This window comes from Parambassis ranga, chromosome 8 (genome assembly GCF_900634625.1).
Source record: "Parambassis ranga chromosome 8, fParRan2.1, whole genome shotgun sequence".
In the NCBI taxonomy this organism is placed as follows: Eukaryota; Metazoa; Chordata; class Actinopteri; family Ambassidae; genus Parambassis; species Parambassis ranga.
Genome location: NC_041029.1, coordinates 4698481 through 4769328, shown reverse-complemented (window position 1 = coordinate 4769328; position 70848 = coordinate 4698481). Strand labels below are relative to the sequence as shown.

Genomic DNA, 70848 nt, shown 5'->3' with positions numbered 1-70848 from the left:
TCCCAGAGTGTTTTCTGTGTCTTGCTGCTGCTCTGTCAGCTCTTTTTCAGCCTCCTGTGGGCCCCATGGCGTGTTTCTGCTCCTTCTCATATGGCAGATTCTCTGTGTGCACTGAAAAGCTGTGCGTTTAAATACTTGGGGTTCTTTTGTAGAATCTGAAGGGGGAGTTTTGTGGCTTTAAATAGCATTTAGCTGCAAAACAACAGTACTGAGTGACAGAATCAGGGATGGAAATACCTAGGATGTTTGTAGTGGAGTAGTGGAGTGAGAGCATTTAGCTACAGTGGGAGTCAAAACATGACTTTACAGAGTCGATCTACTACTCCACTAGTGAGGCGATGCAATTATGAGTGATGTCAACACAGCATGGTGAACTTCACTGCACAAACCTGTATTGCCTTGGCACAAAATTGAGATAAGCCGGTCTGGCTAGAAATCTGTTGCTGAGCCACATGTCTGTGAAAACAAAGATGCGACAATCTGTGAACTCAGTCTGCCAGAGTCAAATGTAGTCAAATTTAATGTCTAGGGAGGTAGCGTTGGAGAGCAGGATGGCTGAGGGTGGTTTGTTGCATGACATCTGTGTGACCCATGGATTCCAGTATATCTTGTATCTGATCTGTCAGATGCTGTAGCCCATCTAGTGGTACAGAGTGGTATTACATCAGGCAAAGCATTACATCAGACATACAAACCTTTTATTTACTATTACCTGATAAACCCAGATCCAAAAACAACAGCTCAATTTAGATGCTGTTGCAAGTGATGGTCGGGGTTTCAGACAGGTAAGGGAGGATGCTGATGGACAGGAGATGACAGAACGTTCATTCTTCCTGTGATCATCATCATCATGGTGCGGTTAGCGTCAGAAGATGCGAGAGTCAAGTCTGGTCAAACGTCTTCCTCTACATTATAACTGAAATTAAGCGTAAAGACAACACTGGTCCTCTTGTTAAGGCTGTGCATAGAGTAGATCTGGACTGTGAGCACTTCATCTCTTGAAGTGAAAGAGCTTTTTACACAGGTGGGCTGAATCGTTCATTCATAGGTCAGTGCAGACCGATTTTATTGACTTCCTGCTTTGATGCAAGAATAAATCTTTAGAGTGTGTGTAAATTGATCCATTTTCGCATTCAGGTGTGAGGGGATGTGTTGATCAAATTGCAGGTGTGCCAATTAAGTTTCTCCTGGAAGCCCAATATTGTGGATTTACTGCTGAAATAATCTGTTCAGAAGTTACAGCTAATCCTAATGGTTCTCAGTCAGAAAGTACAAAATCATTTGTACCATAGATAGTGATCAGACAGTATGTTAATACAGCTGTGATCAATGGGCTTCAGACAGTAGGGACTGACTACGCTGATCAATGTCAGCAAGACACAGAGTGGAATCTGTGGAAATAATCTGTCATGTCACGGTGAGGTAGATTACAGATTGTTATCTCCGTGTTCATCGGAGACTGGGTCCACATGAATGTGAGACAGTTGGTCATTGTTTCCTTTAGGGAGGAGTGGCCATAGTGGGATCACTGTAGCTCATGTCATCTCCATTCATCACCATGAATAATCCTTAAAAACAAAACACACACACACATTTTATACACATGCACCTGTGTGGCCTGTTATTGAAGGCCGTGTTAACACTGTATTAATTCACACAGAGCATGCACAGATAATCAGAGGTGCTGCATTAAACTGTTATCTTATTATTAATGTCAAGATGGAGCGATGAAATTGGGAAGAACAGACACATAAACATCACCCGGACTGTGAAGAACAGAAGAGGAAGTGTGGGCTGCTTTGCTGCTTTAATAACCAGATGAAAAAGCAGGATGATGCAGCAGCACTCTGAGCGGCCCAGAGCAGATTTATATAGATGAAGAGGCCAAAGTTTCTTCCTTAATGATGATGTGCTGGTCTGAACTGATGTACAGGCCCAGATTATGGCTCAGTGGAGTTTTGAATCCACACACACACACACACACACCAATTTATGTTATGTAGTTATATAGTCGTGTTGGTATGGACAGTGGGCGGAAGAGGGGAGGAATAAGTTGCTCCATAGTCCCATGGGGGGGGGGGGGGGGGACTACTCTATAAAGGAACTAGTGTATTTACTAAATATCACTATCCTCACATATTGTTGGCCTGACCACCTGTTGTGTGTTTCAGACAGACTGAGGGACTGTGTGATTCATCTGGATCACAGCATGTGCTGTCTTTGCCTTAAAACAGAGTTCTGTTAGTAGTAAGAGGGGATGTGTTGTCACACACAGTGATAGTACTCCTCTGTTCATCATGTTTAGCCTGGTGAGAGCACTGTCAGCTGATGTGATTCAGCAGGGGGAGACTTTACAGAGGAGACAGGCCTGACAGTGCCTAAAATACACTCAGTCTAATTACTGAGGAGTTTTTTTTTTTTTTAAACGAGGGCATTCCCAAAAGTGATTATACAGCAGGTGACATGTCTGCTAATGTGCCGGGTTTTAGGTAAGAGAAAATGGAGAATTTAGTCAGTGCTAGTGGATGAACAATGCAGAACATACAATTCAACAATCATATTAACTGTATACTGTTGCACAGTGTGTGCCGTGGGCGGTGCTTCCAGAACAGAACAGATCAGAACAGACATCAGGCACTGCATGAACAAATGCTTTGTATTGATCTGTTTATTTTTGTTTGGACTGTGGTACCAGGGCTGATTACACACATTACTAATTAAGAGTTAATTCACAGCTTTTCCTTGAATAAATAAAGGACTTCTGCAGGAGGTTTTAAACATTTATTTGGGAGCAACTGCCGGACACACTACCACCAAAGTGGCATTTCTGTTTTCAGTCTTTGTACATACATACTATGTATAATCCAAATCATGGCTGCCTACTGCATGTGGAAAACGTACATGTTGTTGTCTCCTGATTTCTTCTTGCTTTCCTCACTTACAAGCTGCATCTTGTAGTTGGGAAGTGTAAAAGCAATCTTCATAATTCTGTTGGGCAACACCAGCTTATAAAATAAAGGTGATATTCTGTGATGGTGAGTATAATACTCCAGAAAGCATTTGATTGTGTAAATATAAACACAACATGCAGTCGATTGTTAGGCTTAGAAGATGATGAGTGTCTCTGTCACAGTCAGAAGGCTGTGTTGGTCTGTTTGGGTCTTTATGTGTGGGCTGCTTTGGCTTCCTCCATCAGTCCACAGACTTGTGCATTATAATCGACTGTAGGTGTAAATGTAAGCATGATAATTATGTGTCGACCGATCCTACCTGGGATGAGCTCCAGCTTTTGTTTGTTGGTGTAAGTACAGTTGGTGTAAGTGCTGGATAAACATATGGAGGACAGGATAGATCGCAAGAATGTCGGCACAATGGCCAGAGCAGACCTGTCTAACTCCTGTGTGTGCTTCCTGTGTCAGATTATATGTTATGTATTATGTAATGGATGAACCCTGTTACAGCAGTCGGTCCTCATCACCACGCAGAGGAGCTGACAACAAATACTTTAAAATGAGTGTTTTCATATATGGTATTGGGAAAAAAAGCAGCTTGTTGTTATTGTATAGCTGGGACAGGAGCTGGTGGAGCGGTACAGGGAGGCGGTGCTGTGCGTGAAGCCCTACAGTCAGCATGTTACATAAGTGAGTGGTTTGAGCCTGTGAGCTGTCCTGCTGCCTCTGATACAGTGAGGTCACAGAGAACAGGCTAAATGAGGCCGGCATTCATTTACACTATGTTGTGTTTTCACCCGGATTCTGTGTTCAGCTGTGTTGAATGGAAGGAACAAAAGAGAGGCAGCCTATTCAAGCAGCACGCTCACGATAGTTTGGATTCGGTTGTACACGCTCGTTTTCAGTCAAATGCCAAACGTTCCCTCTAAGAAGGGTCATGGGATGCGTATGTGTTTAATGTTGTGATCAATGGAATAGGCCTATTTTTAAAATTATTCAACACCCCCTCTGGTTTTGTCAGTTGCTTTGTGTGTGTCTGATGTGCTAAAGTGTGTCAGTGCTGAATTTAATGCACCCTGTGTAAACAACTGTTGCCAAACATGTCTGATAGATGGAGATCAGGGAAAGTTTGACCCACTCTACAGAACTGTGGATGTAGTATAGCCACGTCGGAGTGTCCGCAAGCATTAAATTCTCTCTTTTAGTCCAGTCAAAATGCATTTAAATGATATATACTGTATTGTTAAACACAAGAAGAAGACTTCTTGTGTTTGACATTTGGTCATATTTGCCACATAAATCTTGCTCGGCAGTTGATGGGATCAACCAACTCACACAAATTGATATTGGACAAATGAGCATCTTGTGAAAAAGTAATGGTAGTTGAGGATGTATTTAATGTGTAACAACAACCTGCGTTTGTGCACATACATGGAAGCATATCTGAGATGTTGCACCTTCCAGAAGTGACAGGCATACATGAACATAGTCCAGTTCCCTGGATTTACTGGACTCAATTCCTTGTGTTCTTTGTCCCCAGGTTCCCAATGTTGAACATGTCCACCCCCAGAGAGCTGAAGTCTCCCTGTGTGACTCGCAACGGTATGGTGAAGCTGCCCCCAAGCCAGCCCAATGGCCTGGGCAGTGCGAGTATCACCAAGGGGACACCTGCTGCCAAGAACCGCCTATGCCAGTCCTCCTCTGTACCCTCCATCCTGCCTCCTCCACCGTCCTCTCTCCCCTACCACCACCACCACCTCCTAGATGGCCCCGGGATGCCTCACGCTGCAGGCCCGCTCCTGGCCTCTGACCTGGAGCCTGGAAAGCCTCTGGTGGGACTGAAGCCGTCCCTTCGCCAGCTTCCCCCTCTCACGCTACCCAAACCCATGCTGCTGGAGCGTCAGCTTGTCCTGGACGAGAAGCTGCTCAACCGACTATTCTGGTACTTCACCACGGCTGAAAAATGTGTGCTGGCGCAGGTATGCAAGACATGGCGCAAGGTGCTGTACCAGCCCAAGTTCTGGGAGGGTGTGACACCTATCTTGCATGCAAAGGAGCTATATACCATACTGCCCAATGGGGAGAAGGAGTTTGTCAGCCTGCAGGCCTTTGCCCTGCGCGGCTTCCAGGCTTTCTGCCTAGTGGGAGTGTCCGACCTCGACATTTGTGAGTTCATTGACAACTACCCGCTGTCGAAGAAGGGTGTTCGCTCAGTCAGCCTCAAGAGGTCCACCATCACAGACGCTGGCTTGGAGGTAAGTCTGGATGGGTTTGGGTTTCATTAATGCTACGTAACACAAAATGAAAAAGTAATGGAGATTATTAAACATTGAAAAACCTGTGGGAGTGGTGAAGGAACTAGTGCAAGGAAAATACCTTTAATTCTCTGTATCAGTCTATCCACCCACCAGATGTCCATAGTGTGTCTTTCTTTGCCCAGGCCTTGTTCAGATTTAAACATCCACATCACAAAAACACAGGTGAAGCACAGTCAGGAGCTTAGCACACCAATTCACAATGATACTCTGAAGCCATGTTAGCCAATTAGAAGCCTGGAACGCTGCATGTATAAAGTCTTGTTAGCATGTTGAGCATCACCACACACTGACCTCTTAAGACAAACATACACATTTCCATGTATACACTACAAAGCGTGTGCCGAGTGCAAAAGGGAACGCCAACTTTTTTCACTTGTTGGACATCAAGCAGCATAAAAGTGTGTGTGTGTGTGTGTTTTTCTTTCCATCTGTTGGTATAATCCCTGCTGTCACATTATATTGTGAGGAACAAAAAGGCATAATGCTTGGAGAGAGCCTCTTAGATGGCTCTTCATACCTGCTATGCTAGGCTGCTATTCTGGGATGAGTGGACGGTTGCCATGGAGAATGCTGGAATTGTTAGCTGCATGATCTATATATGGACCTTCCTGTTTTGAGGTGCTGATTTGTGTGTTACCATTTAGTCACACATTACAAAAGGAGGGAATAGGATGGGGAGAAAAAACAAACAGAGGTGAAATAATCCAAATCAGACCCAGTGTTTTAAGATGCTTCCATACGTCTGTCTGTGTTCAAGCACCTAGCAATGTTATCATCTGATTAAATGGCTGTTATCAGCTGCTATCACTCCCATACAGCACAACTAATTGAGGACTCCTTTATCTACCACCTATTTCAGTAGATTCATTATCACACACTCGTTATCATCTTTATTATTTGTCCAACATTCATAGTCCAACACTATCAACCAGTAGGTTTACTAGGTGCCTAGTCTGCCGGTTATCATCCCACTAAATGGCTAACATCTACACATATCTCTAGCAGGTCAGCTGCATATTCACCCAAATGTTGTCATCTCAATTAATGACTTTAGTTCATTGTGATCACTCAGATACATATAGTTATACGCACCAACCAGCAGGTGTAGTAGGTGCATTATCACTCATTAATAATGGGACCGTTAACAAGCTTTCTATAGTTGAAAAACAATGTTTTTCATCCTAATGTGTGGGTATGACACACACTTGTGTGGGTGATGAGTGGTAACATGCACTTATTTACATGACCACAAGAGGTCACCATCAACATTTGGGTTCTGTTTATCATCCATCACAACAGATGATAACACACCCTGTAGCCTTCTAGTATATAGTAGAGGACCTACTAGCTGTAATTATGGCACTCATAACATTGATAAGAGCAATTGCAGGTAACTGGCTGTAGGTTTGCTGTGACAAAGCATTCGTTTGTTTACATTTCTTCTGTTTTGTTCATATATTTTGTACCTACACCTACTACATCAGTGGATTAAACTGGCGTCTGTTGTGTTGCAGGTTATGTTGGAGCAAATGCAAGGCCTGATGCACCTTGAACTCTCAGGCTGCAATGACTTCACAGAGGCCGGCCTGTGGTCCAGCCTCAATGCCCGGCTAACTTCCCTCAGCGTCAGTGACTGCATCAATGTGGCAGATGACGCCATCGCTGCTATTTCACAGCTCCTGCCCAACCTATCAGAGTTGAGCCTGCAGGCGTACCACGTCACTGACACCGCCATGGCCTACTTTACAGCCAAGCAGGTAGGCTGCCATAGCAAGAGATACTGTCCACCTTCAGCAATAAAAAAAAAAAAGCAGAACCATTTCCTTTTATTCACTTATATAACCACAAAACCGAACTCCATCTGCAGGGCTACACCACCCACACTCTGCGGCTTCACTCCTGCTGGGAGATCACCAATCACGGCGTGGTAAACATGGTGCACAGCCTTCCCAACCTGACTGCCCTCAGCCTCTCTGGCTGCTCCAAGATCACTGATGACGGCGTGGAACTGGTTGCTGAGAACCTGCGTAAGCTCCGCAGTCTGGACCTGTCCTGGTGCCCTCGGATCACTGACATGGCCCTGGAGTACATCGCCTGTGACCTGCATAAACTGGAAGAACTAGTGCTGGACAGGTCGGTGCTGTGTGAACTCACAAAACGTGATGTGCCTACATAACATCATGGTTTTATCCATTTGGATACAGAAATGTTTTGTGTAATTGCATCACATTGTTTTTTGTTTTTTTAAATCAACTTTTAGGTGTGTGCGGATCACAGACACTGGGTTGGGCTACTTATCCACCATGTCATCATTAAGAAGTCTGTATCTGCGCTGGTGCTGTCAGGTAACTGTCTACACTGGATATTCATGATAAATGTATTTAGCTGCCATCTTCCACCTCTGATGATCGATAGTACAACTCTGATGTCCTGAATAAGCCAGGTAAAAGTGAAGATGTCAGTGAATATGATTTCTGATACGTAACTGAAAATCTGTGTATGTGTGTTGCAGGTGCAAGATTTTGGACTGCAGCATTTGTTTGGAATGAGATGTCTTCGCCTGCTGTCCCTCGCAGGTCTGTTTTAGACACACAGATATGGGTTTCAGATATATCTGTAGACCTCATTTAGTCACACTGTGATGGATTACATAAAAGCATATGCTCGATCTAAATTCAGGTTGTAGTTCAACAGAGCACCTGATGGTCAAACAGCTGCCTAGTAGCATTTCTGCAGTTTTATTTATTATTTTTCCTTTACTGTGCTTATTAAGGTCGTTAGAAATTATTAATATAGTGTGATTCTTCTTAGGATTGTTAGAAAAGTCGCTCATTTGCTGAGAAGACTGAGCTAACAGACAAAGCGGAAACCAGTCAATATTTGAATGATGTGTAACCAGTTGTTTTCATCCAATACCATGACCAACAACACTTAATGTGAACAATCCTTCAAAAATACAACCTTTTTAATGTGCAAACATGTCATGTTCAGGAGCTGGGATAAGCGGGGTTTTTCAGGGGAAAAAAGACAAAAACTGCCTTTTTGGGTCTAAATATATGTACAGTTACAGTATATGTAGCAAAGTAATTAGCTGACTGATTAAAAATAAAATATGCTACTTGCAACTGATACACCTTTAATCCCATATGTGGAAGCAGCAGTTTTAGCCCGTGCTGACTGTCGTCTTCCTGCTGTGCTCCCACAGGCTGCCCCCTGCTGACCACCACTGGTCTGTCAGGCCTCATCCAGCTGCATGAGCTGGAGGAGCTGGAGCTGACCAACTGCCCTGGAGCCACCGCAGAGCTCTTCAAATACTACTCCCAGCACCTGCCCCACTGCATGGTCATAGAATAAGACCGCCGATCCAGTCCACACACGACTGATAGACCACCATACTTCAACCTTCCTCCTCTTCAACCTCTTCCTCACTCTTTTCTTAAATGCTACCCAGGATAACCAAACTGCTCCTCCTATGCCACCCTGCTCCTCATCACCCGAACCTCCCTCCATACCTGATCCCGTCTTCTTCCACAACCCCATTGAGTAGACTGACCCACAGGCGGACAGAGAGGCGGGGAGGCAGACGATGGTACGTGCCAGACCCAGAGGATGTCGGGATGGCGTTTGAGCTTCGTGGATGAAGATGCTGGAGTGAAGAGCTTGGTGTGACGTCTTGTCCGACAGCAAGTTTCTAATTTCACAATCAACAAAAAGGCTTTTGCTTACAGAAGAAAGCTTCTCTAAAGACATTGGTGATGGTTTTTTATTTAACTGAAGGGATACAGGAGTGAGTGACGTCCAGATCCACGTGCAGCATGGAGGAAAAATAAAGACTTTTATGTTTTAGCTGTTGGAACTCACACATGCGCTCATACACTGCAAACCAACATACTGTATATGATAACTGAAGCTACTCTCAACCACGAGTACTGACATTTCTGATTGACTTCCATCACTCCGTGTAATATAATATCGCTCCATTTTTATTTGATTTTTTTTCTCAGAAGGTATCAAAGGTTCAGTTCTCTCTCTCCATTACAGAGAAAGACACCACGTGCCAGCTGGAGGACTACAGGCGCAGTTCAGGATGTGAATCATACAACATCTCTCTCTCTCTTTTTTCCTCCCTTCATCTGTGTACGAACCGTGCGACTCACAAATCTTCCCGTCTTTTCGGGGACAACAACACCACCGCCGCCTCCGCCCCCACCTTTTGCCATGTCCGTGTCTTATCAGAATCCCCTCCACCCAACCCCCACCTCTCCAAAAAGAAAGAACAATAGGAAGAAGAAAATATGAAAAACTGTTTACATCGGCGTTTTTTTGGGGGGGAGTTGCACGTTCGATTGACTTTTGTTTGGTCTTTGTACACATACTTTAATTTACAGATGTGGATGAGGAGGTGTTGTAAATGTTTTTGTAGAGACAGTGCAATGTGATGACTTCATTGGAGAGAGGGCAGCATGTCTGCTACAGAGAGGATAAAATGTTTTATTTCTTAATAGAACCATGAATCACAAACTAATTTATTATTGGGTGACATGAAAGGACTCGATCATTCTGGACTCCCAACTAAATACCAAGCACTGAGGATCTTTTGTCCTTACTGTGGGAGGCTCAGGAGATTTATTTAGAAAGTTTTCATTTCTATCCTTTGTTTTATTTTTTAGTGATGAGGTTTAGTATTTGGATTTGCTCTTGTGTGGCTGTGAAGCTGCTAAAGCCAGGTTCATTCACAGACAGTGATTTCAGTATTTAATAAGAGAGAAACTCTAAAGTGTCCAGGTGTCTCTTTTCTAAAAAAAAAGAAAATGTTTAGTTTGTGTGAATTTGACCAATTTTCCTTCAAACCCACACTCAGAAAGTATAATTTAACATTGTGAAACACATGATAATGACACTTCAAATAAGGTCCTTAGGTTGGAAAGAGGCATTGTTTGTCCTTTAATATCGTCTCTTTCTATTTTTAGTTTCTAACTTAATTAAAGAACAGGTGGATTTGATGTTTCAGGGTCTGCTGTCTGTGCCTACACACACAAAATAGTTAAAAACAGTGTGCAGAAATAAACTTTAGACATACACAACATGATAAAAGTGAGGCACAGATTAACCAATGAGAGTGCTTAACACTCTAAACCTATTGCTAACCCTATAAAAAAATGACTGACTCTGGGTAAGCAGGAAAAATGGTGAAGTTTCACATAAACCAAAGAACTTTAAAGTCAAAAGTTGTTTTTTTTTTCTCCCTGCTATCCTGATATCATAATAGATGAGCCCAACGGTCCTGCTTTTTTGCCTTGTGTGTCCTCAGATGTGCTGACTGCCAACTGAAGGGACTGGATTAGTGTCAGCCAGTATTAGGTTGTGCCAAATGCATCCGCAGCAGCAGCAGCAGCAGCAGCACACAGTGTGTCTGGCTGCTGACCGCTGACTACAGTGAAACAGACTGTGTGGACTGTGTGGCAGACCATGCTTTTTTTTATTTTTATTTTTTTTCATTTTTTTAGTTGGTCTGCGTTTTTTCGTCTCACGGCGGCTCATTTTTTGACGTTCGGCATCTCTTCAGTGTACATAAATATATCTATTTATTCATGTATTTATTTATTTAAATTAATTTGTGTCTTATTTAAGGATTTATTTATTGAAGAGACGCTCTTCAACAGATTTTTGTTTTGTTTTATTTTTGGAACTTGCTTGAAATTTGGGCTTAAACGAGCTTCTTCATTGATTGCTGTTTCTATTATTATGTTATGTGACATTTCAGCCCCCCCCCCCCCCCCCCCCTCCCCAGTACACTTTTAACATACACTCTTTAGACACTTTAGAGTGAACCGTTAACATCATTAACAGTGACTTAAAAGTTTTTAAATCTTCATAACACACGAAAGTATATTTTCCTCTGTGCAACTCTGTGTCAACTTTGTATTGCTGTTCGGTCCCTTCTGTACGAAAGAAAAAGGGGCACAAACAGTGGTGACGTTCTATTTACTGTCATTGTCCTGAATGTGGCAGCAAAATACAGAGTATGATATACATAAAGGCATTCGTCATGGTCTGTCATGGTTAAACAATGTTTACACTGTTTAATAGCATCACAAAGAGCGACATCTACTTGAGAGAATGAGAATTGGGGATTCTATGGAAGTCTATTACTGTCGAAAATACTGAAGCTAAAACAAATGTGAAATAAGAGGTAGTCGTTGGCAACATGGTGCACTTTTCATTTTTGTCTTTCTCACAAATCCCATTGTGCGTTTGTAAATGCAGATAACTGAAGATCTTGACCTCGTTTTACATTTATTTAAAATGTGACATCAGGATCCTATGGAAGTAGATCAGTGCCAAAAAATGGGTCCTAAAAATGTCTGACGTCTGACTTTTTCTGCCACAATTTTGGCTTTTTTCCCATACAATCCTAACAGTAAGACATCTTGAGATAAAAAAAACTATTTTCCAAGAGTTCAAATCGAGGCACCTGGACTCAAGGATTGTTTTGTGAAGATGTTTTATTCACTCCCCCTGGTGGCTGTATGATGACCTCTACGCTTCCTTAGTTCTGCTCCTGTTTTGGTTGGGAGCTGAGTTTTCATGTGTTCAGGACCTCTGTGGGTGGATCTTGCAGGAACTCACATGACTAAGATCCCTGTTGTTGGTTAATTGTCAGTTAACGACCCCCATTCAAACCCTAACGATGGGCCGTCATCTAGTCCTGAACAGGGACCATTAACCAACAACAGGGATCTTAGTCATGTGAGGTCCTGAACACATAAAAACTCAGATTCCCAACCAGAACAGTAGCAGAACTGAAGAAGCCACTTCACGGGGGAGTGGGGAAAACATCTTCCAAAAACAATCCTTGAGTCCAGTTGCCTTGATTTAAACTCTTGGAAATGACCTGGATGAATGAGAGCATCCACAGATAAAAAATAATAATAATTAAAATTCTGGCTTTGTTCTTGAAACTTTACATAATTCTGGATTTAAAGCTAAACTCAACTCAGGTCTGTTAACTTTAATACAGTTGAAGCCTCCATTCATTCACTCGCTCTGCTTGTTTCCATCTTTGTTTTCTTTCTGTATTTTTTGCATTGAATGAACTTCCAAAGGATTCAAGTGTTTTATGGTGAACTCTGACAGACAAACTAACAAACCTGTCCAAGGTTCATTATGATGATAATATAAAGGCCATTTTATAAGATAAATCATATCTATTACTGTCTGCGCTCTTTGGTCTACAGCTGTCACCGTTGGGTTGTACAGCTGGTGAAACTTTTTGTGTTTTAACCCATTGATGCCTGAACTGATCTCACATTGACCGAGGGCCATCTTGCAATGATGGCCAGCAGCTTTTGTACCTGTTCCCACAGATGATCGTTTAAAGAAAGAAACAACATTCTGACTACACTCCACACCCAACACCTCAGGCCTGGTTAAGAAGGTGGTTTCTGGAAAATGAACTGATGGCGTCTATTTTCAGCGGCGAGGTGAAAGATGGATGCACTCATTTTTTTGTATTACTACTTTCCCTGCAGCTCTCAAGCAAATAAATTGTAATGTTGTCAATAACAGTTAACATTAGCTGCACGTCGGCTGACAGGTTGTATCGTGTGATAATATATTTAAAAAACGTCCACTTGGTGATTTTTCTGGGGCTCATTCCTCACCACAGATATGAGACTACATGGTGAACGGGAAGAGAGGGCGGGAAGCTGCACGTGTGTGTAGAAGTGACGGCTGCCAACACATGCAGTGTGTTTTTTATCAGAACTGTAGACACCACTTAATGCAAAATGGTTATACTTTATGTTTTAAATTTCAGTTTTATTGCTGAAATCCCAAAGTGAAGTCAATAAAATCTGAATTTGCAACATGGAATATATTTTTAAGTTTTCTTTTTTTTGTTTTGTAATGTTGTTTTTGATACTAGTAACCTGTTGCCTGTAACCTGTAAAAGGTCAACACAGAATTCAAAAAACATTTACACGGCTAATTGGCAAGACAAGTAAGACCCCGGTGACACTAGGGAAATAAATCCGGCTTGAGCGGGATTCGGGACGCATCTGGATATATATCCGGATAGTTTTTTTTCCGAGTCCGAACAACGCGAATCTGGATATATCTGGATAGATCTCAATCCACCTCTCTTCAGGCTCAGGTCTGAACGCAAATGTGGCTAGTGAATCCGATGTGATACTTCACGGGGACAGTGTCAGGGTCGCGTACAAAAGCTGCATGTAAACAACCGTCGAACTACGACAGCTTTGCTCCGAGTTTATTTTCCACAGGGCTACAAAGGAATAAACTGCTTTTTGAACCGGAAAAAAATGAAAGAACGAGCGACACAGGACAAAAACAACGCACGACGCATGTGCACACGCGGTCCTAGTTCAGCCTGAACAGACCCTGTACATTACGAGGCGCCACCAAATGGATTGGAGGACAACAAACAAGCCAGGTTAAGCCAGATTGAGCGTGGACACGCGTGTGTGATAGCCAGATTTGAAAATAGGTCTAAACATACCCAGCTTACAGGCTATCCAGATACAATCGTACTCTAGCTGGATTGACTTTTTCCAGTGTGACCAGGGCCTAACTCATATTAACTTTGACCCTCTCTGTGCTTCATTTCTTTTATCTGGGATAACAGACGAGCTGTTGTTACTTTGTTCCGTCGTCTTCCTTCGTGGTGTCTTGCCGGCTCTTGCTGCTGCTGCAGAGAACTGATTTTGTAGGACTGATTATGCACTGGGAGTAAAAATCTAAGCAAAAAAAAAGAGGAGGTGCAACACTCTGTGTGCAAAGAGTTCAAGAGTTTAAGAATAATGTTGTGTTATCATCTATTGTTGAAAGTCTTTATAATCAAGCTGCATCCTGGGAAGGAAAGGGTTGAGTAAGCACACAGTGCGACACATATACGTGTGTGAAACGAGGGTGCAGCACTGATGCTGATGTGCATGTTTGTTGTGTTGCTATAACAACCATTCTGTGTAAATAAAAGGCACAGAGACACGTCTCAGTAAAAAAAATTTAAAATGACATCGGATCATGCAAAGTCTGTGACATCTTTAGAAACAATAGTGAGCATATTACTTGTCCTGTTAATGACGTAACACAGCACATTTTTTTTCTTGTACAAAATGAATGCTCATTTTGTCCACTAGGTGTCGCACTGAGCAACATTTTAGATAACTAATCTGCTCAACTGGTGGCATATCATATACACAAAAACAAGTAACAAGAAAACATTTGTCAGGTGTAGTTACTATATAAAAACTGAAAGGAAATAAAGCGTTTTCACATTTTTCCCGATTGTTTTGGCACTTTAATGTGGACTGCAAACTTTCAGAGAGCATCTTAAAAACACCATCTGTGGGACAAACACATCCAACAGTGTCACTTTTCAGTGTGAAAAAAAGAGGTTAGCACAGAATGCCCTCCAAAATCCTACTGGTTATTCTTTTTTAGTTTATATTCCCTACGGTCTGTTAGATCTATCATAAACTTAGATCAATATTAGGAAAATAATGGCAGCCATCTTTAAAAAAAAAAACAAAACAAAACTCCACAACAACAGGTTCGAGGACTAAATTCATACAAGGTTTGAGTAAAATCAGATTCAACGGGTAAGCGCAGGGTTACTTTAAATGCTGGAAGGTTAATTTACCTGCTTTTATATACTGTCAATATTTTGGTTTATGCTTTAATATTCATCATTTCCATCAATATTATTATTTATTTCGATTAGAAGTTAAACACTGCTACAACAAACTTGCTTGTGGACATTGATATCCATCCACTCTTGTGGTTTCAGTCTTTCTTTCCACCAGCTGCAGGAATACCGCCCCCCCCCCCCCCCCCCCACCCCAAACCTCCCAACCCACCCACCAACCCACCCAAGAACACAGCAGACCAAACAGCAGAGATCTTGGGTGATAAGGCCCGAGCTGTTTACATACACTCTGGGAGAGTTGTTATGTTTACTCTCAGCATGCCAAGTGTGTACAGCCTGCCCCCTCTCCTCTCACCAGCCTTCTAGAAAATATATATATGTATGACCTCACATGTAAAAACATATACTTGCATTTTTGATGCATTTCTTATGTAAAAACTCAGATAGAATTTATCATTTAAAAACAATTTGCTACTTGGTCCCAATATTTTTTTTAAAAAAGGGGAAAAACAACAAAACAAAAAAATGATTTTTTTTTTCCATCTCATTTTTTTGTAAGCTGGATTTTTTTTTCTCAATCTCTCGTTCCGAGCGTCTGCCTCTGTCTGGAACTGCAGGACTGTGAGAGATCAGAGGTGGCTGTCTGATTCACATTTGTCAGTTCCGTTCTCCAGCGGCCAGGCGGACAGTTCCAGTTCATTGAAGTTAATGTTGCTCTCGTTGAGTCGTCGTACGCGGTAGGTCTCGTACAGGATGTTGTGGGTCACGTCTTTCAGGTCCTGCAGGTGAGACCTTTGTGAAGAAGACAAACAGAACGATTCATGACGTGATGCCCATTTATTTATCTCAGTGTGCTACACATGCTAACAAGCTAATGTACAAAATTCATTTTGCATTGAGTAGATAAGACCAGCTCCGTCATCCAAACTCCCAGGCTGGATGCAGCTGGTAATTCAGCTATGGCTGCAATGACGTTACAGCTAGCTGGCTAAAGATATTTAAAAATCTGACTGTCCTGAGTGGGAAACTGCATCTAATTCATACAAACATCTACTAAATTTAGCTGCTAAATTGGCTATAGCTTGTTGTTTGCTAATATTGCTAATATATATATAGTATGGCAACAGGAACACAATAAATGTATGACACTGCTTGGCATCAGCCCTAAAGAATTTCCCTCTGGGATTACTAAAGTATCTAAAATAAAAATAAAAAATAAAAAAATAAAACACACTGTATGCATGTGCTTAAGCAGCATGCTGCTGACTGCAGTTCCCTTAATGGCCACAGGTGGCATCATCCTTTCTCAGTTCCCACACCATTAAGAAGTGCTATTGAAACTCACCTGATGAGCAGATCTCGCAGGTTGGCGAACTCACAGTGTGCCACATTTTCAACTGTAAAAACAGGAAAATCCAATTTACATTTTTAAAAAATCACTCATTGACAGTAAAAGGCAGCACGTGGTCCTCTTGGACTTTCAATAATAAAACAAGTGTTCATATGTACGTGTGACTGCTGCACACAGACACCCCTCTCTCCGCTCAGACCTGATGGTTCCTTCCAGCTATGGAGTAACAGAGAAGCTTTTAAAGCTGCTCAGCAGGGCGGCATTCATTGTTAATTGTGGTGTAAAACTCAGTGTGAGGTATGAGTAACCAGTCCATGCAGTGAAATCAGTGTAGCTGTAAAAATGTGTAAATCACATCTGAACGTGCATCTGATTTCCCTCTCTGTGAGCCACTCACACAAACTTCTAACCCCTCCTGCTGAAGGACCCTGAATGAGGAACAGTTTCTACACAAAAGCTCGTTTTCCATCTGAAAAGAAGCGGAATCTCTGGGCAGTAAGTAAAAGTTACATCTTAAAACCAGGTGTTAATGTTGATGCTTTTACCTTCAATGATCCCCCACTTCGTTTTACGGCCCAGCACCTTGTTTCCATTCACCTGGTGCTCCTTGTCAGTTCCCACCACAGCAAAGGGAATGCTTTCCTAAACACACAGAAGCATGTGAGTCACTCATTATACAGCATCAGCCTCCTGATCATTGAGATAACACACTGCTGTATCCCACTATATTAGTTTTTATTGGATCACATCTGTCCACTAGGGGGCCCAAACTCCATACAGTGATTTATGCATGAGTGAATGAGAAGAGGCGGTCACCCTGATTTTGTCGTTGAGTATGCGTTCCTCTGGGTCCTCGTCGTACTCTTTCTGGGGGTAAACATGAATCCCATTGGATGCCAAGTCTTGCCTTATCTGTGAGGCAGAAAAAGAAGAATACAGGGAGAGGATAAGATAGAAGAGTCACGTTATGTTCAGGTCAGTTCACACACCTGTGTGTGTACATGAAGCATATGTCGTTCAAAACCACCTCCAGGCCTCCAGCCTTCTGTTGGGTGCCCTGGTTTCCAGCCTTCTGCCTACATTTTACATTGAGCTCCCCCCACTGAGGGGTTCAGGTCCCACCTGTCTAATCTGACTTTGAGTCATCCTCTTGCTCAACCTCCACCCAAACTCTCCGTGTAATCGGCTCTCATGTTTTTTTTTTTGCTCCTTCTTCCTGCCTGCTGTGCTCTCTTTGCTGACTGACTGTCTGTGTGTGTGAGACCCTTTGTTTAGCTGTATATACAACAACAACGACAAAAAAGGCATAAAGAAAAACACAACAGCATGAAAACAAGCTATAAACAGGATGAATCAGACAAAGATGACACGTTGCCTCACCCTGTCTTTGAACTCCTGTCTTTCCTCAACGGTGAGTGTGTCAGACTTGGCGATGACAGGCACAATGTTCACTATCTTCCCCAACCTCTTCATGAACTCCACGTCGATGGGGCGTAACCTGGAAACACAAGGCAGAGATGCAACCTTTGTCAGACAACACATTTAGCAAGAATTTCTGCAGGACAGTGACACACACCGTGGAAAGTTAACGAGTACTGACCTGTGTCCGGTGGCAGGGAGGAAGTAGATGCAGCAGTGGACTCTGCTGTCAGGTATTCTCCTCTTGCGGTTGACGTTCAGCTCTTCTCTCAGGTACTTCTCATACTGCTCGTTGACATACTTTACTATAGGCTGCCAGCTGGAGAAACGGAGCAGAGCGAGAGAGGAGTGAAGCATCGCACAAAAGCTGCTAAATCTTACTGTCTACTAAAGAAGCTGCAGAGATAAAGGTCTGGCAGTTTGTTGTTGGAACATGTTCAACAGCAAGTTAATGCTCATTGATGTTCGAATGAGAGGAACATACCATTTAAATGTTTGTTGTGCTTTCCAGTTTAGACATTATTCACATCTCACGGCAGCACACTGACAGAACAAAGTGCGTAAACAATTTCTCTTCTAAAAGGTCAACAGGACTGTAAAGTGGTTGTTGTGCTGTCTGAGGGACAGGAAGCAAAGGGTGGGCTGCCCAGACTGAGAAGTGAGGAGTGAGAGTGAAAGTAAGACAAAAGTCATCTGCTCATGCAGACTGTAACTTGGTCAAAGTGTATGAAGCGTGAAGACAAACCGACGGAGCTCAGTAAGTTGACCAGACACTTCTGAGCAGCAAGATTGTGACGAGATAGACAGATCTAAGAGAGTGCGGCCTGATTGGCCACCAGGGCTGCCAATCACAGAAACAGGAAGCAAAACAAACAGCGACACAAAATAAAACAGAAGCTGACTGAACAGGCCCGTAAGCCCAGATCGTGACACATCTCCTTTGCTCGTTGCAGCTCACCAGTTCTCGTTGTTGATTTGGTCTCCAAATCCCGGTGTGTCAATCACTGTCAGCTTCATCTTTACACCCTTTTCTTCGATCACTAGACAGAAAGAACAGATGCAGAGAAGTTTATATGCATAGTTGGACGTCCTAAATGTTCATTTAATAATAAAATGTAAGTACAGATGCAGTTTTTTGGGGTTATTACCATAATGGCCCACAGATGTCACAGTGGAGGTCATAAAGAGTTTATTTTAACTGCGGTTGACTGAAATTGGTTGATTGTACCCTAAATTCATCACAGATTCTAAGTGCTTTATAATGCCAAAGACACAACAAGAGGGTGAAACGTCAGGTCACACTGAGGCCCCTCCGAGCTTTGTGTCTCCACTTGTCCACAAGGGTCAGCGTGAGGCCAATCGTGTCATTCGCCCGAGGCCGTGAGGCTTCACGCAAACACCTCTGCTGACGCCTGCGTGCAGCCCGAAAATTTGTGACCCCCACACAGCAAGTGCAACAACTGTCCACGAGAACAGAGTTCTTTCACTCTGAATTCTGGGAAAAATAGTGAAATTTCTGTCAGATTAAAGTTTTCAGCAGTCAATTGTGACTTTAAACTGCATAAAGAATCTGATTTTAACCCTTTCCTGTGTGTGCCGGCAGCTGAGTGTTGCTTTAATGTTGCGCCTACTTTCCTCTGTATAGATTTTTGTATGATGACGAAATGAAAGCGTTGCGTTCACTGAATCAGTTTTGAGGGATGTACCTTTGAGCGCTGAAGGAAAGCCGAGCAGTAAAGACTATCATTTGAGTCCATATGCACTGTTGAGTAAGCACGCAGGAATCTTCTCTGATCGGAAGCGTGACAGCAAACATCTGGAACCTGACGATTAAGATTTTCACTAACCTGTAATAAAAGCTGGTTAGACCCAATCAGCACTGACTCACACGTCTTCAACCAGACATCAGCTTCTGACTACGATGAAGAATAGTTTCTTTGCTCTAATTGGACTTTAGTTACAGCCTCAGTTTAGGGTTCAGGACAAGTTTAAACGTGTGTTTTTCTCATGCCTCACTGCACTGCATACATTGCTGTAGTTTAAAACATGCATTTATAGAGGGAAGTGAAACCAAACACACACACATGCATGGTCACCGATATATATATATGCCCATAAGTCTCCACAATCTGGTAACCAACAACCTGTGCACAGCTGCTTTCAGAATCTGTTAAACCACCCCCATAATACAATATTCACATTTTCCCTTTAGCCTGCATTGCTTTGTATCTGCTGGTAACAAAATGAAAGGCTGTCCCTTTGAATGTGATTCAGGCTCATGAAGAACAATACAAACATGTTGTCCTACAGAAGAAGTGGCCCCATCAGGGAAAGTGACCCTTTACAGGACATGCTCTCCTCCTACACTGCGATTTCTGCCCATGACAGCAGCAATGAGCGGAAATGTGATATGAAAGCAGGATGTGAGAGCAGTCTCCCCATAGATCATCTGTCAAAATCTCTTTTTAAAAAAAGGCCAGCACTGGGGACAAGCCACACTTTGTGTCCTTAGACTATATGGTGTCTTTATCAGATCCCTGTGAATGCCGTTGTTTAGTATTTAAGGTACATGAAGAGATAAAGGAACAATCCCACATATTGTTGAACAGGGACGTGACTTCAGGCCTCATAGAGCTTCAGGAATCATAACAGATTCAGGGTTTGTGGGTACATGCATGCCTCTGTGTGTGTGTGGACTCACTGTGACTGACTGCATGCAGTTTGACCGTTTTGGAGATCTCCTCCTCATAGTGGGGCGTGCAGGACTTCCGGCTGATCTTGGACTTGAACAGAGTGTTGACAAGCGTGGATTTCCCCAAACCACTCTGACCTGCAAAACATTATGTTTAAATCACTCACTATTTGTAAAAACATTATAGCAAGCAACAAGTTCTAGCTTTAAATAAATTGCTGTGATAATAGGTAACTCTATAGACATGTCACACGATGTATGATTCAATATAAAAGTCTGACACCTTTTGTATTTGGATCAAAGTGTGTGTGTGCCCACACAGGCACATATTTAAGCTAAATAACTAGCATACTTGAATTAAACATAATTATCAGTGGCACACTTCCTGTTTTCAGTTACACAAGAACCACAGAAAACCACTTCCTTCTAACAGAACAGTGCTTCCTCTTCCAATATGAAAACACACACATACAGAGAAGAACAGAGAAACAAAAGGCTTTCAAACAGTCATTGTACCGCTGCAACTTGTCTGCAGATGTGAAAGGGGAAGACATAAAGAGCTTTTAGGAAAACGTACGATCACGTGAGCCCTGCCTGCGTGGAGAGCTTTACTGAGTGGCTCAAAAGAGGAGCCACCTCTCTGCAGAGCTCGGCACAGCAGGATGCTTGAACCAGTGAAAGAAAAGTGTCATCTCCCTCACACACACACACACACACACACACCAAATAGTGACAATAGAGTGTAGTACAGTGTTGCCTTTGCCCTGGTAAGGCTGCCTAACACTTCCTGTAACTTGAACTCTTTAACACTTGTTAACAGAGCTTTCATTGTGAAACACTGGAAAGCACACCAAAGCCTGTAAGACCATATATCAGCTTATGTACATTTATGCTAACAGTTATGTATATGCCGTGTACTTGACTGCTGTTTGGTATTAGCTGATGGCTAATGAGGCTAACACAGCGGCTGTCTTGCTGTTATGAAGTAACTAATACTAGAGCCATAGACGCTCTCTCACAAGAACAAGATCCAGGATGCTGTCTGCAGTTCCCTTAATGGCCAGAGGTGTCACTATTACTTATATTTAGCACCTTTAATCTGAGTATTATTATTATTATTAGTGAGTGTCTGTATCTGTGTGTCTGACTCACCAACCACCATGATGTTGAATTCAAAGCCAGCCTTCATGGTCTTGCGCCTCATCTGATCCAGGACCGCCTCGATGCCCACGTAACCGAACAGGTCGGTGCCTTGGATAAAGCCCATCTGCAAGTCGGCTACAGACTGACAAAGCTCCACCTTCACCTCTGCCTCCAGCTCCATCTCCTTCTTCATGTCTTCTTCCATCTCCATTACCTTCTGTTTCCCATTCTCTTTGATCCCTGCATGAACCTCCACACAGTTCTCCTCTTTGTCCACCGTGGGTGGTGTCTGGATGTGTTGCTGTCCTTTGCTCTTGCCCTCATCTTCTTTCTCTTGTCCCATGATACTGCTGTCCTTCTCCCCTCTCTCCTCCATTGGGGTGAACAGGGCCGTCTCCACCTCTCCAGTAGTCTCTGTACATAAGACATAAGTTTCCATTGATTTGGCTTTTAAACATGGTGTACTTAATTTTCGCATAACTGCAGTTGAAACAAAGAAGATGCTAATTTATGATCTTGGTAGGCCTGCAAAATGGCCGCCCCCTGCTCCACATCTTATCCTATAAACATCAACAACAACCGTTCCATGTTCTCTTCCACAGCTTTTTTAGAAACAAACAATTTTGACCTTAAATGTGGGTTGAATCGGTCTGACACACACACACACACACACACACACACACACACGGGTGAGGTGGAACTATATTTGGCCATCAGCATGTTCACGTACTCTGCACTTAGCCTCACATGCACTCTTGTCTGTGTGAGAGTGCATGTGAGGAGTCTGGTCTGTGCTATAAGAGGATTGAACAGCACAGACAATCCCCCCTGATACCTTGAAGTTGTTTGTGTGTGTTTAAGTGTGCTTACAATTACAATTAGTCTTATACAGTAATGACACAGTCGTCCAGCATAACTGACACGTTTGTGTTTCTGCACGACTCAACAAGCAATAACGAGGAGGCCTCTCTATCTGCCAGATACACACACACACAGTAGCTGTTGATTAGTGCAAGTCAACATAATTTAATCAGCTATAAATATCCAACAACCACTGAAATAGAACTAATCCTAATGAGTCAGGACAGAGAAGGACTGAAGGAGACAAGAGAGATTTTAAGCATCACTACATTTTACCCTCTAATTGAAGTATAAGTATGTGCTGCTAATGTGAATAAAGAGCAGATGGGGACTTGTAACCGCTATTTTCCAGCGCTTGGGTGCATCATGGAGGGCGGTACAGTGACAAGCATGATTTGTGCATTAGACAAATAAACAGTTGAAAAAATAAACTGCCCAGAACTTTAACCCACTGACGACACAAGACTCCAGAGATTGAAAGCAAGAGGAAATGTTGAAATATTACGTGTTTTAACCTGTAGCTCTCTGTGTCTCAACTCCAAGCGTCCTCGTCTGAATCTTCAGTAAAAGTCATAACAACATGATCAATGACTAAAAAAACAAAACAAAACGAATGAGCAGCAAATTCTTCAAAGGTGTTACTTTTCTCATAAATCATAATATCAAACGCCAGCATGGATTACAGAGTGGGAAGGTTGTGGTGTTGTCTCTCATCATCATACCACACTGGGATAGGATCAGATCAAGGGTCAGGTTAAGTGATTGTAAGTAATGCTTCAAGTCAGGGTGGATTCACTGAGCCAGGCTTCAAGGGAAAAAAGAGAGCAAAGGAGGTCATCCAGGCAATTTGGCTGGGAGCGTCACAACTTCAGTCGCCTGGTTTAAGCATCTCTTCTGTAGTAACCAAGTCTGAGTGACTGAAGACACAATAAATAAATAAATAAATAGTGTGCTGAAATGTGGACTGACATATTCAGCTACACTCCCTCCGATATGCCATTCCAAAATTACACAAGCCCGATGAGTAACACACCATGTACGATTAATGACAACTCTGCAGCCACTCTCACTATGTTGCTAATACAATAGGTGTTTTTTCCACTGCAGTAACAAGTTCCTTCATCATGGGTACTTTTGCGGAGCCATACATAAATTGTGTAGAGGGAAGCAAATGATGACTGGTGGGTCAGTTCAACATCAGGTTTCTCCTAAAGGTTAACAACAACACCCACAAAAACATTTCAAAACACCAGCGATCGGAAGTAAATATACAAAGAAAGAAGAGATAGAAATTCCACACACACCAAAAGGGGTGAAGTGGCTCACACCACTAGCTGAAAGGTGTTACTGTGAGGCGGAAACTTCACAACATGATTGAAAGTGATCAATAAACTGTGAAACAGAGGTAGAAACTAAAAACAGAGGCTCCAGCAGAGTTGGGGACGCACCAATGAGATGCTTGTACGGCCTTGTTACCATGCAGGACCGCAGCAGCAGCAGCAGCAGCAGCAGCACTGCTAAGCATGGCTGCTCCTGGCTATGAGGCTGCAGTGTTTGTCATCATGGCTTAAGTAGATGATCCAGGCACATGGAAGAAACCCTAAGTCTGATGAAGCCAGCTGATCAGGGAGTTTGGAAACAAACCAACAGTTTATCCTCCAAACCCAAAGTCATTGTAGTCGAGTAAATGATCAGTTTACTCCGGATTTGCTGCGTTGTGTTACGTGATAGTAAACAGAATGAGGTCTGAACTGAAATGAAGACATTACTTGCTTTTAGAAAATGTTTTGATTGTTTTCTGAAAACTCTACAAATGGTTCAAACTGACTGTTTTTACCACATGCTACATGAGGAAAGCATATACATGGGACAAATACCCAAATTAGCAGCTTTATAATGAATGAAAGTTGTAGCATACAAGATCAAACCGAGTCCTGCAAGCCACTTTACTTTTAAGTAAAAGGCCTGTCTTTAAGGATTCATTCGATTCAACAGTTTGCAAGAACCCAGCCGAGGCCTAACAATGCCCCCACCCCCCATTCGCACTGGCAAAATGGACCAGTCCTGTCAGCTTTCATTGTTAGCCCGGGAGACTGAGCATGGATACTTGTGACTCCACCGATATCCACGAGGAGACCCACAAAACGACAAAAAAATGAAAAGTTCCTACCTTTTCTCATTCACAAACACCAGTAGTGTGTGTCTCCTGCTTGGTAGAGGGGGCCTCAGAGAAGTCTGCACGCTAAACTCCTCACTGCAAAGTTTATCCTTTGTAGCAGGGATGCCCTCTTTTTCCCTCTCTCTCTCTCTCTCTCTGGTTCTCCCTGATGTCAGGAGCAGTGTGAGAAGAGAAAGGTTGAGAGAGAAGAGAGGGAGGGGGGTTGCTGTTGGCATGCAGCTCCAGGATCCATTCACATGCTAATGGCCCAAGGAGCTTCCACTAATCCCCGGGAGGAGAAGGACTACGCCCTCCTTCACCCGTCAGGATCATTTACCAAGGAGTGCCTGAGCTGACGGCAGAGTGGGATGGAGGAGCAGGACAGCAGTCACCACTGTAATACAATTTATACTGACCAAGTAAAACCAATTAGTTAAAAATAACTCGCTCATAGACTACTTCCTCAAGTGTCAGTCCACCTTACTGTCAAGCTAAAAACTCCATAACAATACCATATATAGTAACATACATGATATCCAGCAGGGCGAAGGAGATGACATGTTCAATTTACTTTCATGTCAGTTGTTTTTTTGTGTAGTCAAGTTAAGTTGTGGTCAAGAATGGGTCACAGCGACCTTTGACCCCCACAATCTCGCCAGCTGATGCCTGAGTATTGGCTGGATATTACTGTCAAATTTGGAGAAGTTTCTTGAGAGCATTCCTGAAACGTTGCACTTGTAAGGATGGAACGAATGTAAGGTCACAGTGACCTTTGACCTCCAAACTCGAGTCAGTTCATGCCTGAGTCCTTGTGGACGTTCGAACCAAATTTGAAGAAATCCAGTCAAGGTCAGAGCGACCCTGACCTTTGACTTTTTGACCAGCAAACACCTGAGTCCTAAACAAAAAGCACGGCTCTTCTGGTACATGTTTGCATAATGTTACTGCAAATTGGGACAGATGTTGCGGTCAGGTCATGTGACACGTGGAGAGAAGTGCTGGCGTGTGGTTTCTGGTGTAAAGTTGGGGTTGCTTTAATCTCAACGCTCAGCAGTAACAGCGGCTTAATTTTGTATTATAAACATCAGAAGACAGGTGCACACAGAGAAGAGAACAAGGCTGAAAACAAGGGCGAAGGCCCATTATGATCAAACTCTGGTGTCATTCACTGTATACAGGGATAGGTTACAAACAAATGATGCAGCATGTTCTTGATCTTTTACCTACAACCTTAGCTTTGATGATAAAGATAATATTTTTTCAGGTTTTTTTTCATAATAAAAATTTAATTCTTATAGGCTCACTACTGAATTTCAGCAGTCATTCCATTGTTTGTGCAATTCAGACTTCGCTTTTGCACATCATAGTCCATTCACTCCAGGGTTAGCTTCCCAAGCTAGACAGATGCACACAGTAGATGGTAAAAACCCTGCTCAGCTCATAAAGATGAGATGAGATAACGTGATCATTTGTATCAAATCTAAAATTATTTGAAATAATCTGTGCCTTACAATATCCAAAAATCAATGTTACCCATAAAACATAATCATGCTAACAGGTATCTGAGAGCTATTCAAAGTTGTAGTCATTACCGTTCCTTTGATTCAGTGTGAACTAAACATCTATTAACATGTTGTGTTTCCTGTACTAAACGGCCGACACACTCTCAACTGACAAGCATGCAAACTAGTTTTCACATGTTTCGATCTGAAGTGCCAGTTCTTACACACATTCACAGAAACAGCGTGAGAGAGCGCATTAAAGAGGACCAGTTCAAATCAGATTAAAAACCGGGGGCTGAACACATAAAGAAGAGAGATTATTATTTTACCTGGTGTGAAGACACAGCCGTCTGCAGTGACACACACACAACTGGGCAGGATGTCACATCACTGCCTGAGTGTGGAGGGGCGTGGCACTTAGCGTGTAAGTGTGTTAGTGTGTGTGTCAGAGGATGATGCATTTCCTTGTGTGTGTGTGTGTGAGGGAATGGTTTCCTGGTCATAGCTTCTGCTGGCTTTGTGTCAGCTGCTTACAGTTAAGATAACAAGTAATAAAGTAACGTAGTGGTGCTATCACTGACGGCGTTTCCATGGAGACACTATAAACAGCAATGTGTAAAATGATAAATTAACAAACAAACAAGACTCCACATGTTTCCATGAATTTGTTTGCATTACCTCACTTTAAGGATAATTAATGATTCTGTTGTATTTGAGGATAAATTGGCAACTAATTGATTAAGAGGCCCAGGCCAAATAGGCAAATATCTACTAAGGTTGGGAAATTGGGATATTTCCTAAGCAGGTTGAAGTAAAAATGGGTGTGATTAGCAATTTATGAATATAGCATGGATGGCTACAGACGTCACCTGCATGCATCATCAAAGTGAGACATCACATATGAATATGGAAAGAAGAGTTCTTACAGTACAGAGCAACAACCAGTATTTGTGAATGCTTCAGTAAATTCACATTATCACCCCCAGTCTCACTGCTGCTCCTAAGCTTTGAATTAGTTGCACCCATATCACCTTTTTCATTAACACCAGAGGCCATTCAAAGTACAGATTGAACTGATAAATCACTGTAATAATCCCTCAACTCATTACAAACACAATGAGCCCCAGGGTGAACTGGCATAAATGCTGCATGTGCAGTAGCTGAAGGAGAAGTGTTATGTTGCCACGCAGTGGTAACTGCTGGTACTGCTGTCTGAGGCAATCGAAAGCACAACGTTTAATGCAACAGATAGAGGGTGTCATCAATCCAAACTCATTAAGCAATGAGATATTAGCTCTAACGCTGCACACGTTTCTCACTGAATATTGGATTTAATCACACACACACACACACATACGTGTTTTCATGAATTATCAGGACGTATGACAAAAATGTGAAAAATGGGTACACGCCTTTCCAAAGGTCCTAGAGGTGTGGGAGTCACACTGGGTTGCTTAACACAGTTCCAGGAGCAGTTCCATCTATTGGGACTTTGGCTAGGGCTTACTTTTGTCCAAACATGAATTTTATAGTATATATGAGGTCCTTGCTGGGTTTACATGACATTTGAGGACAATATCAAAACACACTTATATATTTCATGTTCAAGTGATTTATGAAGCCCTTACACACTAAATTTGGGTTTACATGACTTTTGAGGACAATATCAAAACACACATATATTTCATGTTCAAGTGATTTATGAAGCCCTCACACACTAAATTTTCAAGTATACATGACTTATAAAGACTAGGTAAGAAAAGGGTCAGTACTTTCAACTTAACACCTGGCTGCACAACTACCTAACAGATCTAATGTCTACCTGTTAGACAGTCGCAAGCACTCTGCAACAGGACCTGTTCATGGGTTCTACACTTTTTAAAAATTTAAAAATTCCCTTTTAAACAGCACCATTGCAGTGTCTTATGTCACTGCAGCAATCTTATACATCTCTGTAAATATTAGATATTTATTTTTAATATGAAAGCCATACATTTTCCAATAAAATTTCTGTCTTTAATGTTGTCCTTTAGATGACTGAAATCAGTTGAATCATATTCCTTGTATTGAGCATGAATGGCCAATAAAACAGATGCTAATCGCTGCATTTGATTTAAGAACTTTGGAGTAAATTTGTGTCAAAATAAAAACATGGAACAGTCTGCCTTTCACACATGTTTAATGGCAACATTTGTAACTTTCGGCCTCTTCCATGAAACATTCCTTTGAACTTGTCTTGTGATAAAAAACAATGCAGTGGTTTGAAAACCTAACAGCAACAAGACATTGCTTAAGCATTTTATACTTTACCTACTAAACATCTGTCTACATTTATTACAGTTTGCATTTGGAGGTTTTTTATATGTTACCATTTCTTGGTTGAGTGCCACTGATATCCATGTTATCCAGGGTAGATGACGAGGTAGAACTGCTGTCAATCTTGCCCAAGGTGTCTGAGTCAAGTGCAAGCCTCAAGGCCCTACAAGTCTCAGTTCTTGGACCTTTCATCGTAACAATAAATTGATGAAATTATTTTGCATCACATGTAGCTTCAATTTCAGACAACACGAATAACAGAAATATGGACTGTTTTGCAATACATTTTGTTGGATTCCTTCTAAAATTGCTAAATAATTTTGCATATGTTATATTGTGGTTCTTCTGTGTTGTGATAAAACAATACAACCAGATTTTATATGAGTAAGGTTACCTGAGTTGAGTTTGAGATTTTCTTGAGGTTTTTTGAGTTTGAGATTTTCCCATAGTCCTGTGGTTGTTCTGAAGGCTCAGACTGCATCTCAATGTTTGGTGTCTGCAACAATACACAACAATAACATGTCAGAACTTTTCTATATCCAATGTAGATCCAATCTAGTAGATGTATCCTTTGAAAATAATGAACATCAGGTTCTGGGCTTCTTATGCCAGGCTCTACAGAGTATTACCATTATCTGCTCACCATCAATATGAGGACATTGTAACACACACACAGTCTAGTCGCTGGATTCGACCATATGAGGACATTACATGAAACACACAAGTGTTTCACAGCCTAAAACAATATGAGGACATGACGGCTGAAGCACAGTAAAGTCCATGTTTCTGACACCTAACTGATTCTGTTGATGTCAAACAAAGCTCCAAACCACACACTGAACCAAAGAGATCTATGATCCCACACATCAAATCAGCCATGTTGATTAGCAAAAGATTCAATGGGCAAAAACCTAAAATTCAGTGACATTTCGGATCAACTTGATCCCATAAGGGCATACTAGAGATAGCAAATGGTGCACTAACTTTTTCTGCCAATAAATGTAGAGGTAGATCCCATTAATATTGATGTTGTGAACATTTTACACCAACAAATTCAGTAAAATGGAATTGTTTTATGTTCCTGACTTCCATCTGAAGCCAACTGAGTAAATATTTCATTCCAAAAAGAAACTAGAAGTATGTGATCACCTGCTGGAAGGATGCAGTGGCGTTCCCAGAGTCCTCTGGTTGTTCTGAAGGCTCAGGCTGCATCTCAATGTTTGGTGTCTGCAACAATACACAACAATAACATGTCAGAACTTTTCTATATCCAATGTAGATCCAATCTAGTAGATGTATCCTTTGAAAATAATGAACATCAGGCTCTGGGCTTCTTATGCCAGGCTCTACAGAGTATTACCATTATCTGCTCACCATCAATATGAGGACATTGTAACACACACACAGTCTAGTCGCTGGGTTCGACCATATGAGGACATTACATGAAACACACAAGTGTTTCACAGCCTAAAACAATATGAGGACATGACGGCTGAAGCACAGTAAAGTCCATGTTTCTGACACCTAGCTGATTCTGTTGATGTCAAACAAAGCTCCAAACCACACACTGAACCAAAGAGATCTATGATCCCACACATCAAATCAGCCATGTTGATTAGCAAAAGATTCAATGGGCAAAAACCTAAAATTCAGTGACATTTCGGATCAACTTGATCCCATAAGGGCATACTAGAGATAGCAAATGGTGCACTAACTTTTTCTGCCAATAAATGTAGAGGTAGAGCCCATTAATATTGATGTTGTGAACATTTTACACCAACAAATTCAGTAAAATGGAATTGTTTTATGTTCCTGACTTCCATCTGAAGCCAACTGAGTAAATATTTCATTCCAAAAAGAAACTAGAATTATGTGATCACCTGCTGGAAGGATGCAGTGGAGTTCCCAGAGTCCTCTGGTTGTTCTGAAGGCTCAGGCTGCATCTCAATGTTTGGTGTCTGCAACAATACACAACAATAACATGTCAGAACTTTTCTATATCCAATGTAGATCCAATCTAGTAGATGTATCCTTTGAAAATAATGAACATCAGGTTCTGGGCTTCTTATGCCAGGCTCTACAGAGTATTACCATTATCTGCTCACCATCAATATGAGGACATTGTAACACACACACAGTCTAGTCGCTGGGTTCGACCATATGAGGACATTACATGAAACACACAAGTGTTTCAGAGCCTAAAACAATATGAGGACATGACGGCTGAAGCACAGTAAAGTCCATGTTTCTGACACCTAACTGATTCTGTTGATGTCAAACAAAGCTCCAAACCACACACTGAACCAAAGAGATCTATGATCCCACACATCAAATCAGCCATGTTGATTAGCAAAAGATTCAATGGGCAAAAACCTAAAATTCAGTGACATTTCAGATCAACTTGATCCCGTAAGGGCATACTAGAGATAGCAAATGGTGCACTAATTTTTTCTGCCAATAAATGTAGAGGTAGATCCCATTAATATTGATGTTGTGAACATTTTACACCAACAAATTCAGTAAAATGGAATTGTTTTATGTTCCTGACTTCCATCTGAAGCCAACTGAGTAAATATTTCATTCCAAAAAGAAACTAGAAGTATGTGATCACCTGCTGGAAGGATGCAGTGGCGTTCCCAGAGTCCTCTGGTTGTTCTGAAGGCTCAGGCTGCATCTCAATGTTTGGTGTCTGCAACAATACACAACAATAACATGTCAGAACTTTTCTATATCCAATGTAGATCCAATCTAGTAGAAATATCCTTTGAAAATAATGAACATCAGGCTCTAGGCTTCTTATGCCAGGCTCTACAGAGTATTACCATTATCTGCTCACCATCAATATGAGGACATTGTAACACACACACAGTCTAGTCGCTGGGTTCGACCATATGAGGACATTACATGAAACACACAAGTGTTTCAGAGCCTAAAACAATATGAGGACATGACGGCTGAAGCACAGTAAAGTCCATGTTTCTGACACCTAGCTGATTCTGTTGATGTCAAACAAAGCTCCAAACCACACACTGAACCAAAGAGATCTATGATCCCACACATCAAATCAGCCATGTTGATTAGCAAAAGATTCAATGGGCAAAAACCTAAAATTCAGTGACATTTCAGATCAACTTGATCCCGTAAGGGCATACTAGAGATAGCAAATGGTGCACTAATTTTTTCTGCCAATAAATGTAGAGGTAGATCCCATTAATATTGATGTTGTGAACATTTTACACCAACAAATTCAGTAAAATGGAATTGTTTTATGTTCCTGACTTCCATCTGAAGCCAACTGAGTAAATATTTCATTCCAAAAAGAAACTAGAAGTATGTGATCACCTGCTGGAAGGATGCAGTGGCGTTCCCAGAGTCCTCTGGTTGTTCTGAAGGCTCAGGCTGCATCTCAATGTTTGGTGTCTGCAACAATACACAACAATAACATGTCAGAACTTTTCTATATCCAATGTAGATCCAATCTAGTAGAAATATCCTTTGAAAATAATGAACATCAGGCTCTGGGCTTCTTATGCCAGGCTCTACAGAGTATTACCATTATCTGCTCACCATCAATATGAGGACATTGTAACACACACACAGTCTAGTCGCTGGGTTCGACCATATGAGGACATTACATGAAACACACAAGTGTTTCACAGCCTAAAACAATATGAGGACATGACGGCTGAAGCACAGTAAAGTCCATGTTTCTGACACCTAGCTGATTCTGTTGATGTCAAACAAAGCTCCAAACCACACACTGAACCAAAGAGATCTATGATCCCACACATCAAATCAGCCATGTTGATTAGCAAAAGATTCAATGGGCAAAAACCTAAAATTCAGTGACATTTCAGATCAACTTGATCCCGTAAGGGCATACTAGAGATAGCAAATGGTGCACTAACTTTTTCTGCCAATAAATGTAGAGGTAGAGCCCATTAATATTGATGTTGTGAACATTTTACACCAACAAATTCAGTAAAATGGAATTGTTTTATGTTCCTGACTTCCATCTGAAGCCAACTGAGTAAATATTTCATTCCAAAAAGAAACTAGAATTATGTGATCACCTGCTGGAAGGATGCAGTGGAGTTCCCAGAGTCCTCTGGTTGTTCTGAAGGCTCAGGCTGCATCTCAATGTTTGGTGTCTGCAACAATACACAACAATAACATGTCAGAACTTTTCTATATCCAATGTAGATCCAATCTAGTAGATGTATCCTTTGAAAATAATGAACATCAGGTTCTGGGCTTCTTATGCCAGGCTCTACAGAGTATTACCATTATCTGCTCACCATCAATATGAGGACATTGTAACACACACACAGTCTAGTCGCTGGGTTCGACCATATGAGGACATTACATGAAACACACAAGTGTTTCACAGCCTAAAACAATATGAGGACATGACGGCTGAAGCACAGTAAAGTCCATGTTTCTGACACCTAACTGATTCTGTTGATGTCAAACAAAGCTCCAAACCACACACTGAACCAAAGAGATCTATAATCCCACACATCAAATCAGCCATGTTGATTAGCAAAAGATTCAATGGGCAAAAACCTAAAATTCAGTGACATTTCAGATCAACTTGATCCCGTAAGGGCATACTAGAGATAGCAAATGGTGCACTAACTTTTTCTGCCAATAAATGTAGAGGTAGAGCCCATTAATATTGATGTTGTGAACATTTTACACCAACAAATTCAGTAAAATGGAATTGTTTTATGTTCCTGACTTCCATCTGAAGCCAACTGAGTAAATATTTCATTCCAAAAAGAAACTAGAATTATGTGATCACCTGCTGGAAGGATGCAGTGGAGTTCCCAGAGTCCTCTGGTTGTTCTGAAGGCTCAGGCTGCATCTCAATGTTTGGTGTCTGCAACAATACACAACAATAACATGTCAGAACTTTTCTATATCCAATGTAGATCCAATCTAGTAGAAATATCCTTTGAAAATAATGAACATCAGGCTCTGGGCTTCTTATGCCAGGCTCTACAGAGTATTACCATTATCTGCTCACCATCAATATGAGGACATTGTAACACACACACAGTCTACAGTCGCAGGGTTCGACCATATGAGGACATTACATGAAACACACAAGTGTTTCACAGCCTAAAACAATATGAGGACATGACGGCTGAAGCACAGTAAAGTCCATGTTTCTGACACCTAGCTGATTCTGTTGATGTCAAACAAAGCTCCAAACCACACACTGAACCAAAGAGATCTATGATCCCCACACATCAAATCAGCCATGTTGATTAGCAAAAGATTCAATGGGCAAAAACCTAAAATTCAGTGACATTTCGGATCAACTTGATCCCGTAAGGGCATACTAGAGATAGCAAATGGTGCACTAATTTTTTCTGCCAATAAATGTAGAGGTAGATCCCATTAATATTGATGTTGTGAACATTTTACACCAACAAATTCAGTAAAATGGAATTGTTTTATGTTCCTGACTTCCATCTGAAGCCAACTGAGTAAATATTTCATTCCAAAAAGAAACTAGAAGTATGTGATCACCTGCTGGAAGGATGCAGTGGCGTTCCCAGAGTCCTCTGGTTGTTCTGAAGGCTCAGGCTGCATCTCAATGTTTGGTGTCTGCAACAATACACAACAATAACATGTCAGAACTTTTCTATATCCAATGTAGATCCAATCTAGTAGAAATATCCTTTGAAAATAATGAACATCAGGCTCTAGGCTTCTTATGCCAGGCTCTACAGAGTATTACCATTATCTGCTCACCATCAATATGAGGACATTGTAACACACACACAGTCTACAGTCGCAGGGTTCGACCATATGAGGACATTACATGAAACACACAAGTGTTTCACAGCCTAAAACAATATGAGGACATGACGGCTGAAGCACAGTAAAGTCCATGTTTCCGACACCTAGCTGATTCTGTTGATGTCAAACAAAGCTCCAAACCACACACTGAACCAAAGAGATCTATGATCCCACACATCAAATCAGCCATGTTGATTAGCAAAAGATTCAATGGGCAAAAACCTAAAATTCAGTGACATTTCAGATCAACTTGATCCCGTAAGGGCATACTAGAGATAGCAAATGGTGCACTAATTTTTTCTGCCAATAAATGTAGAGGTAGATCCCATTAATATTGATGTTGTGAACATTTTACACCAACAAATTCAGTAAAATGGAATTGTTTTATGTTCCTGACTTCCATCTGAAGCCAACTGAGTAAATATTTCATTCCAAAAAGAAACTAGAAGTATGTGATCACCTGCTGGAAGGATGCAGTGGAGTTCCCAGAGTCCTCTGGTTGTTCTGAAGGCTCAGGCTGCATCTCAATGTTTGGTGTCTGCAACAATACACAACAATAACATGTCAGAACTTTTCTATATCCAATGTATATCCAATCTAGTAGAAATATCCTTTGAAAATAATGAACATCAGGCTCTGGGCTTCTTATGCCAGGCTCTACAGAGTATTACCATTATCTGCTCACCATCAATATGAGGACATTGTAACACACACACAGTCTACAGTCGCAGGGTTCGACCATATGAGGACATTCCATGAAATATGGGTTGTTACTAATACATACATCCTTACTTACTAGTGACAGGAAGTACTTACCATTGCTCTCCATGGCCACTGAGAATCTCCATAGTCACATGTAATTTCACTCTCAGCTTCAAAGTCTTTAATGGCAAACAAGCAGAGATGTGGTTCACCATCGACTATCACTTTTTTCATCCTGCAGTTTGGAGAATTGTGCTTGTCATTGACCAGACGACCCATTGAGCCGTCATCACAGGAGGCGTCAATGCTAAATTTGAAAAAGACAGATATCTAAGTTTTCTCCACTAAAAACATATTTCTGTGAAACAGAAAAATATGACAAACTCCCATAAAAATTCTCTAAGATATATATGGCTGTTAAGTCCTTCTATAATGATCCTCCAGTAACACTGAAGAGCAGTTTTAAAAAATCTAACTGGTGTTTACAGCATCTGCCTGGTACAAGGCCATTACCTTCAACTCATTAGCTTGCTAACTTGCTAACTACGGCTAATTAGCATGCTAGTGTATTTCGGGATTAATAAAAACGGGTTTTTCACGGTATATTTAAACGTCTACTCCTTACAATTGAATATAAAGAAACAATCATTAGGCTTATTACACTTATCATGTAGTCCACTGTTATTTAAATCTGTTACTTACCGAGCTCCTGTCGAGAGGCTGAAGAGGCCTCCCCTGCCCAGAGGCCTGTCCCTGAGGCTGAAGTCCCGGATGTGTCAGTCACGTGCGGAGTATCGGCGCAGAATGTTTAAGAACGCTCGTTAACGCTCTCTGAACGCCTGGCTCAAATCAGTCCACGACAAGCACACCAGCAATGAGTGTTTCATGCTGTTTGTTTCTCAACTTCTCCGTGAGTAAAGTTAGCTAGCTTAGTTAGCTAGCTTAGTTTTCCCATCAGGCTTCAGGTTGGATCTCCAAGCTGACTTTCTAACCAATCAGAGACTGTGTCTGATGCACGTCGCAGTTAATGTGTATCACTGAGCAAGTACACCAAGTAGACCATAGACATCTTTTTACCCTTATGGAAAATATCATATACATTGTTGTAAATATATAAATATATCTCATTACATAAACTTAATGAAATCCTATTTTATAACATTAGAAGGCCTTCTAAATCCCGGACATTACTCATTTATCAAAAAATGAATTCATCTCTGTACGTCTACTCCCCTGCTTTTCTTTTTTTCTGTTTTTTTCCCTTATTTTTTTAGATTTTAATGAATTGTATACAACCTACATTGCTTCACTAATCACTTCACTTTTCTATTGTTCAACAAAGTAAAAAAGTAGACCACAGACATTATACACTGTAATATGTAATACATATGTAATGTAATCGTAACTTTGCTTAAACATATCAAGTGCTATTAACTCATGTGTTTACTTTGTAGACTCTACTAAGTTACATTTAGGTAATAAAACATTCTAATGAAGAAAGTATTAAACTCATCAGCCTCGAGTAACCTTAACTGAAAAAGTGTGAGTGATGAAGACCGATCCCCAAGACACACGTCATGATTTGCACCATCAGTGCTAATAGTAAGGCAGGTGAAGGTCTGGGTGATTGAGCTAAGGCCCCCTCCCCACCTATGTGGCTATGCAGACTGAGGTGGAAATCTTGCTGTCTATTTAAAAAAAAAAATATTTTAAATTTCATAAAGACACATTAGGCATGTTGAGTGACACTGTAATTGTGGTCATAAAGTAAGTCATCTGTTTGTGTTATTTTTTTTTTTTAGATATTAGATATATTATATTATACTTATATATTATATTCACTCATGGTGCCTCCATTCAGGGACGTAGTGTCAGCCTATTACATTCTACAGTGCAGTGAATAGCTGAAACATTGATTTGCACTGTCAGTGAGGGGGCTGTTACGGTATACATGTGTATGTGTTAACATCAGAACAGTACACAGTTTGGGCGGTTGTGTAAATCCCCCATCCTCACCTGATGTGGCTCTTGCACTGTAGTCCTGCATCACACATACACACCTTAATAAATTTCATAAAGATATCTTAAGGATGATGACTGATACTTTAAAATTGATGCAATCAAGGTCTAAATCCTCTGAGAAATGTTATGGCCAAGACAATAAGTCAAGGCACTTGGACTCAAACATAGTTTTTATTTTCTGATCTGTAGATATTTCACTGCTCCCCCAACCACCTTCACTCATGGTGCAAATCCTACATTCAGGGACGGAGGCATCAGTTTCCTCAGACTTGAGTAGTGCTAAAAAAAAAATAAAACATTGTTTAATCACTCCTGGTTTGACAAAGGAATTTTGCTGGTCGGTCAACATATAAATAGAAATGGTTTGTACCATACTCTGAAATTCTGGATAAGTTATATATGCTATTACTTGTGATGCTATTCCCTATTTTTTTAGAAACTGTGTTATCACAGTACACACCCTACTCAATTTTTTATTGAAAATGTTGACATTAATTCTAAACAATGTAGTGACAGACTTCTAAGAAATTCTTTGAACTCTTATGTACCTTCTGCAACTTCTGGGCTTCAAAGATGTTTTAAGGTTCTACATAGAATTTATCCTGTCAAAGATATTTTAGAAAGATTTTAATTGGATATAGATTATACTTGTGATTTCTGCAAGCTTAACAAAGAAACTATATGTCATGTATTTTTTTCATTGCACACATTCTCTTTATTTCTGGCCCAATATGCAATTTTATAATGTTTAATGTATTTATTGTATAGCTTGATTTAGTTGATTATAAGCTAAGGAACAATATGTACCATGCTATACACATTCTTATAATTCTTGGAAAAAAAGCTGAACCTTTTTTCCCCTTCCCTGTTTAAATCTTGGAGTTCATTGTTCACTTAATATCAGAATAGTCAACTGTGAATAAAGAAAACCTGCGGAACAATGTGTTTTATCATGGCAACACATATGACAAAAAACTGAGTGATCAGAGAAATCTAGTATTATAAATTTAATGCGCTGACAGTTCATTGCTCCTGCCAAACGGATTACACAGAGTAGTATAGCACCACTCCATAATGGCAGTTCTGCAGCTCGTCAAACTGAATTGTACATGGGGCAAAACTCAAAGCACACTTCAAGTTGCAGGCTGAACATGAACTAACAGACTAAATCTACATTTTTGTAGAACTTGCATATGAATTGATATAGACAGGGCACATAGTGGTAGTAGTACAATAGTACAATATATATTGTATGTGTATGTATAGTACAGTAGTAATATAGTGTATTATTATAGTGGAGTTTGACCCATGTGCCATATGAGGACACCACTGAGTGTGTGTGTGAAAAGTGTGTTTAATATCAGGACTCGCCACTAGGGGGAGAATCAGAAAGTGAGCAAAACCGTAAACACACACACAAACTGTAATTTCGCACCATGTGATATTTTAGGACATCAGATATTTGGGGTCTAAAGCCATTTTAGCATGTTCTAGAGTACTCCACAATGCTTGAAAATTGAATACAAATAGGATAGCACAGATTTGTGGTCTAAGTGCATTTCAGGGGTCGGCTAAAGCACAAAAAAGTGCTCGGAAAAATGAGGACGTGAAAAATGTCCTCATTTTTCAAAGAGTCCTCATAGTGAAGGTGTGTTATCATAAAAATGTCCTGATATGTCACGAATACAAGAGCACACACACACACACACACACACACAGAATATACAGTACATTAAAGATTATGAACACACTCACTTCCAGACAGAGACAGAGGGGTCTATTAAAGATGAGTCAGCCTGTAATACTCTGCTCACAGTGGTACTTGAAGCTTTACAGTTTCCTGTTGATGTGAAGTTAAGTACAGTACTGTGTGGTCCTAACACACACACACACACACACACACACACACACACATGCAGACACTCACGCAAGCACACACATTACTGATAGTTCCTTAACCTGGAGGAAGGATTTGATGCTATTAATAATTATAATTGGCAATAAATTTACACTATTTGCATGTTTCCACTTGCGGTCGGTGACCAGCTGCTCTGAGCATGAACAGCCTGTAGAAGAGTTCCTATCTGATGTTATAAAAGTGCTTAATCAGGGCAGAGTGATGTGTTGTTCCCTGCAGCCCATTACGTGGGTGTCACTAATGGAATCATATTAAATCATCAGTCTTTCCATTCAATACTTAATCATACCCGGCTGCAGGTTGTAAGAGGAGAAGATAGTTATGACAGCCGAGTACTCATCTACTGACAGGACGTGATTGCCCCTGTGGCACAGGTGGATACATTTTTCTCATTTCTTTCATCCTTTCACTAACTCCACCTTCCCCCCTTTTCATTTATTTTCCACTGCTTCTTTTTCTTTCTTCTTAACCTTTATGCCTCTGCCTGTCTCACATTAGAAGGATTATAAGAATAAGAAATGAATGATGGCCGCCGGAGGACAAGGATCACTACAAGAACCTGCAGATGCAGGGCGAATTAAGACATCCCACAATGTGAAGGTCATCACACCACAGAGAGAATCCTCTGCCAGTGAGACTTTGTAGTTCAGGTGATTAAAATCGCAGAGGATTGTGGGACCTCTCATAAGAAACACGGCTTAGAAGGCCAACATCAGTAATCTACAAATCCAGAAACATCTTTAAGCACCTGGATGTTCTGGATGTGCGTTTATTAATTAATCAAGATTCGATACTACATTCTTTTACTGCCAAAACATACATGCACTCTCTTTATTTAGGGTTAGCATACTTGTGTCAAGCCAGTATGGAACATCTCCCTGCACACTTCTCCTTGTTTTGTACAGAAACTGTTATTCCAGTATGACACATGTACACACACGCACGCTCTTTGACCTGTGTGACTCAGTGTTTTGAAGACCCTCTGTGCTTTAAAGGCCTCTCATCCACGCTGGTGCTTTGATTTACTCTCGCTGCTTCTCGTGTCACATTTCCCCGGCTAGCGCACCTTCGACCTTTAAGCGCCACTGTCATCCTTCCTGAATTTCTTTCTGTTTCTCTGCACATTGAAAAATGAACCAAGCTTATATTATTGTATATCTATTAGTCATTCAGTTTCTGTGTGTTGTTTTTGGGTGAGGTCCTTTTGAAGGACCCTCACTTATTAAGGTCATGTTTGCATGTCACCCTAAACATTTCTTCATCACTGTCCATCTATCCTGTGTGTGTGTGTAAAACAAAGTCTAAATAGCCAGGGTGAGCTAATCTTATCTGGTACAGGAAACACATTTCAGGGCCCTGAACCAAACAACTAGGCAGGAAACAGGGTTCTAATCTGGGCCAGTGGGAAGGAAAAACTGGTGGGCTGAAAGAGAAGCAGAAAGGAGTTTCCCTCATGAAAAGTTCAGATTGGCTGTTTCCTTCTGTTATTTTTATGTGCTGAAACATTAGAATCTCTTGACCTTAAAGATCCAGCAGTCTGTCATTCAGGAAATTCTACCAGAACAGATGTAGCAACTGGAATCTATACATCCACTACTACAACGTCTCAGCCCATGGACGCCTCCTTTTAAAGTTCTACCAGGCAGGGCCAGCTCGGTGGATGCCCCTGGGACCACACAGAACTCTGAGTAACCTTGGAGCAGCAGCTGGGGAACCCCCATTAGGAGCTGGAGGAAGCTGCTGGACACACAGAGTGAGAGGGTGTCACTGTTCCCACCGCAGTACTGATAGACTCGGGTAATAGATAAATGGACACCTTATGAAAAATACATCTTTGTCTTTCGACATGTGTAGACACAGCCATTCTATTTCGACCAGATTGTGCATAACATCTGTGCACAAAACAACAAACATGGACACCAGGGGGTGGAGCTTCCACACCCCTGACCCTGAATCAACAATCCGGGTCATGAGCAGCACCATAGAAACATATTTCTATCAGCAGTTTGAAGTTCACCATTTTTTACAAAAACAGGAATCACATCAACATTCAACACTTCCTCCACCTCCTCCTTCCACGTCGCCATTTTTGTCTGTCCCAACATAAAGTTCAGCTTCTGGCATTAATTCTTCTGTAGGCGAATATTCTTCTCTGCTGCTAAAAATTACAGCAGTCAGACAAATACACGATGTCCTGAAGGCCAAAGAGAAGATGAGGACTGAAAAATGTAAAAATAGTTTCTGAGACACCCTCCAAAATAAAGTGTTAACAACCTCTCATAAACTCAGCTGTGCAATTATGCACCAACACAAAAAGTCAAGTTAACAGAAAAAACATTTGAGTCCTGTCAACTTATGCCTCCACAGTCTTTGATTTATGACTCCCAGAGGAGCAGATATTTAAGCCCTATACTATTTTTCTGGACCTCCCAGAAAGCTGAGCTGATCCCTCAATCTTTACTCAGTTTACTTTAACAGAGGATGTGCAACCAAACAGGTTAACTTTAAGACATTAATATCCGTCAGTGACATCATCACCGATGGTAACAATTTTGCGGAGACATCACAGCTGAGAAAAGAAACACCAGTGATGAAGATGAAATGCAACCCTGTCTGACCTTCTTCTGAGAAATGAACGGAGCGCTACATTCATTTTCACTAAACACAACCTGGATATTTATGCCATTATAGATACTAGACTCAAACACATCTTCCTGGCTGCCTCCCAAGATACAGGATTCCAGCTCATTGTGTTTACAGTGACTACAGGGGTGTTATGTGTGGTTTTAAGTCAAGCACTTCAGTCAGCTGCCTACATCTTTAAATCACTCCTTATCACTGCTGCACATCATGCTGGTATTACCATTCAGTACTGCTATTGTTTCTACTGACTCCACTGGTTGGTGCATAAACAATGACTGCAAGAAATACACTGACCTTTTCTTATTGAGCTGCAACCTCCTTATAGAGCTTTTAATAATTTCCTCTGCACAGGAAGAAGGCAGGAAACTCCTGGAAAACACAATGCCCACTCCTCCACTACAACTACACTTAGAAAGACTTCCTCATCACACGCCTGCCTCCAATCACTTTCATTTTCTATATTATTGTTGTATTATTGTTTTTGTTTGTTTTTACTTTTGAAGGCTTCAGTCAGATCGTGGGCAGACACGGCTTCTATCTTCTGACTCTCTGTGTTTATTATCTAAGAGCCGAGGAAGGAAGCAGACGAACAGCCCCCACCCCCTTCTTTTTTTGTTTTTATGTTTTTTATGGGAAACAAACCGTCTGAGTAAAGCACAGGATAGAGCAAGACAATAATTTTACTGTAAACACCCATTAGAGCCCATCAGCCTGTAATTTACAACATGAACACGACTGTGATGGTGTGTGTGCTGAAGCTGAAAGAGTCGTCAACATGAGGGTGAAAGAGAGAGAGAGAGAGAGCAAGAGAGAGAGAGAGAGTCCCATCCTTAGGACAGACAGACATTATCTGACTGCCCTGCAGTGTTGAGTGACCCTGTTACTATAAGAAACTGCATAACAGGTTGTTTTATGGCGCCTTTCTGTGTTGTTATGAGAGTTGCAAGTTTCTTCATGTCCAGTGTGTGACTGATGCCACTGTTACTACAGCAGCATAATTAAACTGGGCACATTCACTGACAGTGAGAACAGCAAGAAGCTGATGTCGGAATAGATCCAATTAGTTTAGTTTTTTAAACTGGGCAAATTTTACATACTGTTTACCTCATCAGGGGTTTTTTTTCCGAATTATGATCGTCAGACAGTTCTTTAATCTGTTTTTCATGTTACATTGGACAAATTCCATAATGAGAACGGAGGAGAGAAAAATCCCCACAGGTGTCTTCAAACAGATGTTTCTGTTTGTTAAGACACTTAACCAAGTGTTTTGAAACTGCACTTAAGAAGATTCTTTTGTAAACATCCTGGCGTCTCATCTGACCAGATGAAAGAGAGACTAGAACAGGCCACAACATTCCACCCATCTGATAGTCATGGATGAAATCACCATATGTTTCCTGACAGACACATCTGTCTATGTATTAGTCCCATCTCCCTGTCCCTATCAATAAAGCAATCTAATAAAACAGATGGGGATATCACTCTTAGATCATTTGGCTTTGTGGCACCATGAAGTTAATATTTATTGTAGCACGTTTCCTGTGAGTTGTGAGCATTAAAAGAAGAAGGACCCAGCGGCCAGCTGGGAGGCGCTTGATAAAAATAGTTTGAAAACATCCTTTTAAAAATGTCAGACACTGCATGTGTGTGCATGAATAAATGTTCTGTGTGAGGTCTGTTGAAAACAGTGAACCAGCTGGTGAGGCCATAACAGAAACGGTGTGGGTTTGTGTACTAGTATGTGTATGTTTGCGCTAACCTTGACTTGTCTTCGTATCCTAACAAGAAAACAATGAAAAGGGAAATCCCCTCTCATCACTTGTTTAACACACGCACGCACAGACACAGAGACACACTGTAAACACTTATGTAATATCTACCATGTATCATTTTCTAGTTTTCAAGCACCATCCTACCTTGTTGTTCCTTCCTGTCCTGTTTCCATGTTGGCATTGGAGTGGTCTCAGTGGGAAACCCATATGCACATGCTTTTGACCCATCAGTGTTTTTGATGGGAGGAGGTTGAGCCAAACCTGCTGGGTTGGTGTCAGGCCAGGAGAAAGATGCAATCCTCTGTAAAATTAAGCCTACACTATCTGTGGCCTCATCTATGCTATCCTCCAAAGAACCAGTAACTCTGGGGCTGGAAGCACTGGAAGAGCTGGAGGGGCTTGGCAGGCTAGGAACAACCTGGACAACTTGGGGTCCTGGTAGGATATCCAACTGGAGGCTCTGGGCTGGAGAAAGGGGTACAGGGGAGCAATTCATATCTGGGACAGAGTTAGAGCTTTGTGAGAGAGTTGGAGAACACGGGGAGTATGAAAAGGGATGGTGGAAGGGGTGGGATGGTATGTCAGAAGAACTGTCCAAGCTGCTGAGGGAGGCTGAAGGGCTGGCAGCAGTGGATGGTGGGCCAATACGGTTCAGAAGGCCTAACATGCTCCTTGGAGGAGGCTTTGGGGGGTTGGGACTTATGGATCCTCCTTCAGCCTTGGTGGGGGAAGTTGTTGAGACGCTGCTGACTATGTTGTCCAGATCCAAAGGGAACTTGTTGAGACGTGGAGTTTCTTTGGGCTTGGGCTGAGGAGACGTGAGCACCTGAGGCACTTGCTGTTGGTTGTGTTTTTTCCCATAGGAATTGGTATTATGAAGGTGACCATTCCAGTTGGCATTAGCATCTGCATACTTCACCCCTGGTCCGATCCTGCCTCCACTGCCACCTCTCTGCATACCAACCATTCCTACTCCTTCATCAGGGTTTTGTAAATCTAGAATGGACATGGAGCCGTGGTTCATTCCCTGAGGCTCCCGAGCACCCAGCATCATCCCCTGCCTTTGGTTCATCTCCGAGTTAAAGACGCTCCCATGGGAGGAGAACTTCTTCAGCTTTGCTTCTAGGTGCTGCTGTGGAAGCTGAGGATGGGATCCAAGGTACTCCCCCTGAGGTGCAGGACTGTGATAGGACCCCATCTTAGAGATTGGCAGGGTATACCCACCACCACCAGAATACTCCAGGCTGGATGTGGAGCTGTGAAGGCTGTCATTGTCACTGCCTGGCCCAGACAACATGGAGTAACTGTTGGGGTTTAATCTACTCTGGAAAGAAGCAGCCCTGGTGACGGAGGAGCCATTGTTATAGACGACTGGTTTGTTTGTGTTCCCTCGGTTGAAGGACAGGCTGCTGCCTGTACGTGACTTCAGCACAGGGCTGGAATTGGAACTTAGGTGAATGTGGGAGTGGGCTGGAGATCCCAGACTGTTGTTGCTGTTTTTGAAAGCAAAAGAAGGCGACTGGCCACCGCCTCCACGCTCCTCATTAGCTTTATTATGGTTGAGGAAGAAATGGCAGGAAGAGGGGGAAATGGGGGTGGAGATGGGGGAAGCGGGGGAGAAGGATGGGATGTCATCCACATCTTCAGCGTCGAACGATCTCTTCAGTGCTGTGGACGAGATGAAGAACACGGTATTAACAAAATGTTTTACTGAGTGCAGAGTGCTGAGCTAAAGAGAGAACTTGAAACGAATTTGGAACCAGGTCTGAGCAGCTACAAGTCAAGACTGTGCAGATTCAGCATAAGAATTGTTGTTTTGAAACATAATCTCCAGGACAGAAGTGTCAAATTACTTTGATGCAATGAAGCAGCCTTAAGCTAGAAAAAAAATGTCGCTTTGATTTTAATGCCCAAAAATATGTGATATGTTTCTTATGTTTTTATAGCCCATAAGGTTTGCATGCACTGCTAGACTTTGTTACCTGGGAAACCTCCAATTAACAAACAAGGTTCACGTAGAAAATTATTGAAATCCCTGGCTTCATTTCTTGCCTCAGTCATGCAGCGTATGCTTTACAGTGTGTCGGCGTGTGTCTGTGTTTCTGCTTGTAGCAGCACAGAAGAGTTGAGACTCTCTTTTGGTTTCTGGATGTTCTTATCCACTTGCCTTTGAATGGGAACAGTGTCCCCTTCCACTGCTGAACACACACACACACACACACACACACACATCATCCTGAACGCACAAAGGCTGGATTGAGGTTGGAGCAGGAGCCAGGACATCCAGTGTGGTTTTGTATTACAAAAAACAACCACTGCAATATGGCACGTTATGAGAGTGAGTTGGTGGGTCATAGAAGGTGCTGGCAATAATTACACTTATTCGACAGCTACTGTCTGCATCACTTTGTGAAATGTGTACCTGAATATTTACAGTGTCAGCTCAGGCTGGGAACATGTGTTACTAGGTTTTGCACAGCTTGCAGCTGGAGTGGAAAGGATGAGATTCTGTATAGGAATAAGGATTTTCTGTGTCACCTGTGCATTATTATCAATCAGTACGTTGTGGATTTCAAGTTGAGTCTGTCTGAATTAAATCACACTACAAGACTCCAGTTATCTCCAGTTGGCACATACACAACCATTCAAACAGTATTTCCTTTTGATTGTTCTCTTAATCTCAGAGTTAACAAAAATACTCACTAGTGGCAGCCCTGCCTTAAATTACACACCTACCTAGTTCCTACCTGAGCAGCTAATGGCTGACAGCTCCTGTAGGCTCCAGGCAGGCTGAGGTGGGGCGTGTGTGTGCATGTGAGGACCCGGCTAGGTTCACTGAGGCTACAAGCCTGAACCTGCCCTTCATAAAAAAAGATAAGGAGCGCTGGTATCAGGTAATTGCTGGCACACTGTCAAACGCCGGAGAAATAATTACCATGATCTGCTCTGTGTGTGTGTGTGTGTGTGTTGTGTACATTGACTCCACTCTCTGTGTTCCCAGAGACCCCAATTCCTCTCCTATTACACAATGTGTCATCTGATAAAGAGAAATGTCTTAACTCTCTGGGCCTCTCTCTTTCATGCCCACATGCACATGATGAGTTCACACAGCTTTTGGAAAGTGTGTGCGTGTACATTTTTTGTCTGTTTTTACACAATTAAACAGAAAAAAAAAGAACTATTCTGCTGAATTATTTTGAAAGGAACACCATGTGTGGTCGTTGTCTTTGGTTGGTATGTTTATATGTCAGCTTTGGTTAATTAACACTAAACACAAAAGTGTATGGGATGGGAATGTTTTGCATGTATTTTAAGTGTTGAGCACATTACAGTTTGACTATGCAGGCACCAGTATTCCACAACACTGCAGTGCATCCACATTTAAGGTCATGACCCTTATGAAAAAAAGGTTAAAGAGTACTTCTGACAACTCTATAAGTGGATATGGGTTTAAATTACCTATAATGGAAGAGTTTAAATGATCTTTTTTTGGACAACAGAACCTCATCTGTCTCCTCTGGTAAATATCTTGTGGCTTTGTGGCATGTATTCAGACGTGACACAAGCAACGCAGTGAATTGTAAAAGCAGGAAAACCAGAGTCTTCCTCAGTGTCAAGAAACTATGAAAAAAATTGTCTATGCATATCGATACATCCCCACGTGTCCCTGAGTACTCTCTCAGCAGTCCATTGTCATGCAGACTGTCCTTTCTTAGTGGCAGTCATGGATGCTGATGGTGCAGATGAAGATGAAACTCATTGTGCACTAACATGTCTTTTTCAGGTTGAACTTAGCAAGCTGCCACAGGAAGGACATCCTCTGTTGTGCTTGTTTGGTTAGGAGGCTGACGTTCAGTGTGTGTGGTGTGGAGTGGGGGGTGTCGGGAGTGTCCTATTGTCCTTGGAAGCAGCAGTAAAACGCTGCGCTTGGTGACGGGCTTAAGGGGAACTTTCCATTAAGGCAGCATAAGCTTCAGGATTCAGCCAAAATGCTGACCTTGTATCATGATTAGCTTAAGTGACATGGATACATAATAATTAAACGCTCTTTATAAATTAAACAGTTCATTTCACATATAACTTCATTCAGAGTGCTACAACATACTGTATATAATATGGTCCATATATAGGGGGGGGGATTTATCCAGGTAGCAGCTGCAGCGCTACCTTTGGCAAAAGGCCAGAACCTCAGAAGAAGGAAAACATGGAACAACTGGCCTCCAGTTCTGCTGGTCGGGATCACATTCCCTAGGAGAAGAAAGTGATGCTGTGTGTGTGTTAAATTTCATTACGAAATGAAACAGATTAGCACGTCATCACACAGACGAACTGACTCCCCGGTAAAGCTTTTAGTTTTTAAGCTGGACAGGGAATTCAATCCAGCACTGAACAATGGTGAACTGACAATATTTGACCTCTAGAGTTCAGTAGTCAAGGGTCACTTTGTTGCAAATTCCATCATCAGACGGTAAACATGCACCAATTTGTCATGTCTGCACAGATATGTCTGAGGCCAAAAGGGCCCTGAAGGTACAAAGCAACCTATGAATATTTTGTCTTCATGTTTTTTTTTTCCAAAAACACAATTGTTAGACTATGACACATATGCATTTTCTTGTCTACAAACTCTGAGCCAAACTGCAAAACCTGCAAGTGTTACGGACACTACACACATTTCTTTGACCAATTAATTAGCTATTCCTGGAGCCCCTGGGCCTCCCATCCAGTAAAGGCTGGATGGGAGGCCCAGCCTGCCCTGTGGACGAGGGGATGCTACGTCTGGACTTGTCGACCCTACCTAAACCCCCTCCACCAACCCCCACCAACCCCACCTCCACACGCTCCACCAGCACCACATTCCATACAATTTTGGGGGCTAGGTAACTGCAAAAAAAAAGACCCATTCAATACTGCAAATACACTTTAAAACTGCAAGTCCTACATCAGAAAACATACACTTGCTACAGGTCATCTGACCTTAACTTGATGTACACCTAAACCTTGTCACAACCATGTCAATGTTAACAATTCACATTGTGCAGATGCAGTCACTATGTAAACTGACATGAGTCCCTTCAACATGACTGAAGCACACACACACATTAAAACAACTTCCACTTAGTAAAAGCACATCTGGAAGACACATTCCAAGCAGCCGTTTGCAATGTTGTAATACTGCAAATAACACACTGCCGGGACTCATAACCACGCAGACACACACATAGAGCTCTTACATCACTGCACTTCAGATGTCTGGCTACTATTAGCCTCATAAGCACCTGTTGCTTGAAAAATATTAGACAGACACAGGAGTCTATTAAAGACACACCATGTCCAGTTTAACTACCAGTGCTTTATGCCTTTTTAGGGAAGGAAAGAACGGAACAGCAGTCACTGCTGCTGGCACGTATAAATGTTTCCAGTTAATTATGAAGCCCCCACTTCCACATAAACAGTGATTATCTTCGCTCTGCACAAAGGCAACACAAATTTGATTTGGGAAAGTCAATGAAGCATGACCTCCCAGCAAACATGTTCCTCAGATCGTTTTCATTGATAAGATAATCATGGCTGTTCACAGCTGCCCTCTTTGATGGCAGAAACTAACAACTGAACTTTATTTTACTATTTCGTCTGCAGTCTACAGTCTGCAACTTGTGAACTGAGCATGTGATATTGATCTGTCACCATGTTGGCATCGGTCATATGTTAGCCATTTGATTATCATTAGATTTGCTCTAGTTTGCTTCAAAGAACATTTTTATCAGGAATTCTTCAGGAAAAGAATCTCTGATATACGTATGTATGTATGTGTATACATTACCATGGTTACAGGGATTTTTTTTTGGCACACGCACACCATTCACTATTTCAACACTGCTTATTATCTGGTTTCAGCTCGAGGGAGAATCTAAAATATTAGATTAAGACCAACAGTTTTCCATTTTGTGATGTCTTGACTAAATTTTAAAATATTACATGAAATACATTTGTGTTTCAGAAAAAGCCAACATGGACAGACAAATAATCAAGAGATTGTAAGTTCAGCTGTTGTGTAAATGTACATTAATGGTAATGTAATGGTTTTATGTCTTCCCTCATTGGTTCATTAAAACTATGTGTCTTACAGGCCTAACAGCTCCAGACATGTCTGAGTGTGAGGCAGATTGCACTGAAGTTCTGCCAAATTCTGATCCATTATAGAAGAATGGTTTGACAGTGAGCCACATTAAGTGGTACCTGCATATCTTCTGTCATTGTGGGCTCACACTCAACAGCATCTACATGAATGCATATTGAACCTCACTACTGCCTTTTTCTGTTATTGTTCTTTAATGAAGACCAATCTGAGATTTGAACCAGCAAAAGACAGAAACAGGCTGACCGGTGTGTCCTTAGGCTGCTGTGCTCCACTGCTTTAATGCAGCCTGGAATGTCGAGGGGGGAGCAGTACTCTTGTTTTTGATAGATTACCATTTGTCATGAGAAAAAACAACAAGCTTTCAGCAGCAGAGAGTATGTGTTGGTTTTAGGAGGTGGGGGCAAAGTCCTTATAGGCAAGTCTCGTCACTTGGCAGCCATCTTGGTAACCACCCAGAATGAAGTGGGAGCCATAGCTGCAATTTCAATGGTGATATGGACGTAGAGGAAAAATGTAGAATCACCACAATAATGTGATGAAAAGAATCTATCTTCTATGCCGCCACATTTGAAATTGCCACGAATGTCAATTATGCATTTGCAAGTGATTTTTGGGGGGCAGGGGTGGGATATGTGTCATACAATGGCCATTGTTTGTGTTATGGAATTTTCCCATAGATTTCCTTTCAGGTCTCTTTAAGTGGACCAGGTCAGTAAGTCATGGGACTCCCTCTGATCTGTGTCAGGTTCAAGCCCTGCTTGTAGTGCAGTACCAGTATGTGACAGGACAAAAAAAAGGGGGGCAACTCTTAGACCTCCCTGATCTCCTTTAATCTCCCATTCATGTCACCAATTTGGACATTAAATGAGGTGCTGAGCTTTAGTCCCCTGAGATGTTTCATGATTTGTCTGGCCTGCTTCTTCTTGTGATTCTGTCCTTCTTATTGTTAAATTTGAGTCCGGAGGGAAGCTGACAGAAGACCGCAGATCCTTGAGTTCTGTCATAACCTGTCAGATAAAGGCCTCTCACATTCCAGGATCAGATTTTGCAGTGACTGCCTATCATATGAGCTGTAGCCATACCACATTATTGTCAGATAATGTGCTCCTGTGAAAGGAGATAATCATCATTCTCATTCAGAGAGCACAGAAAGGCGGCGATCTCACAGCATCCTCTAAGAAAATGAAATTACTGTATTTACACATTGGACATATATACAAATAATAATCATTGACATCTCAGCTGCTTATATAACCACATAGTCATGGTGATCGAGAAGATTATACAAACAATGTTAGAGACTCTTGGCCCTTACATGCCCAGACAGGAACGTTTAGAGATAGACTGCTATCACAAATTTTCAAGAAATACCTAAAGATTCTTCAGAAGTTAACTGTTCACTATCAATATCCAAATCCAGATCTATGCATGAAAATGATCTGGTTAGGATGGATTATGGTGATGTGTCTGGAGATTTAATATGCATTTGTTTATACAACCACAGGATTGTGCATATCTACTATCTGCCGCTTCTCAGGTGGAGATACTTCACACGTAGAGAAGCACAAAGACTTTGTCTAAACACAAAAAAACCATGATGTAATACAGCAGAAAAGGCCAAATGCAAGAGTAGAAGTTATATTACTGTACAGCAGAGAGCTGCATGTGTGATCTGAGCTCAGGAATCCATCCTCCATGCCATCTGCTCCCTCTGAGGTTTAACTTCATTTATTGTACCTCCTCATTTGACAGAGATGAACTGAAAGCTACTAATTTCGCTCGTTATAAACTTGGCTGCACAGCTCTGCTTTTCAGACAAGTGTCCTATTCACTGGGTTAAAATGGAAAACTGCAGCACATCCAAGTTCCTCCTGCATCTTTTATACATTGAATAACCTAATAAAAGGTTTCAAATCCAATTGTTAAGCCCATACAGTAGAAAACATTTAATTTTAACTAGGCAACTGTGCATTTATTCCTGCACTATATGACCAGATTATGTTACAGGAAAAGAAGAACAGATATTCCATGTTTAAATGCTATAATAAAAACAATCTAATCATCAACACGATGATTTATTACCTCTGCTGTAAATAAATGTAATACTTTCATTCTTCTGTCAAATGCAAAACGATCAAAATCTCATTTCAAAATTAGTAACGGAGAGGCTGCAACAAAAAAAAGAAGCACCAACTGTTCCTCTGTCTCTTAAAAGCCTCTTAAAAGCTGACTCCTCGATTTAATGGAGCCCGATGTTGCTGAATGGCTTCAACTTTGTTCACTATGGGCCAAGTCAGGGGAAAAAAAACCAGGGGGAGGACAGAGAGTAACAGTCTTTGAAGCACAGCCAGCTCATTCACCAAGCTGAATTTACTGCTTCTAAAAGATACTATTGTCTGCTGATGGGATGCAATTACAGCCCCCCCTCTCCTCTCCTCTCCTCTTCCCCCCTCCCATCCCAAAACACCACCAGCAACACCACCACACCTCACACACACGGAAAGCTTTTCAAGGCTTACACTGTATCATTAGTGCACTCTACAGCAACACTGCTTTAAATAAACACAGTCTATAGTCTCCTGATCAGTCACTTTATATTAACGCTGTCCTGCCTCAGTACAAACTAATGTATGAAGCAGTACTGCTGCGATCAATTACAATATATTTATTGATCAAGCTACTTTTTGTCTGGTGTGTAAAGTCACACATTATTAAATAAACTGTGCCACATCAGACCCTCTTAAAACCCAGAGATCTTTAGCCTTCACTTACATTTCACGCCAGCAGTTGATCAATCATGTACCTGACTAAACTGTAAGGGTTAATTATAGCCTGCACACATGTGGTGTCACCTGTCAGATGATTTATCTTCTTATGGAAATTGCTTAACAACAGTGTATTTATATTTTAACTGCTGTTAGCCTGCGGCTCTGAACAGCCTGGAGCTGCACATACACATTCAGTTTATTACATGCCAACAACACATCCTGCAGTAGCCTGGAGTAATTCAATATTACAGCCCACATACCTTCGAAATCTGATAAAATCCCTTCTAGGTGGTCATTCACGGGAAGGTCCGACATCCTCTCTCCGTGATGCCGCTCCAAGTCAGATCAAGAATAAACAAAAGAACTTTGAATAAACTTCTTATTCCCTGTTGGAAAACTTTCTTTTTTTTTACAGCTGATGTGAGAGAACCGGCTGAGATGAGCTCCAAGATGCGTGTGTGCGCCTCTGACCTCACGCTCTTCTTCTGGAGCTGCGGGACCATCGGCGCGTCAGCTCAGCCCACCCCCCGCTCAGCCCTGCAGCCGCGGGAGACAAAGGGGCGCGGACGTGCTGCGGACAGCTGGTGGGCGGAGCTGCCTGCAACACCTGGAAAAAACGTCCTCAGTCAAACATACCCCCACTGCTCCGCTCCACCTTCTGCCCCCCTCACCTTCTCTGATGGAGAACAAACTGTTTGCACACACTGAAACACTCCTTTGTTCACGTTTATGGCTCAATTTAAAACTCAGGTTCACACGTGACATTAAAAACATCATTTCACAGCTGGAATGTTGCTACTGAACATTCATCAACCACTTTTAATAATACTTCATACTTCAACACCTATTTTATTGACGAAATCATTTAGCTAATCTCACTGAGTTGTTTGTGTTTAGGTTTAGCAGGTTAGCTAGCAAGTTAGCCTATAGTCGCTAACTGTAATTAGATGCAGCGACTAGGGGGCTCAGCACCTTCACACAGGTACGGTTTTTACTTTCTTTTCTTCAGGTACGGTTTTTACTTTCTTTTCTTCAGGTACGGTTTTTACTTTCTTTTCTTCAGGTAAGGTTTTTACTTTCTTTTCTTCAGGTAAGGTTTTTGGGGTTTGAGCAGTAGTTGCCATTTACCCAAACTTAGTGCCCACAGATTAGCCTGTTAGCTTTGTCAGGATTGTAGCTAGGCTATTGCTTACTAGCTAACTAAGAAGCTGCTGAGTGGAAACATACAAATACACAAACTCAATGTCACAATTTTTAGCTAAGCTACTGTTATGTTCATATCGACCTGCTATTTTTATCCATAAAATCACTCACCAACAAGCACAAACCAGCCAGATATGAGTTATTCTTGGGAATAATTGATGGATAAATATTGTTCAAATCAAAGTATTTTAACAGAAAGCACACATGTTTATAAAGGCAAATTTGTAGAAAAAAATGATTTGTCATGTTTGATTAATGTTAGGGATGGGCAATACCACAAAATTAGGCATTGATGTTAACAAGATTAGAAAATAAATCAACACAAGTGTTAATATGAATGTATCACTCAGTTTTTTGTCTATTTATCAGCTGACTCAAAACATTATTTTCTCAAACATTTGCTTTAAGTAGGTGAAAAGTTGCACTTTTTTAACTTTCACCAAAGTCACTTTATATCCTGCACACACACACACACACACACACACACACACACACACACACACACCACATTCCAGCTTCTGTGCAGATCATGAAAAGCCACTGTGACGTTAATCCTCTCTGGTTGAGAGCCACAGGGCTAATGAGAGCCCCCTGACCCTCAGTAACAAGAGGGTGTGTGAAAGAAGAAAGTTTTAGAATCTTCTAATATATAATTTAGGTAAACAGGCACAGTTGTGGGAGTAGATTGTACCCAGGTATGCTGCGTGGTGTTGGATGGTGCGTGGGGATTCAGTCACGTGGGTTTATCGCCTTTGTTTTGCTCCCTTGCTGTGTCCTGGTGTCTGGATGATGCTTAATTAACCCTTGCCTGTGATATGCCCCATGGTTCCAGATGATGCATTTGTTTTCTCGTGCTCTGACTCGCCCAAAAGATTCTTCTTGCACCGTGGTTGATGTCTGTGGCGAATTGTCAGGGCCGAAGAATTCAGGCACCGCATTCCAGTGTAATTTAGATAGAAAGGCGTACACAATGAAATATGATACACAGAGCATTAACTGCAGAAAGAAAGGCTCCCTTCATTTCTCTTGATCCCGAGTATTACTTACATCTAGAGTTCTGACAATGCCAGCCTCAATCCAGAGTTTCAGCATGTGGACTGCAAGGGGTTAAATTTGGCTGAAGCCCACAGGAGCTAAGCTGCAGGTCGTCTTCATTCCCTTCAGTACTCCTGAAATCTTGCAGACTCAGTCACAGACGTGCAGAATGTGGAGGAGAGAAAATGAACAGATTAATTGCATTTTTTTGGTGGTGTCCATTTTATAAAGAGTGGTTTAGGTGCTCAGTGCAGTGGCCATTAATTGGTCAATTACTTCTAGGTGTAGGAGTTGTCAGTTCATCTGCAGCATGCTGAAGTTCCTCCTGACCAGCATATTCATAGTGTCTTTTTAAAACATTTCCTCTATAAAACTAGCCTCCAGGTCTTTATTTTTTTAACTGAGATTTGTACCATATATATCTGTCACACAATTCTACAGGATAAAACTGAACGATCTTAAGACTTTTCTAAGTTACAAACAAGCTCATATGTCTCCCGTGAATTTCCTCAGAGAGCTATTCATTTTTCTTCCTTATTAGTCAAATGTCAAAAGCAAAAATGTCAAATACTCCTTCTACCAGTGCTCACTTCTGAATCTCATATTGTTGCACCACTCCCTCTACTGGGAACACTCAGTCATGGCACAATTTGGATTCAACATGCTATTACCATACACTAATACACATATTTTATTTACCTCTAACAATTTAAACCAACTTTACTAAATAACTATTATATATATATTCTCCCCATATATATATATATATATATATATATATATATATATATATATATATATATATGAGGATTTACTTTATGTGAATAGGTCTACAAACAAATCCAAATGTTGCAAAAAGGTTATTATTTTATGTAATTTCAACATAAAGGGCATAAAGGCTACATTGCATAATAACAAGGACATTGATATTAATTAACATTGTAAGAAAATATAATGTAACATTGGTGCTCTTCCTGTAACAGGATAGTTCATTGTGTAACTGATCGTTGCTAAACTGAAGTATAAAAGCTGTGCCCCATTTTTAGTCTTAGTGGGACACCCAGTGGGAATGAAGGGGTGCTAAACTGCTCTACTAGTTAAAAAAATCTGGAATTACAATTACAGTTATATGAAAAAAATGACTTTTTATATGAACCACTTGCCGTCAATTGCAATGCAGCTGTGACAACTAGTGTACCATAGACCCCACCCACCCCTCCCCCTCCCTGGAGGGGTTAACCCTGCGATATGTGTTCCCAGATGGCGGTGCCTGCAGGCAGCACTAGTTGATTCATGGACGCAGCATTACCTTATTTATCTCTCTGCGGTCTCCTATTAAAAGTATAAAGGCTTAGCGATGGTTGACTTGTTCTTTTGTAAATGACTTTTCAAGAAGTCCTCACAGAGCGTTTTCACCGAGCTCACCCTAGCAACCACATCCAAACTCCACAGAAACGACACTACACAAACATTAATCTGGCTGTCCAGGGAGCTGGTTGTAACCCAAACGATATCTCATAGTGTGCCAAGCCAGTAGGTGACTGTGAGTAAACAATCTATCTCTGTGTCATATCTGACATGTTGCCACATCCTAAAAAAAAAGACTGCTATGGCAATACACTGAAGTGGTACATGTGGAGATGTGTTCACAGCATCACATAATGGGAACCTGACTGAGCAAGAGGCACAGTTGGATGCAGTTCACTTGTAGATCAGCCATGTTTTCAGTCATTTATTAGCGTCATTTAGCATCATGGTAAGAGACATAGGCCTACTTCCCCAAGTGCTTGGGGTCTATATATATATATATATATATATATATATTATATATACTACATAGACTATTTGAAGCTTGTCAGTTCTGTGGTTGTTTCACTGCCCCCATGTGGACACAAATGAATTAAACCAGCTTTAAAGATGACCAAATAATAATCTTTAATGAAGATGTTGCATTTATATCCATAGAAAACAGCCGTGTGCTGTTCCCCAGCTAGAGCGCCCCTTTTTCAGTCAGTATCACAGATTTCATTCCATCATTGAGGCATGTAAAGTGCACATACACATTCAAATAACACACATGATTTATAAAAACTAGAAAGCTCTTTTTGTAGCATTTTGTATCAATCTCATATTACAATAGCTTTTTTTTTGGGGGGGGGGGTGCTGCTGCTGGGGAAACAAACAAAAAGCTCATAAAGAAAAGGCAATATACAGTCCCTCACACACTTAAGTTAGGCTGGCTACACCAGAAACATGCACCCATGCTTTAAAAATATCATATGCCTGCATGCTTGCAAGGCCCCAGTGGCAACAAGCATCATTTCAAGTACGCTTGCAAGGGAGAAAGAAACGAGCATAAGCATAATAATATAGATATACTGCCTTTGCCTGCTGTGACATTCGTTCTCTGAAGAAGCGTTCACACTATACATGCAGCTGCTTCAGAACTGCACCAATAATTAGTACAGAAAGATTTGTGCAAAAACAGTTCAAGTTATACCTAAATGTCAGAACATCATGCACATCTGATCACTCCAAACATTCCAACCTCATATCCTGACACATGCAGCTGAGTTTTTTTTTTTTTTTTTGGCTAAAGCTCTGGTGAAGGGATCAATGTATAGAAAATAATATAATATATATATAATAATATGCCTTAAGTTTATAAAATATAAACTAGAAAATGTATTTTATTTATATATGTAGGACAACTTGTCATCCTCCTCCCCCCATGCATTAACACTCAGAAAATACACAGGCCCATTAAATGTCCTGTCGCACCCAACATCACGGGAGCAATGTGACCTCACTACTCTGAAGTAAATCTAAGAGAGCTCTGATCCTGATGCAGGTGCTGGAGAAACATTTCTGTTCAGCTTTGATACATATGGAGGGCCACTGATTATTGTTCTAGTTATCTGTACATTTTCACATCATGAGTTAGTATTTACATCCTTTCCCCTGAGCCTTTTACAGTTTAATAATAACAAAAATAATCATATTAAATTGTATTAGTGCCTTGAAAACACCCAAGACTACAATGTATGAACTCATAATAACATGAATAATTAAACAGCAAAAGTTGAAGTGAACGTGTATATGACGTAAGAGGATTCCCAAGAGTTATAACTGACACTAATCTGTGGGTATGGAGCTGCGATGTGTAGCCATAGAGAATTCTAGAGGGGTAATGGTGGTGCTGAATTTACAGGTATGCACTGAGAGCAGGATCTATTTGTCAGATTTAGGTCATACCATTACCAGTGTGTTTAGAAAAATGCACATATTTTGTGGGTAAGTAGTTCTGAAAAAAGTGTGATGGAGCTCAGAAAAAAAAACAAAACACACAGGTTACTTAACCAGGGTACTGTGCAATGTCTGGATTAATAAAAACCTTGGCATTATGTAGCCAAATCAGTGCTGATGCCAACTTAATTCAAGTCAATATACAGTTAATCCTTTATGTGATTTTATAGTATCAGAGGTCCCAACAATAACCTCATTCTCTTCCCCAAATTCCCCAAATGAGTAAGACCTACTAAGTTTAAACCTGACTGTGTCAACAGGAAATGCCGCATGTGAAATTGCCCTTTTATCCTCTTAGTAGATTTCATTTTCCTCAGAAGTCCGAGGAGGTGGATCTCTCCTGTGCATCGTCTCACAAACAAAAGTGTGTATTCCTTCACTTCCTTTTTGCATGTTTGTCCCTCTCAGTCATCTCAGTAACCCACTCCGAGGACCTTCTTCATGTGCTCGTACACCACGTAGGAGATGCTGACTGCAGGAATTACTTTGAGGAAGTTGGGGGTGATGCCGCGGTACAGACCCGGTACCCCTTCATGAGATATGATGTATTTGAACTGGCCCACCATAGTCAGCTTGGGTTTACCCTCAGTGATGGCTGAAATAAGAGGAACAGTGTCAGTTACAGGTGCTAGTGTGTTAAGCAATGAAACTGCTCATTTCTTAGGTGTAAATCTAATGTCTCACCTTGTGCCTGCATGCGTGTTCGGATGAGAGCCAGGGGGTAGGACGCCAGCTGGCCGCAGGTGCTGGACACAGTACCGCAGCCCAGCAAGACCAAAACTCCCGGGTCTGCTGAATCCACACAGTACCTCTGGAGCCAGGCGTTCTTCAAAGTCTTAAAGCAGGAGCAAAGTACAATAAAATAAAATAAAATATTTTGATTATTTTATGGAGGGATGGTAAGTGCGGATAATTTACTTGTCATTTTTGGATTTTGGGTGCTGGATTTAGATGAATGCATACATACCTCATACACAGCTAAGTCGATGCCAGCATAGGGTATGATGCCCAGTGTATTTGGCAGGTAGCCCCTGTAGAAAGCTCGGATTCCCTCTGTCTTCAGGATCTGTCTGGCACAATCAGCCATTCCTGAGTATTGTCCCGTCTTTCTCAAAGTAAGACGAGTTTTCAGCACCTACCCAGAATACAGGGATCAGGAAACAAAAGATTTGACTAAAGGAGTAAAGCTGTTGCTCCTGGCATCAATCAAAGACAGCTCTTCCTATAAATATCCAATTAAACTTTGCATACTAACAAAGTAGCAGGGCATTTCTACACCAATGAAAACGATTCCTAAGTGTCAAAAAATTCTTTTAGCATTAACATGAATCTCAATCTGACCTCCATGGGGTAAATGATAGTCTGGGCCGTAGCTCCCGCCAGTGAACCAGCAATGAACCTCTCTTGTACCCTTAAGCTGCCTCCTTCTTTACTGCCTCGGATCACCCACTTGATCTGGAGTAAGAGATGGGAAGGAGTGTGCAGAAAAATTGGTAAAATATTGTAACATGAGAGCAAGGAAGGACAAAACATTTCATTATCAGGTATATTGATTGCCACTACCAATGGAACCATCGGGACTTCCCTTAGGAGTGCACTGACCTGTTCATAGGCCATAAACTTAATAGCAGATTCCGGGGCAATCTTGAGGACATTGATGCCATTTCCCCTCCAAAGTGAAGAGATGCCTCCCTCTTGGACCATACCCCTCAGTCCAGACCACAGATTTATCCCCCGTGATGAAGAGCCGTGTACCTGGATGCACAAACGTGAGGATGATGGATACTGTGTATATCCAACTGCAGTTATGGAGGTAGAGATGTAATCATAAATCAGCTCTGTTATCTGATATTTCAGGGTTTTAACTGAGCCAACCTGGCCCTGTGTTTTTTTTTCTGAGAATGCTCCAAACACCCACCCAACCTACCCACCATGTGCTTTGTTTCATTCCTGTAATAAGTGAATATCAGTGCAGCATGCGAAGGGTAGATTTTAAAAGATGGCCACAGGCAGATGCTGCCACAACATTACAGCTGCTCTGCTGATCTGGAAATGTTACAGCTATGAATACAGCAGACCTACCGGCACATTCACTGTGCTTAGCTGTTTACAAAGTATCAAACTGTGTGAAGAAATTAATTAACGTGTAATCATATGCTTCACTATCTGTTGATTACTGTTTAGACTCTAAACAACATGCAAATAGTACAGCAGAAAAATGGCTCACTACCTTTCTGCCTTCACTCCTTGTCTAAGACAACCCACCTGCAGGAAGACTTTGAGGCGGTCCAGCGGGGCAGTTCCTGTTCTGGACACTGCCCCAGCCATAGCTCCAGCGACCAGCTGCCTCCACACAAGACCCGACCTCCGCTCCCGCTCTGAGAACTCATCTGGCACTGTCAGATGTTCCCCTATGTCAAACATCTGTAGAAAGTAAAAACGAATCTGTCTACCATAACTTTCCAATACAGAAAACAAACAGTTTAACATGGAGGAACAAACTATGATTTGTAGAAATGTTTCGGTGTAGTTCGTAAAATGATGCAATATCCTGCTTCTGTTCTGAGAAGTGTAGGAAGTGTGAATATTGTCAAGAATTTATCATTCTACGTGAAACTGGTGACTCACGTGAGAGTGTTTCCAGTAGTGCACGACCTCCTCCATGTTATGGAAAGGGTTAAACAGGAAGTGATCACGCCATTCGTTCCAATCAATGGTCAGAGTGCCATCCCTGTCCATGCTGGTAGAAAGGGAAACACACCAGGAAATCAGACTGTGTTACAACAAAAATAATGGTCAAGTTAAGTTACTTGGTTTGACGTCTGAACGAGGCACCAAACCTGTTACACATATTTGGGTGCTTCCTTATAACCCTCACGTTCAAAGTTTACTTTACTTTGATTTCTGATGCTCATGATAAATGCTCACATATACTAGCTGATAGTGATCATGTCACCTTCAATATCAACAGATGCACAAAAATGTTTTTCACTTTCCTCTCTCTCTCTCACACACACACACACACTTTGTACCTCTGCAGTATTCTGGAGGCCTGCTCTATGGTGACTTCCACTCCGAGCTGGCGCAGTGTGTGCTGGATCTCCCCCACATCAATTTGACCTACAAAACAACAACACTAAGTGTGTACACTGTAGTCTCTTGAGTCATTTCTTATGTGTGTTTGTATTAAACAAGTGGTGTGTGTATGTGTGTGTTTGCAGGTGGTCACACCATCATTGTTGCGGTCCAGGCTGTGGAACATGAGCCACAGCCTTTTCTCATGAGCCCGCAGGTACTGAGAGAACTCCTGGAAATCCAGCAAACCGTCATGGTTGATGTCACTCTGAAGGACGATCTGTGAGTGCAGAGAGAGACGCTAAGTAGTAACTCGTAGCAGCAAAACTAAGACGACATCACGCATGGGGGGTGTGTCGATGAGGAAGACGACATGGAAGTGACGGCGAGGACAGGAAGTGTGGAAGGTGAGGAGATGAAAGTCTTAGGTGTGCTCCCTGTGAACGTCAAGAAGTAAAACTACTTCTTACCTGGCTGTAAACATAGTCTCTCCTCTCTTGAGTGGGACAGAGAGACAAACAGAGACAGAATACAAACTAATTCTTACAGTACCCATGTACTGTTCACTTTTCTATTAAAAAGAAGCACAGTGAACATCTGATAAGACCTAACAAAACATGTACTGATGACATCAGTAAGCACATTAGTTTAGCATGTTAGCTTTTTTGGTCGCTCTATCTTATCTTCTGTCTCAGTTAAACCAATGTTTTTTTAGTATACAATAGTCATTCAGTATGCAGATGATAACAGATTATTTGAATGTAATTTTTTCAAGGTAGAAAGAACTTATACTGTTTGGAGAACATATCCTCTTTCATTGAAACATCCATAGTTATGCAAAACCTCAACCAGTGGATACAAGATGTCCTGAAAGCCTGGACACTAATAAATGATGGAGTACACAAACGAGGCCCTCGGCGTACAAGACAACAGAGTTTGTGAGGCTTATAATGTGTAAGAGGCACACTATCATTCTGGCTCATTTGTGACTGAAACAAGGGCGGCGTAGTTTTAGCATTGACGGAGGGGACGTGTCCCCACCAATATCCAGCAATTACTAAATTGTCCCCACCAATAATTTGAAACCCCTCCAAAAAAAACAACATATTCTCATTGGGTGCATTCCGTTCTTTTGCGGCGGCCTACCAATAGATATCCTCCTGTCCCAAAGCCCTTGATACTCTGATTCTGATTGGGTTATATCAAGGGCTCTGGTCCGACCGTAACACATATGGCCATGTGATTGGCTGTGACATGTGTGGCTTGGTGCATATCGAAGGGATGGCAGCCATAAAGAAGGTCTATATAAGGAGTTATTTTGTAAAAAACTTGTCATAGTCACTTAAAGTCGAGGTCGCTAATGAAATTAGTTCATCATAATAATAATTGTCGGAGTCTTGGTCCCCACCAATGCCAAAAGCAAATCTACGCCCTTAGACTGGAACCACGCTCCCCTCTCCTCCTCTGCCTGCAGTTATCGACTCAGAATAACCAGACGACTTTTACTCTAACTTGACTAAGGCCAGCAACAAACAGCTTTAATCTCATTTGTTGAGCTCATTTCAACAGAGCCTAACCTCTCATATGACTTCTCGGTCAGTGTAGTACACTTCTACAAGTGTCTCACATTCTTTATATTAAAAGGGGCCTCCCGGGTCTCTCAAAGTTAACTATGACTTGTTTACTGAGAATTCTTATTAACCGCTAAACACTTCTGGCCACAAGAGTCCTCCAAAGTCAAATATGTACTTTGAGAGCTAATTGCCGTCTGATTCTCTGCTACTCCTAAGTGAATGAAGTTTGGTATGGCCTAATTTTTCTGGGGATTTGTATATAATTAGCTCTTCCTGACTGAAACATGCCGGAACTCACAGGCCATTTGTTCAGATGACTGGAACTGGCTTTGGGGTGTGGGTTTCAAAGTATGAGAGGGGTTATCTGTATATTTAGAGCTTGTCATGGTTGATAAAACACAATGGAGGCACTAAACAACCTAGTGCTAAATTTAAAAAGTGTGGTTGTGTCAAGCCACAGGGGTTATAAGTTGTAAAGTTCCTGCAGTAGAAAGGATCAATAAATCTTTCACAAAATACAAAAGTAGATTAATGTGAGATGAGAACCTGTCCGACAAATCAGTTGACAGTCAAGGTCAGCAGTGTGACAGGTTAGTGTTACACACAGACTGTTAAAATATTCATCCACAAAGGGTTAGATTCCTCAGCAAACTGGAACAGGTTGTCTTTATATGGTGTGTTATAACCGGGCCACACAAATTAGTCATTGACCCGCAGAGGCTGGTTAATCACTTGAAATGACAGACTCACTCCGGGGACTCGGCTGCAGCGCAGCTGTTTGAAGAGAGAATCGTTGATTACAGGGTTAACACAGACACAGTGTGTGTACTGCTAATTTAGAATCACCAGTTAACAGTTGTGGAGTGCATCCTGACTAAACTAAACCCACACAGGCACGAAGAGAGAACATGGAAACAGGAAGGCCTGACCTGACCTACAGGTGGCTGTGAGGAGACAGTGGCATCCCCTATAACGCAACACTCTGTGTCCTTTAGGTCTGTTTTCGGTCGTCATGTCTTGACTCTTGTAGGCGTTATGTGATAATAACAATAAACCTCCATCTCAGCTAAAGAGTTAATGTTTTAAGTACATGGCATAGTGATATTTTGGCAAATCACTATCAGCTTTGTAGAGGAGAGGACATGATTTGTGAGAACTATGTTGCTAGGCACCTGGAAACAGAAGTGCTCTTTATGATTTGTCCCTGTAAAGTGCCTTTTAAGGAAAAAAACATAGTAGGCTGTTGCTGCTGCTGGACTCTCCAAAGTTGAGTAAAGTATTTTTGTTTAAATTGTAATTTGTATTTAAGTTTAATCACATAATTCTGAGTCAGAATTATGATACATTCTTTGAATTATGGCTTTAATCTCATATTGACGCACAGCTGACTCGTGTGTGACACAATAGACTTCAGATGGGATTGGACAGGTGGAAGAGAGGGCAACTCATTACAGCATTACTGTTTGTTAGTCCAGTGTTCTCCTTCCTGCGTGCCACTAAGGCAGCTGAAGTGCGTGTGTGTGTGTGTGTGTGTGTGTGTGTGTGTGTGCACCTGTCATCATGTTGCCTGCACCACAGCAAAGCAAAAAAACTCCTCCTCACCTCCTCAGCTTCTCCCCGGTGTAAACCTCGAGCCGCCAGTCCGGTCCTGAGCTCATTGATGTCCACCCTTCCATCTTTATTCAAGTCCAGCTGCTCAAACAGCTCCGAATACCTCCTATGTCTGTCCGGGTCCAGAGAAGCCGCGTTATCTCCGTTCTCTTCATTTCCTCCGTGGCGAGAAGGGGCGCAAAACCGCTCCTGGTCTTCGCCCATGAGAAAGAGGGAAAGCCGCTGCGGTCGGTGCTGGTCGTCTACTGATCTCACACACTTGCATAACAGTGTTCAAAAAAATGAAAGGAGCTTGAGGTCCTCGTTTCCAGAGGAACCGGACCGCTGCCTCACATCATCTGGAGGAGATCTGAGCGTGTGGCTGCGCAGTTCTCCCTCTGCCGAAGGGAACGTCCCTCCCGGATGGATGGATGGATGGATGGATGGTGGATGGATGGATGCGGCTTAGAGGAGCTCTCGTAAGATTAAACCCCGTGTCAGTTACCACACCGGCACGCGCACATCCAGAAACTCAGATGAGGAATTAAAGTTTCCGTCAGAGGAGGAGCTCGTGAGGACGCAGCCGGTTTTTTTTTTTACCGCAGTCTCTCACGCATCTGTGCGCACGCAAAGCTGTCCGGCCACATGTTTGTTATGTGCAGATTATTTTACAGCCGGTCAAAAACATTCAAAACAAATCAACGTGGAGTGAAAGTGAATGAAAACGCGTTTGTCTCCGCGCGTTCATCCGTCCCGTGCTTCTGACGGCACGCAGCTCTGCAGCATCACACCATACGCACGCATCTCCAGCGCGCACGCTCACAGCGGCTCCTGCAATGGAAGGAGAGAGAGAGGAGGGGGCAACGAGTTCATTATTCACTGAATCAGTGACAGCTTTTATCCTCATATTGGAGCAGTGAATTCAGCAGTTAGCTCAATAACACACACACACAGAGAAAAAAGTCAAAACACATTTTCTGATGGATTATCTCATATTTTAGACTAAACCATTACATGAGCAGCACGGTCATCAGGTTGATTTCATCATCAACAAATACTTTCAGACATTGTTCATCTGTAATAAATAAGGCCTCAAGTGTCCAGATCTGAATGCCACTGAGGCTGAGGCTGTGCTGGCAGGCCTCTAGATCACTGTGTGAGTTACAATTGATAGCTTATTGGCTATTTATAGCATTAATAAAGGGGATTGTGAGCTGTGACGTGCAGCAGAGGATAATGAAGTGCCGGGTCAGCATCCACAGGATAGCACCGAGAGAGTGAGAGAGTAGGAGATTAAATGGTCAGTGTGTGCGCTCACTCCGTCTTGGTCTGATGGACTGCAGCCAAATGTGCGTATTTGCATTTTAGCTGACACACATATCCACACACACACACACACAGTGCGTTTACAGACACACATATCCACACACACACACACACACACAGTGCGTTTACAGTCACCCGGAGCACCAATGAATGAGGAGTCAGGGCCAGTTTATGCCGTAAGGAACTTTAATAATACAGCTTGGATTTGCTTGGTTCCAGTACTGTCTTGTGTTTATTTGGGAATATGCTCCACCAATGTAAAACAATGAAGATCCCACAAAAATAGAGTTAGATGTTTGGCTAATAATGCAAAGGTCACGTGATAATTTAGCTCAGAAATGCATTTGGAATGACTTCCCTCTAAAGCACACTGCCAGCTGACGCTCCTTCTGCGCCTTCCCGCTAGCCGTAGCGAGGTGCCTTTCCTCCGACCTGTAGCTAGCAGACCCAGCCCACTCAGAATCGGTTGCTGCAGTGTACGCCGCACATCCACATCTTAATGCTACATTTCCCCCAAAAACGGTAACGACATTGAAGCCACAAAAACATAAGATGCCTTTGCCCGTGCAGGTGTTTAACTTTCAGGTAAGGCCTAGCCGCTGTTCCTGTTGTTTATGTCGTTTGAAATAGCAAAGATTGCTGGAAGCTGGGTAACCTTAGCTAGCAGTTAGCAAGCTAGCTTAAGCTAATAGTAGTTACTGTTAGAAGTCACAGTTGAATAACCACGCACACATATTGGTTCAGTATGCTGTATTAAATCATGTATGAAGGATTTATTTACTAAATACAGTGCAGTCATCTCCTACTGTGGATATCGGTGAAAGAATGCGAATGGGGTAGCTAATAAGCAAGATATTTACCGAGAACATTACAGATAGATGCTTTGAATTATGCAGAAATTGTGACTTTCTATTAAAATGTAACAAAAGCGTATTCGTGTATTGTATTCATGTATTGTATTGTCCAGTAACCCAGTGTTTACAAGAATGCCTTTTGGGAGTTTGGTGCTGTCGGCTAACAAGGCCTCTGTTGGCTAACAACATTAGCTGTGACGGGTAGCGGCGGCACTGTTGTAGTGGTAACGTTGCTATTCTGCCTAGTCGACACATGATGCTAACTGTTAGCCGTTGGTGAGACACAAACATGGTAATCCTGGTTCTGAAGACAACAGTAAAACATACCATACACTCCCAAACCATGTGTGTTTATACCTGCAGCGTGTAGCTACCGAAAGACAGATTACCACGCTAACTTCCTGTTATTAGCAGTTTGTCATTTTCCTTAGCTTCATGCAGGAGCTAGCGTTATTATAGGTAAAACTACCAGCTGTAGCGGCATCTTAACCTCGACATATGACTACAAGTCACATTGTTAGTGCAAATTACTGGTAGCGTGTGGGGGATACTCATATATATACAGCCTGGTTATTTTGCTTCCTTGCTGCCATATGTGCTCCTGTTTTAAACAAGTCTGAAGATGTGATGGTTGTGTCTACTACTACTTGAAATCAGTGTACTTTTATTGCATTGATATTTGGGACATCCTTTACAATGCATGTGAACTGTCACCAGTTTAAGGCAGCACCTCTGTTTAAACTCATACTGTGGACAGATGTTAGTCCGGAAATCAGATTGCATGTGGAGATTAAACTTCTTCTGTTCCTGGTCTGCTCATCAGGGGTCTGTGGAGCCCATGCAGATTGATGCAGACCCCCAGGAGGACCAGCAGAATGCCCCAGATACTAACTACATAGTGGAGAACCCGACACTGGTATCGTCTTCTAAGACTATTATTGATCATTTTAACCTCATGCTGTTTCTGTTCACTGTTTTGGTTGTTAATGCTAGCTCTACTGCCATCCACCTACCACTGCTGCTGCAAAAAAGCCTGCTTGTTATCTCTGGATTGGTGTTGATAAGATCTCTTACTGTTCACTCCATTTCTGTAGGACCTGGAGCAGTATGCAACCAGCTACAGTGGATTAATGCGCATTGAGCGGCTTCAGTTTATCGCTGAGCACTGTCCTCAGCTTCGAGTGGAGGCCTTGAAGATGGCCCTCACCTTCGTCCAAAGGACGTTCAATGTTGACACTTATGAAGAGATCCACCGCAAACTCACAGAGGCCACTCGGTATTACAGCACATTATTACATGAGATTCTGTTGGTTATTTAGCTGCTGTGCATCAGTGTTTTTTGTGGTTTGTCCATCTTCAGACCACTGTTACACTACAAGAAGGACATAAACCTTTCAGAGTGTCATTGTTACTTTTATTTCTTTTAGAGAAGCGCAGGGTGTTCTGGATGCAGTGCCCGAAGGCGGGGTTGTCCCTCCTCCTTTGGACTCAGCCTGGGCTGAATCCACCAGGAAAAAGGCACTGCTCAAACTGGAGAAACTGGATACTGATCTCAAGAATTACAAAGGCAACTCTATTAAAGAGAGTATCAGGTATTGATAAATTGTTGCGTTTTTATGGTTAATCTTGATAGAGAGAACCCAAAGAACACCTTGGTCTTAAGATCCTTCCTTTCTGTTCTCCAGGAGAGGCCATGATGACCTGGGCGACCATTACCTGGACTGTGGTGACCTCAGTAACGCCCTAAAGTGCTACTCCCGTGCCAGAGACTACTGCACTAGTGCTAAGCATGTCATTAACATGTGTCTGAATGTCATCAAGGTACAGCACAGACAGAACCACAACAATTCTATCAAGGACAATTCTGGCATTGTCTTTAAAAGACACTGCTGGATTAAATCTTGTCTTGTTTCCACAGGTTAGTGTTTACCTACAGAATTGGTCACATGTGCTGAGTTACGTCAACAAGGCAGAATCCACACCAGAAATCGCAGAGGTGAGCACCAGTCAGGCACAGATGTGTCACGTCCAGCTCAGACACCACTGTCTGCATTGTATTTAAAATGCTATGACAAACAAATGTTTCACAGTGAGGTGTATTTCCATCCTGTGTGCCTCTTTGTTTTGCCTACAGTGATTGTTTTGTTTCCTTTTGTTTAGCAAAGAGGAGAGCGAGATAGCCAAAACCAAGCAGTCCTCACTAAATTAAAGTGCGCTGCAGGTAAGACGGAATTGTATCACTCACTACAGCCTGAAGTTTAGTTTGGTGCTGTGTGCTCTGGGACATCACAAGAACTGGTTTCTGTTGTTGTGTGTGTTTTAAATTGTTTGTTGGCGTTTTAGGACTGGCAGAGTTGGCCTCCAGAAAATATAAACCAGCTGCCAAGTGCTTCCTGCAGGCTTCCTTTGACCACTGTGACTGTCCAGAGGTGAGGGGATGTACCACACCTTAAAAATGACATTAATTCAATACAACATCGTTATTGGTCAGAGGACCTGGATAACTATGTGAAAACTGATCTGTAATGTTTTTGTGTGTATTTCTTGCAGCTCCTGTCACCTAGTAATGTAGCTGTGTATGGTGGGTTGTGTGCTTTGGCCACCTTTGACAGACAGGAGCTCCAACGTAATGTCATCTCCAGCAGGTAGATGATTGTTTATTGCCAGCTGAAAAAAAGTATTTGTACAAGAAGTGAATTTGTATTAACAATATTTTCTTCGGCCCACAGCTCCTTTAAGTTATTTCTAGAGTTGGAACCTCAGATACGTGACATCATCTTCAAGTTCTATGAGTCTAAGTATGCATCCTGTCTCAAGCTGCTGGATGAAATGAAGGTTAGAGCAACAACCTTAAGATATAACTCACATAAAACTTCAATGTGAACGGTTAGGAGGACATGATATAATTCTTACTGTGATGTTCCTTCCAGGATAACCTCCTGTTGGACATGTACCTGGCACCTCATGTGAAGACACTCTACAGCCAAATCAGAAACAGGGCCCTTATTCAGGTAAGACGCACACTGTACTCTAACTCACACTACATTTGAAGTAATCAAAGATCACGTTATATATATATATAAACAAAAGAAATGCTCCGTGTTTCAGTATTTCAGCCCATATGTGTCGGCGGATATGACTAAGATGGCTCAGGCTTTTAACACCACAGTAGCGGCTCTGGAAGACGAGCTCACCCAACTTATACTGGAAGGTCTCATTAATGCGCGGATTGACTCCCATAGCAAGGTTTTAAAGCAAAACACACACACACAGCCTACAAAACTATTGGAAGTTTCACATTTGAATCAATACTAACTGCTGCTCCTAGATTCTGTATGCAAGGGATGTGGACCAAAGGAGCACCACGTTTGAGAAGTCGCTCCATATGGGTAAAGAGTTCCAGAGACGAGCCAAAGCCATGATCCTCCGAGCTGCCGTGCTGCGCAATCAGATCCATGTCAAGGTAGAGAAAACTGCTGTGTACCATAATAAATGATTGAAAGCACTGCTTGTAAATGTAAAAATATGCGGATGAGTATCTCTCTTCTGTTGTCTCCCCTCTGCAGTCTCCACCCAGAGAAGGCAGCCAGGGTGAACTGACACCAGCCAACAGCCAGACTAGGATGAGCACCAACATGTGAGGGAGGAAGTCCGTTTTAACGTCAGCATGCTGACTCTGCTGACAACTGCTGCAAACTGGAGGGGAAGGATCACCTGTTGTTCAACACCCAACCCCACCTCACCCCACCCTCAGTTTCTTAGCAGAAGACAGAAATGACACACAATGTAAAGACTCATGTTCTGAAAAGATCTCTGTCCCACCCACCGTCAGGTGACGCGGGGAGTACAACCATTTTGTTAGTCTGATGTGGAGTTTTGGCCGATAATGTGTTGGGAGGAACAGTCAGCACTTAAGCTGTAAGTTACTGGTAGGAGATGCACTTTGCTCAGCTTACACTTGATATAGACCTCATGAACAGAAACAAGGTTTTAAAATAAAAACACTTACCAAAACACACACCTGGAGTATTGTTGTTTTGTTTTTAATCTTAATATCTTAGTGTTAATTTTAAGAGTTTTAATCCCCTGCAAGCTCTGCTGTAGTTGAACTGTTCTCTGGGACTTAAGGGCAAGTTGCTGACAATTGTTTCTGTATCTCGGGCCACCAGACAAAGGTTACATCTGTGGGGAGAGGTTCTTAATAAGAGCTTCATGTGCACCTGGCACAGCTGAGGGGAACTGCAGCCACGGTGGTGATACTTGAGAACTGGAGTGTCCAGCAGTCACTGTTGGGTCTTAGCAGGGTAAACTTAAGACTTGGACCTGTTTTTGTGACGGTTTGTGAAGCTGGCAGAGTTTAAATCAAATGTTGAAATGCTGCAGACAGTATTTTGGCAGGGTTTCTGTGCTTTTTTGTTTTTTTGCTGAAGCTTTTTGTCACCATCTGTAAGAATCTCAGGCTCCACACTACAGCGGGGGAGGATGTTAATTGGATGGAAGAGAACACAGCAGCTGACAACAGACAGCATTTCCTCTCCTGGGGTTGTGACTTTTGTACCAACTGTTACACTGTTTAGTAGACGAAGACCTGATGGGCCTGCCGGGTGCCGAGTTGCGTTACATTTCTCTGAGAAAGTGGTTTTTAAGTGAGCAGCAGAACTTAGAATGTAAATGTGTGTTTGTCAAACCATCTGGCAAATGCTGGCATGCTTCATGGAGGGTAGCG

At 41.9% G+C, this 70848-nt stretch overlaps 5 protein-coding genes across 10 annotated transcripts in view; 2 read left to right on the top strand and 3 right to left on the bottom strand.

Moving 5' to 3' along the window:
* The window catches only part of fbxl16 (F-box and leucine-rich repeat protein 16), a 10629-nt gene extending 541 nt beyond the window's left edge, over nucleotides 1-10088 (top strand). Inside the window, exons 2-7 of the mRNA XM_028412538.1 lie at nucleotides 4492-5206; nucleotides 6784-7026; nucleotides 7137-7402; nucleotides 7530-7614; nucleotides 7782-7845; nucleotides 8475-10088. Coding sequence (XP_028268339.1) covers nucleotides 4499-5206; nucleotides 6784-7026; nucleotides 7137-7402; nucleotides 7530-7614; nucleotides 7782-7845; nucleotides 8475-8623 — 1515 coding nt within the window. The 5' untranslated portion in view covers nucleotides 4492-4498 and the 3' untranslated portion in view covers nucleotides 8624-10088. The remainder of the gene's footprint in view (nucleotides 1-4491; nucleotides 5207-6783; nucleotides 7027-7136; nucleotides 7403-7529; nucleotides 7615-7781; nucleotides 7846-8474) is intronic.
* Nucleotides 10089-15155: 5067 nt separating this feature from the next.
* septin12 (septin 12) lies at nucleotides 15156-52629 on the bottom strand. 4 transcript variants are annotated; one of them, XM_028411461.1, is made up of 11 exons: nucleotides 52420-52629; nucleotides 43394-44917; nucleotides 21554-21958; nucleotides 20411-20539; nucleotides 18668-18749; nucleotides 17891-18028; nucleotides 17671-17788; nucleotides 17107-17202; nucleotides 16836-16932; nucleotides 16285-16336; nucleotides 15156-15731 (listed from the first exon to the last, which is right to left on the bottom strand). In XM_028411461.1, the coding sequence occupies exons 1-11, from the start codon at nucleotides 52472-52474 to the stop codon at nucleotides 15569-15571; spliced, it is 2859 nt and encodes a 952-aa protein (XP_028267262.1). In that variant the 5' UTR covers nucleotides 52475-52629; the 3' UTR covers nucleotides 15156-15568. The 4 variants fall into 4 exon arrangements, with proteins under 4 accessions (XP_028267262.1, XP_028267264.1, XP_028267263.1 ...); XM_028411463.1 differs by lacking the exons at nucleotides 43394-44917; nucleotides 52420-52629 and adding an exon at nucleotides 26395-26476; XM_028411462.1 differs by lacking the exons at nucleotides 43394-44917; nucleotides 52420-52629 and adding an exon at nucleotides 24576-24715.
* LOC114439499 (putative uncharacterized protein DDB_G0290521) lies at nucleotides 28228-36203 on the bottom strand. Of its 3 annotated transcripts, XM_028411465.1 has the most exons (12): nucleotides 35597-36203; nucleotides 35009-35201; nucleotides 34653-34730; nucleotides 33920-33997; nucleotides 33186-33263; nucleotides 32455-32532; nucleotides 31724-31801; nucleotides 30993-31070; nucleotides 30262-30339; nucleotides 29531-29608; nucleotides 28776-28877; nucleotides 28228-28566 (listed from the first exon to the last, which is right to left on the bottom strand). In XM_028411465.1, exons 2-12 carry the CDS (start codon nucleotides 35171-35173, stop codon nucleotides 28537-28539), a joined length of 921 nt encoding a protein of 306 aa, XP_028267266.1. In that variant the 5' UTR covers nucleotides 35174-35201; nucleotides 35597-36203; the 3' UTR covers nucleotides 28228-28536. The 3 variants fall into 3 exon arrangements, with proteins under 3 accessions (XP_028267266.1, XP_028267267.1, XP_028267268.1); XM_028411466.1 differs by lacking the exon at nucleotides 29531-29608 and having other exon boundaries at nucleotides 35597-36202; XM_028411467.1 differs by lacking the exons at nucleotides 32455-32532; nucleotides 33186-33263 and having other exon boundaries at nucleotides 35597-36202.
* A 3927-nt stretch (nucleotides 52630-56556) lies between the features above and the next one.
* Nucleotides 56557-64506, bottom strand: LOC114439668 (calcium-binding mitochondrial carrier protein SCaMC-3-like). The gene is made up of 10 exons (XM_028411763.1): nucleotides 63955-64506; nucleotides 60935-61058; nucleotides 60736-60823; nucleotides 60332-60443; nucleotides 59969-60127; nucleotides 59306-59458; nucleotides 59045-59158; nucleotides 58671-58838; nucleotides 58388-58538; nucleotides 56557-58298 (listed from the first exon to the last, which is right to left on the bottom strand). Exons 1-10 carry the CDS (start codon nucleotides 64165-64167, stop codon nucleotides 58117-58119), a joined length of 1464 nt encoding a protein of 487 aa, XP_028267564.1. The 5' UTR covers nucleotides 64168-64506; the 3' UTR covers nucleotides 56557-58116.
* A 1150-nt stretch (nucleotides 64507-65656) lies between these two features.
* Nucleotides 65657-70140, top strand: gps1 (G protein pathway suppressor 1). The gene is made up of 14 exons (XM_028411762.1): nucleotides 65657-65853; nucleotides 66946-67038; nucleotides 67217-67398; nucleotides 67550-67714; nucleotides 67808-67943; nucleotides 68041-68118; nucleotides 68283-68343; nucleotides 68466-68551; nucleotides 68673-68767; nucleotides 68852-68957; nucleotides 69053-69133; nucleotides 69231-69368; nucleotides 69451-69585; nucleotides 69689-70140. Exons 1-14 carry the CDS (start codon nucleotides 65821-65823, stop codon nucleotides 69761-69763), a joined length of 1464 nt encoding a protein of 487 aa, XP_028267563.1. The 5' UTR covers nucleotides 65657-65820; the 3' UTR covers nucleotides 69764-70140.
* Nucleotides 70141-70848: the final 708 nt, after the last annotated feature.

Bases quoted from the DNA above. Each gene is read 5' to 3' on its own strand.
- gps1 (XM_028411762.1), top strand. From the start codon at position 65,821: ATGCCTTTGCCCGTGCAGGTGTTTAACTTTCAG. The intron at 67,399-67,549 runs GTATTACAGCAC...TATTTCTTTTAG, and splicing joins AAACTCACAGAGGCCACTCG to AGAAGCGCAGGGTGTTCTGG. The intron at 69,134-69,230 runs GTAAGACGCACA...TCCGTGTTTCAG, and splicing joins GAAACAGGGCCCTTATTCAG to TATTTCAGCCCATATGTGTC.
- LOC114439499 (XM_028411465.1), bottom strand. From the start codon at position 35,173: ATGGGTCGTCTGGTCAATGACAAGCACAATTCTCCAAACTGCAGGATG. The intron at 33,264-33,919 runs GTGATCACATAC...GTATTGTTGCAG, and splicing joins CCACTGCATCCTTCCAGCAG to ACACCAAACATTGAGATGCA. The intron at 28,567-28,775 runs GTAACCTTACTC...TTACGATGAAAG, and splicing joins AAATCTCAAACTCAACTCAG to GTCCAAGAACTGAGACTTGT.
- LOC114439668 (XM_028411763.1), bottom strand. From the start codon at position 64,167: ATGGGCGAAGACCAGGAGCGGTTTTGCGCCCCTTCTCGCCACGGAGGA. The intron at 61,059-63,954 runs GTGAGGAGGAGT...CTGCACTCACAG, and splicing joins ACCGGGGAGAAGCTGAGGAG to ATCGTCCTTCAGAGTGACAT. The intron at 59,459-59,968 runs GTGGGTTGTCTT...TTGTGCATCCAG, and splicing joins GCCTCAAAGTCTTCCTGCAG to GTACACGGCTCTTCATCACG.
- septin12 (XM_028411461.1), bottom strand. From the start codon at position 52,474: ATGTCGGACCTTCCCGTGAATGACCACCTAGAAGGGATTTTATCAGAT. The intron at 44,918-52,419 runs GTATGTGGGCTG...TCTCGTCCACAG, and splicing joins GATTTTATCAGATTTCGAAG to CACTGAAGAGATCGTTCGAC. The intron at 17,789-17,890 runs GTCAGTACTCGT...TTGTGTTTCCAG, and splicing joins CTCCCTGCCACCGGACACAG to GTTACGCCCCATCGACGTGG.